The sequence below is a fragment of the Phyllobates terribilis genome, unplaced genomic scaffold, assembly GCF_046119375.1.
Source record: "Phyllobates terribilis strain yellow unplaced genomic scaffold, ASM4611937v1 Scaffold_121__1_contigs__length_5197421, whole genome shotgun sequence".
NCBI lineage: Eukaryota > Metazoa > Chordata > Amphibia > Anura > Dendrobatidae > Phyllobates > Phyllobates terribilis.
In genome coordinates, this window is record NW_027362881.1 from 5120315 (window position 1) to 5192403 (window position 72089).

Consider the following 72089-nt stretch of genomic DNA (forward strand, 5'->3'; position numbering starts at 1 on the left):
AGAGGGCCATGCATACCAGGATTGGGTCTGAGGAGGCCATGCATACCAGGATTGGGAATGAGGGGGCCAAGCATACCAGGATTATGGATGAGGGGGCTATGCATACCAGGATTGGGGATGAAGGGGCCATACATACCAGGATTGGGGATGAGGGGGCCATGCATACCAGGATTAGGTCTAAGGGCGCCATGCATACCAGGATTGGGTCTGAGGGGGCCATGCATACCAGGATTGGGTCTGAGGGGCCATGCATACCAGGAAGGGGATGAGGGGGCCATGCATACAAGTATTGGGGATGAGGGGTGCCACACATACCGGGATTGGGGATGAGGGATGCCACACATACAAGGATTAGGGATGAGGGGTGCCACGCATGCCGGGATTTGGGATCAGGGGTGCCACGCATGCCGGGATTGGGGATGAGGAATGGAGTGTCATGCATACCGGGATGAGGGATGGGTTACCATGCATACCAGGATGAGGGATACCATACACACCAGGATAAGGATGAGGGGTGCCACGCATGCCGGGATTGGGGAAGAGGGGTGCCACGCATGCCGGGATTGGGAAAGAGGGGTGCCACGCATGCCGGGATTGGGAAATAGGGGTGCCACGCATGCCGGGATTGGGGATCAGGGGTGCCACGCATGCCGGGATTGGGGATCAGGGGTGCCACGCATGCCGGAATTGGGGATGAGGAATGGAGTGTCATGCATACTGGGATGAGGGATGTGTTACCATGCATACCAGGATGAGGGATACCATACACACCAGGATAAGGATGAGGGGTGCCACGCATACCGGGATTGGGGGTGAGGGGTGCCACGCATACCGGGATGAGGGGTGCCACGCATACCGGGATTGGGGGTGAGGGGTGCCACGCATACCGGGATTGGGGGTGAGGGGTACCACGCATACCAGGATTGGATGGTGGGAACAGGATGGGGGCAGCACAAATACAAGGAGGGGGCAGCACATACCAGTATGGGAGACCATATACCAATAAAAATGCTCGCCACCCAGGCGTAGAACGAGTTCAATAGCTAGTGTAAAATAAGGGTATAAATGAAAACGCCAAATAGTCCTGCAAAAAAATAAAAAAAGTTACAGCTCTCAGAATATGGCGATGCAAAAACAAATTCATGTTTGTAAAATATTGTTTTTAGTATATAAAAGTAGCAAATCATTCAAAAAACTATATAAATCTGGTATCGCTGTAATTGTACCGACCCGAAGAATAAATCTGTCATCACTTTTACCTGCAAAAAAGTTTATAACAATAACTGAATTGCTGGTTTTTGATCATTCTGTGTCTGAAAAATCTGAATAAAACGCAATCAGAAAATGTTATATACTCCAAAATGGTCCAAAAAAATATTCAAATCTTCACGAAAAAATGAAGCCCTTATTCAGCTTTGTTGGCAAAAAAAAATAAAAAAGTTATAGCTCTCACAATTTGGTGACAAAAAAACAATTTTTTTATAAAAAAAAAGCATTTTAGTGTGTGATAGTAGCAAAATACAAAAAAAAACGACATAAAATCAGGCATCACATGTACCGCACAGTTAACCGCACAAAAATAATAATACAAACTGTTCTTGTACTTCTATCTATTTGCTCATTCTACCTCCCAAAAATCGGAATAAGGGTCAGGTCACATTTATCCTGTGCTCTCCGCTGAGAGCTTACATCGGGGTTTCCATGTAAAACAGAAAAACCGCGATTCAGGCAAAAACCCAATGGAACCACTCACTATAAAGAGGCAGATGGGGGCACTGTGGACCCCATTTGGTCTGTGTTCCGGCAGTGTCACATTATTTTAGGTGTTTTTTTAGCGCACAAGTGTGGGTGACCACAGTTCTGTAAAGACCTAAAAAGATGGATACCACCGGAAAAGACAGGAAACGGAGCCAAGGTGTTATTATAGTGAGTAGTACCAGCAGGGGTTTCATCTGAATCACATTTTTGTGGGATTTACACGGAAATCCCAATTTAAGCGCTCAGCATAGAACATAAGAATATGATCCAGCCTTATACTGAAAGCAATCAAAAAATATCATGTACCCCAAAATGTTACCAATAAACCCTAACTTATCCTACACAATATCATTGTAGTGTCGGCGTCCCTGCCTCCTGCTAGGCAGGGACGCTGTTCCCCTCACCTCTCCGCTCCGTGCCCGGCGTCTTCCTCCCGCTCTGCTGGCAGCGCGCGCTGCTTCCCGGCCACGGTGCTTAGGGCGCGTGCGCGCTCCCCCTCTCTTAAAGGGGCCGCGCGCGTCGTCCTAAGGAGTCCCCGGCCAATGGCCGGAGGACTTCACCATATACAGTACAGACCAAAAGTTTGGACACACCTTCTCATTTAAAGATTTTTCTGTATGTTCATGACTATGAAAATTGTACATTCACACTGAAGGCATCAAAACTATGAATTAACACATGTGGAATTATATACTTAACAAAAAAGTGTGAAACAACTGAAAATATGTCTTATATTCTAGGTTCTTCACAGTAGCCAGCTTTTGCTTTGATGACTGCTTTGCACACTCTTGGCATTCTCTTCATGAGCTACAAGAGGTAGTCACCGGAAATGGTTTTCACTTCACAGGTGTGCCCTGTCAGGTTTAATAAGTGGGATTTCTTGCCTTATAAATGGGGTTGGAACCATCAGTTGTGTTGTGCAGAAGTCTGGTGGATACACAGCTGATAGTCCTACTGAATAGACTGTTAGAATTTGTATTATGGCAAGAAAAAAGCAGCTAAGTAAAGAAAAACGAGTGGCCATCTTTACTTTAAGAAATGAAGGTCAGTCAGTCCGAAAAAATGGGCAAACTTTGAAAGTGTCCCCAAGTGCAGTTGCAAAAACCATTAAGCGTTACAAAGAAACTGGCTCACATGAGGACCGCCCCAGGAAAGGAAGACCAAGAGTCACCACTGCTTCTGAGGATAAGTTTATCCGAGTCACCAGCCTCAGAAATCGCAGGTTAACAGCAGCTCAGATTAGAGACCAGGTCAATGCCACACAGAGTTCTAGCAGCAGACACATCTCTTCAACAACTGTTAAGAGGAGACTTTGTGCAGCAGGCCTTCATGGTAAAATAGCTGCTAGGAAACCACTGCTAAGGACAGGCAACAAGCAGAGGAGACTTGTTTGGGCCAAAGAACACAAGGAATGGACATTAGACCAGTGGAAATCTGTGCTTTGGTCTGATGAGTCCAAATTTGAGATCTTTGGTTCCAACCACCGTGTCTTTGAGCGACGCAGAAAAGGTGAACGGATGGACTCTACATGCCTGGTTCCCACCGTGAAGCATGGAGGAGGAAGTGTGATGGTGTGGGGGGGCTTTGCTGGTGACACTGTTGGGGATTTATTCAAAATTGAAGGCATACTGAACCAGCATGGCTACCACAGCATCTTGCAGCGGCATGCTATTCCATCCGGTTTGCGTTTAGTTGGACCATCATTTATTTTTCAGCAGGACAATGACCCCAAACACACCTCCAGGCTGTATAAGGGCTATTTGACCAAGAAGGAGAGTGATGGGGTGTTACGCCAGATGACCTGGCTTCCACAGTCACCAGACCTGAACCCAATCGAGATGGTTTGGGGTGAGCTGGACCGCAGAGTGAAGGCAAAAGGGCCAACAAGTGCTAAGCATCTCTGGGAACTCCTTCAAGATTGTTGGAAGACCATTTCCGGTGACTACCTCTTGAAGCTCATCAAGAGAATGCCAAGAGTGTGCAAAGCAGTCATCAAAGCAAAAGGTGGCTACTTTGAAGAACCTAGAATATAAGACATATTTTCAGTTGTTTCACACTTTTTTGTTAAGTATATAATTCCACATGTGTTAATTCATAGTTTTGATGCCTTCAGTGTGAATGTACAGTTTTCATAGTCATGAAAATACAGAAAAATCTTTAAATGAGAAGGTGTGTCCAAACTTTTGGTCTGTACTGTATAAGGCACCTCCTCCAAAATGGAGGTGCTCGAGCAATGCTGTTGCAAAGCCTTCACTCTGCTTCAGTCCTCAGGTCCCGCTACCAGTTACCTGCCAGTCACCTGCCAGATTCCTGCTTGATACTTGCCTGATATCCGCTTACCTGCTTGCAAGCCTGCGGTCCGACGGTCTGCCTTCCGACACCTGTCAGTCTGTCTATGGACCAGCCAGCCCGCTCACCTGGGAGCGCTCACCTGCTACCTGCCTGCTAGCCTACCTGGAGGCTCTGCTGTCACTTGCCGTAACCACCTGCCCGTCCAGAGACTCTTGCCCGCTCACCTGGGAGCGCTCGCTTGCTACCTGCCTGCTAGCCTACCTGGAGGCTCTGCCGTCACTTGCCGTGACCACCTGCCCGTCCAGAGACTCTTGCCCGCTCACCTGGGAGCGTCTACCTGCTAACTGCCTGCTAGCCTACCTGGAGGCTCTGCCGTCACTTGCCGTGACCACCTGCCCGTCCAGAGACACTTGCCCGCTCACCTGGGAGCGTCCACCTGCTTCCTGTCTGCTAGTCTACCTGGAGGTTCTGCCGTCACTTGCCATGACCACCTGCCTGTCCAGAGACTCTCGCCCGCTCACGTGAGAGCGCTCACCAGCCACCCACCTGCTGTCCTTCTACCCAGTGACTGTCCCTGTCACTTACCGTGACTACCTGCCCTTCTACTCAGAGACTGTCCCTGTCACTTGCCGTGACTACCTGCCCTTCTACTCAGAGACTGTCCCTGTCACTTGCTGTGACTACCTGCCCTTCTACCCAGAGACTGTCCCTGTCACTTGCCGTGACTACCTGCCCGTCTTCCCTGGGAGCCACCCGCTTCCTTACAAGGACCACCCCCTTGTATAGTTGCTCAGAGGTTCCACCTCCCAGACCCGTTACAGTTTGCTCGGGCCAGGGAATCCGGTGGCACCCAAGCTCCCTCGCTCTCGGACCTATGTCATGAACTGTCCCATCAGAGGTCCCAACAGGAGTCCATCCTGAGTCACCTGCGGAATGTCAACTCTCGCCTGGACAATCTGACTGCTCCACCAGCAACCACCGCTAGTGTCATGACTCGCAACCCGGCAGCGCCGCTGCCCACCAATACCATGGTATCCTGCCCCGGTCCCCGGCTTTCTGCACCTCCTCACTTCAGAGGTGACCCCGCTCAAGCTCGGGGCTTCATAAACCAGTGCACCCTGCACTTTGAACTTTTGTCCCACCAGTTTATCTCCGACCGGTCCAAAGTAGCCTTTATCATGTCCCACCTCACCGGGGAGGCTCTGGCTTGGCTAAATCCTCTATGGGAGAGAGGAGACTCCCTGGTGTCCGACCTGCCAGCCTTTCTCACGGCTTTCCGGAAAGTCTTCGACGAACCCTGACGGAAGACCTCATCCTCATCGTCTCTGCTACGCCTCCATCAAGGAAATCTCACCGTGGGCCAATATGCCATACGGTTGCGTACCCTTGCTTCGGAGCTGGCCTGGGATAATGACGCCCTGGTGTCTGTCTTCTGGGAGGGTCTGTCCGGCCGTATTAAAGATGAACTCGCCGGTCGGGACATTCCTACCACTCTCGACGACTTAATAACACTTGCCACCCGGATTGACATCCGGTTCCAGGAGCGCGCCAAAGAGGTCACCCGTGAGAGGAGGTTTCCACGTAGTGTTGAGCCACCCCCGTAGTGTTCGAGTTCGGTTCGGTTCGTCGAACACCCGTGTGTTCGCCGAACTGTTCGTCGAACTGTTCGTCGAACACCTTCGAACACCGTTAAAACTAATGGCAGGCAAACAAAAACACATAGAAACACATAGAAAACACCTTCAAAGGTGTCCAAAAGCTGACAAACTGCTCAGAAGACACAACTAACACATGGAAAAGTGACAAGTACATATAGTCATGCGAAAAGAAAAGAGGTGGAGGAGTAAAAGGAGGGGGAGACACAGATATAGGCATGTCATGCCCTTCTAAAATCCAAAAAGTGAGAAGCCGACACGTTCAGTCCGCTCCTGCCCGTGCCACCTCCGCGTCGCCGGGTTTGTGCCAGAGCCGCGGTGAACCCTAACGGCCAGCCCCCCTCTCCCAATACTGGTGCCTGTCCGCTGGTGGGTCGAGCGAGCCCCCCTGTGGTGGAGGCAGCTCTAAGCTTTTTAATTTAAATTGTCTCTCTAATTTGAATGAATACACTTTAAATCCATTTACAAGGATCTATTGGAGGGCAAGTCTCATGCCAGCAGCCGCGTAATTCCAGCTCCAGTAGCGTCCACTAAAGCTGCTGCAGTTAAAAAGCTTTTATAAGGATCGAGCTCGGCTGTCCACCGCAAGGCATCCTACTGCCAGTCCGAGCCCCTATGCCTTGGGGTGCCTCCTGATGCTCTTCACTGAGTATCCCGTGGTCCCGAAGCATTTCCTTTGAAAAAATTAAGTGTCCAAACTACAGGTGGTGTAGCTTGCTTAACAGCCGGGATAATCCGCTGACTAGCAGACACTGCTACTAGGCACAAAGTATTTCCTGGGCTAGATGAAGTTAAAAATTTGTAATTAGATACTTTCGTTGGATGCTGAGAAAGCATTCCATAGAGTCTCCTGGCACGCCATATATGATTCTCTTAAAAAGCTTGGGGTAGGGGTCTAGGGGACCCTTTTATAGCCAAAATCACGGCCCTGTATCGCAATACGTCACCTAGGCTGAAGATAAATGGAACTGTAGCACCCTGAGGGCTCGGTTGCTACAGAGGTATTGCACCTCACCCAGAGGTGTGATATCTCACTCTCAGGTAAGGATGTAGTGTGGATCAGGACCCGACACCTGCATGCATTACACCACATTGCCGTGGGGCAGGGCGACCAATATGCCCCTGAGATGGGCACGACAGTCCCTGTCCCTGGCTGGAGTGGGGGGAGGGAACACTGAGGAAGGGGAACCCTGTAGTGCAGGAGCAGGGAGGAAGCAGTTCCTGGGTGCATTGAGAAGGGAGTATAAAAGGTGGGCACCATCTTAGTTCAGTGCAGAGAAGTCTGAGCAGAAGTGGCAGGGAGCAGGGGCTCTGCATGAGCTCTGCTCCGGAGGCGGGCCTAGTAACAGAGGCCCAGGCCTGGAAGAGGGAGAAGGAAGGAAGAGGAGCGGAGAAGGCTCCAGGAACGAGGAACGAAGGGATCCCAGGGGTGCGGACGGGCGAGTCGCCATCGCACGCCCGAATCCACCTGCGTGGAGGGGTCAGGCCAAAGGGGGAGACCGGCCCCCGAAACTAGTGGAGGCAGGAAACGACCCTCAGCTAGAAACAGGAGGCTGTGACATTTTATGTGGCGCAGCCCCTCGCTACACCCGCTAGGAAGGCACCACATAGGGTCAGGGAAACTGGCGCCAAGTTTACCAAGAGGAGGCCCAAGGCAGCCGGACAGAAGGGTTGGTAAGAAAGGCCAGACAAAGGACACACAAAGGGGGTCCTGTGAAGCGCTCCAAAGTTATCTGGGAGTTGTCTGAGCCCCTCACCTGGTGAGCACAGTACGACGTGGGAAGCCGTTACCTGCAGACGTGGTCTGGATAATAAGAACTGTGAGTAAAGGCCCTGGACTGCATCACTGACTCCGTGTCGTTACTGCTGCTGCCCTGCACCATCACCCCCATCCTCCGCATACACTGCCCTGAGGCTATACTCCTCCCGTGGGGAGTTATGCTACGCTTTGCTGCACCCACAACACCAGCCTCAGCGGTCTGCCCTGGAGCGGCGGTTCACTCTGACCGCAATCCACGGGTGGCGTAGTCGGACATTTAAACATCAAAACCACATAAATAGTTCCGCCACTGGTTTGACCGCCCTGAGCCACGGAACCGGGTCGCCGCCACGGAGACTACAACCACCAGCATCCACCAAAAAGGGTCCGGCTCCGGGTGTCCCAAGGCCCAGGGGGTGCGTCAGAACATTTTCATCACCTTTCACAATCACCAATGGGACAAGGCAGGGATGTTCTCTGTCTCCTCTCTTATACATCCTAGTGACGGAGCACCTGCTCTCATCAATTCGCCATAACCCCAATATTAGGTGGATTGAGGTGGGAGGCACCGAGTACAAGTGCTCTCTATTTGCTGATGATGTCCTAGTATATATCACTCAATCACATATATCCATCCATGCTGTTATGGCTGAAATAGATCACTTTGTTACATGGTCAAATTTTAAAATCAATGCAGCGAAGTCTGAGGCCCTCGATGTCTCCCTCCCCAAATCCATATAGGATTCCATCCAGTCCAACTTTCCCTTTGCCTGGCCCTCACAGGGTATCAAATACTTAGGAATTCCTATTCATAGAGACCTCTCCCATCTATGTTATCTTAATTTTGGGCCCTTTATTGAACAACTCCATACAGACCACGGTTGGCAAGTTAGAACTGTAAGATTCACTACGTGAACCACTGGTGTTTTGTGGAAAAGCACATGTACACTGTGTTCCAAATTATTATGCAAAAAGTGTTTAGGAGTGATAAGGGAAGAATTTGTTTGTTTGTCAGTTAAACTCATTGATGGTGATGTGTGTCAGGGCTCTTTATATCACTGTAAGCAATTGCAGACACCTGTGCTAATTAGTTTGGCAGGTGTGTCCAATGAAAGGCAAGACTACTTAAGAAGGCTGTCTCACATTATTAAGCAGCCTACATTTTCTGCCAAAATGGGAAAGAAAAAGGATGTGTCGGCTGCTGAGAAGCAACAAATTGTGGAGTGTTTAGGTCAAGGCATGACTACAATCAACATTGTGCGATGATCAGGATGAAGTGTCTTGGCAATCAAGAAGTATGTAGCTGATTCACAGTACACATGTGTGCGTGCTGATAAGGGCAAATTGAGGACTCTTTCCTACAGGCAATTACGTCAGGTTGAAAGAGCAGCGGCAAAAAAGCCTTGTCATAGCAGCAGACAAGTTTTTGAAGCTGCTTGTGCCTCCAACGTCCCCTGAACAACAAGATGCAGGGTCCTTCAGAGGTTTGCAGCTGTGCATACGCCATCCTGTCGACCTCCTCTATCCACTTCACACAAGCAGAAACGGCTCCAGTGGGCCAAACATTACATGAAGACTGATTTCAAAACTGTTTTGTTCACGTATGAGTGCCGTGCAGCGCTCGATGGTCCAGATAGATGGAGTGGAGGATGGCTGGTTGATGGACACCCCACGCAAACACGGCTACAGCGCCAACAAGGAGGAGGTGGAGTAATGTTTTGGGCTGGAATCATGGGGAGAGAGATTGTCAGCCCCTTTAGGATCCCTGAAGGCGCTAAAGATGAACTCCATAATGTATGTGGATTTTCTCAAACAGCACTTCCTGCCATGGTTCAAGAAGAAGAACCGTGTATTTCACAGCAAGATCATTTTTTTGCATGATAATGCACCATCTCATGCTGCACATAAAACATCTGCATCTCTGGCTGATATGGGCATAAAAGGGGACAAACTTATGGTGTGACCCCCATGCTCCCCTGACCTCTACCCCATTCAGAACCTTTGGAGCATCATTAAAAGGAGTGTCTATGATGGCGGGAGGCAGTTCACATCTAAGCAACAGCTCTGGGAGGGTATTCTGTCCTCATGCAAAACAATTGAAGCAGAAACCATCCAAAACCTGACAAATTCAATGGACGAGAGAGTTCAGAAGCTCCTTTCGAACAAGGGGTCCTATGTGAAAATGTAACATCACCTAGAATAAAGTTTTGAGTTGAAAACTGTTTGATTTCAGTTTCTAACAACCTGCTAATGCTTATAATTTCAAAAATGACCATTTTTTTGGTCTTTATTAAAATGAAAAGGTTGATCGAAAAGTTTGGGGGATCTAAGAGTGTGGCAACCCAGTAGTCATGATTACTTCGAATTCTGACAATATGAGGGTCATGCTGCAGGTAGTGCAGCAAGAAGGCACTTATGTGTCTTGCGCATCTCGGAGCCCCAAAATTATTTTCCGGGCTAGATGCAGCTAAAAATTATTATTAATTTTAAATCTGGTGAAGCTTTAGTATAGATGGCCTAATAGGATCAGTGCTGCACACTGCTGCAAAGCCCAAATTATTTTCCAGTCAAGATAAGATAAACATGATTAGTAATTTTAAATCTGGTGGAGCTTATTATAGATGGCCTAATAGAATCAGTGCTGCACACTGCTACAAAGCCCAAATTATTTTCCAGCCAAGATACAGATAAACATGATTAGTAATTTGAAAGCTTAAAACGGTTGGTAGGGTGATTTTAACCAATCATCAAGCTTTTACTCTCCCCAGGATGACACAGGGGTAGAAAAGTCGTTTCGGATCCATGATTTGTTCATCTTTATGAACGTGAGTCTGTCTACATTATCAGTGGAGAGCCGCGTGCGCTTATCTGTCAGCACACCACCAGCAGCGCTGAACACACGTTCAGACAGAACGCTGGCTGCGGGGCATGACAAGATCTCCAAAGCGTAAGTGGCTAGCTCCGGCCATTTATCCAGATTGGAAGCCCAAAAAGAGCAAGGGTCCAGTGACACAGTCATGGCTTCAATGTTTACTTGGAGATACTCCTGTACCATCGTCTCTAGGCGTTGACTATGTGTCAGACTTCTTGTCTCCTGTGGCCTTGCAAAGGATGGGCTAAAAAAGTGGTGAAATGATTCCGCAAAATTGATGTTACCAGCAGATACTGTGGTTCTGTTACGGTTTGAGTGCTGAACACTTGACGGTCCCACGGTTGGCAAGTTGGAACTGTGAGATTCACTACGTGCACCACTGGTATTTTGTGGAAAAGCACATGTAAGATTCTGCAACAGTCTCTGCTGATACTCCTGCATGCGTGCATCCCTTTCTATGGCAGGAATAATTTCTGCAAATTTACTTTTGTACCGGGGATCTAACAGTGTGGCAACCCAGTAGTCAGGATTATTTCTAATTCTCACAATTCGAGGGTCATTTTGCAGGTAGTGCAGCAAGAAGGCACTCATGTGTGTTGCGCATCCAGGAGCACCAAGTCCCTGTTGTGTTGGTGGCGAGGTAACAATCATGCTTCCTTCCTCTGTCCTCTCCCCCCAACCTCGCACAACAGAAATGTGATCAAGGTCTCCCTCATCTGATGAGTCTTCCATCAGTTCGTCCTCCACTTCTTCCTGGGCTCCTGCACCTTCCTCACTAGTTTGGCTGCTACCATGCGCCCTGGTAAAACCATCTCCCCCACCCTCACATGCCTGCCGCCTTGGTGCTGCCGACCGTCTGGACCTTGCAGATGTTAGCCCTTCCGCATACAACTCCTCCTCCTCTACTTCCTCCACCTCCTCTTGTGCCACCACCTGACTCCGAATTCTGTTTAACATGTGCTCCAGCATGTAAATCACCGGAATAGTCATGCTGATAATGGCATCGTCAGCACTAAACATCTTCGTCGCCATTTCAAAACTGTGCAGAAGGGTGCATAGGTCCCTGATCTGAGACCACTCCTCCAGCGTGATTTGCCCCACCTCTGGATCTCGTTGGCCCAGGCTATATGTCAGAACGTATTGCACCAGGGCTTGTCGGTGCTGCCACAGTCGCTGCAACATGTGCAGAGTTGAATTCCACCGGGTAGGCACATCGCATTTTAGCCGGTGAAGTGGCAGGCCCAACGACTTCTGTAGAGATGTAAGTCGCTGAGCTGCGGGATGCGAACGGCGGAAGTGAGCACACAGCGACCGTACCCTCTGCAGAAGGCCATCTAGTCTGGGATAGTGGGCTAAAAATTGCTGGACAACCAGGTTCAACACGTGAGCCATACAAGGCACGTGTGTGACATTGCCCCGGCGAAGGGCCGCACCCAGGTTTGCAGCATTGTCGCACACGGCCTTCCCTGGTTTCAGGTCCAGTGGAGACAACCATTCATGAAATTGATTCTCCAGAGCTGACCACAACTCCTCAGCTGTGTGACTCACATTTCCCAGACATTTCAATGTAAAAACCGCCTGATGACGTTGAGCCCTACTGCCAGCATAGTAAGGAGGTGTGCAGGATCCCTTCTGCGCAGTTAGAAAGCTTGTGGCATGATCAGACAGGCTTTGGGTGCAGGTGGAAGACCGAGAGGAGGTTGAGGAGGCAGAAGCAGTGGAGGAACTTTGACATAAAGAGGATTGACGCACAACTCGTGGGGACGGCAAGACTTGGATAGCAGCCCCTTGTCCTGCTGTCACCATAGTTACCCAGTGCCCAGTCAGCGACATGTAACGCCCTTGTCCATGCCTACTCGTTCAAGTGTCTGTGGTGAAATGCACCCTGTCACACACAGAGTTTCTCAAAGAAGCGGTGATGTTGTGTGCGACATGCTGGTGGAGCGCAGGCACACCTTTCTTTGAGAAGTAGTGCCGACTGGGCATCTGGTACTGGGGCACTGCGACGGACATAAGGTCTCGAAAATCCTCTGTGTCCACCAGGCGGAAAGGCAGCATTTCTGTAGCCAAGAGCTTGCAGATGGTGAAATTCAACCTCTTAGCTTTCTCATGGCTAGGAGGAAATGGTCTTTTACTTGTCCACATCTGAGGGACCGAGGGCTGGCTATTGTGCTTAGACGGGGTTGATAAGGGTGTCCCCGGCAAACTGCCGGTCTGTGAGGAAGATGCAGACGGACATGTTAGGTTGCCTTGATCCAAAGGTGGTGCTATCGATGTCGGACAGCGCTCAACACCAGCTGGTGTTACCACCTCCAAAGAAAATGATGACCTGCCAATCACGCTGGCTGTTGCGGGTAAAGAGGTGGCAAGTCTGCGCCCCAAAACAGGTGTGACTGCTGTCCCCCCAGTCACAGAGGATGAAGAGGCCGCGGATGCACAAGATATGGCAGACGGTGGTTGGCCCGGCCGGCTAGGCCGCATTGTAGCACACTGAGCTTCCCACTGCAACTTATGCTTCATGTCCATGTGCCGGTTCATGCATGAAGTACTCAAACTATGTATTTTTTGGCCTCTACTTAGCTTTTGCTGACAAATGTTACAGATAACACGAGTTGGGTCATCTTTATCGATCTGAAAAAATGCCCAGGCTATGCAAGGCTTAGCACCCATGCGACCTGAAGAGCCACCACGACTTGTGGTGAGAGGCAGAGTTGTGTTTGAGGATGCAGTTGTTGACGTGCTTCCAGTACTACGTCTCTGTCCAGGAAGGCGCAACCTGACCTCGTCGTCACTAGCATCTTCCTCCACCTCCTCTGCTGACCTCATCTCTTGGCTGACTGTGGGTTGACAGTAAGTGGGATCTCCAACCTCATCATCATCACCCTGTGCGTTATCACACCCGTCGTCCTCAGAGCCAACCTGTTCCTGCCCTGACAAAAAACTAAAGTTGTCGCTCCAATCAGGTATTTGAGTCTTATCATCGTCTTCCTCATTGTCTCCAAGTTACAGTTTGGGAATGAGGGTCTACATTATGGTCAGAACCTTCTGCGTCTGGTCCTGGATCCGACTCATAAAGATTCTGGGCATCAGTGCAGATCATTTCCTCGTCTGGATTCACAGAAGCGCTGGAGTCGACCTCTGATTCCCAGGCTATAGTATGAGTAAACAGCTCTGCAGACTCAACCATCTGTTCTACCTCATACTCAGACGGGCAGCTGGAGATTTGGGAGCTGTGAGGAAGCAAGTGCGATTGGGGTGACACCTTTGAGGACTGGAGTATTTGTGATGTTGAAGTTGATGTGGAGGAGAGCCCACTTAAAGGAGCACTTGATATCCGTTGAAGCACCTGCTGTTTTTGTGCCTCATCTGGAATTTGTAGCGATTGGCGTGGCCGTAAGAAAGGGATCTTATCACATTGTCCGCTAAAAGAAGTAGACATTTTAGTTTGGCTGGAAGATGGTCTTTCTTCTGCAGATGTTACTGTTGCTTTAACACCTACCCCATGGACACAACCTTTTTTCCCCTTCCCAACACGCCTATTCCCCTTTCCACCAGCAGCAGGCCTTTTTCCACTCATTTTGGTGGTTAACTAATTCACAATTCTGGAGTTGTTTGCACAAAAAAACAATGGATGGGAACCGAGCAGAGCTGAGTGGCCAAACTGTGGTATTAGGCCAAAACTATTGGCTGGGTTAGATGCAGAAAAAAATTATATTCAATTTGCAACCTGATGGAGTTCTGTATAGATGGATTAATAGAACAAGTCCCACACACAGCTAGAAGCCCAAATATTTTTTCAGAGGTAGATGCAGATAAAAATTATTTTTAATTTGCAACCTGATGGAGGTCAGTATAGATGGACTAATAGAGAAAGTCTCACACACTGCTAGAAGGCCAAATATTTTTTCAGAGCTAGATGCAGATAAAAATTATTTTTAATTTGCAACCTGATGGAGGTCAGTATAGATGGACTAATAGAGAAAGTCCCACACACTGCTAGAAGGCCAAATATTTTTTCAGAGCTAGATGCAGATAAAAATTATATTCAATTTGCAACCTGATGGAGGTCAGTATAGATGGACTAATAGAACAAGTCCCACACACAGCTAGAAGCCCAAATATTTTTTCAGAGGTACTGTAGATGCAGATAAAAATTATTTTTAATTTGCAACCTGATGGAGGTCAGTATAGATGGACTAATAGAGAAAGTCCCACACACTGCTAGAAGGCCAAATATTTTTTCGGAGCTAGATGCAGAAAAAAATTATATTCAGTTTGCAACCTGATGGAGGTCAGTATAGATGGACTAATAGAGAAAGTCCCACACACTGCTAGAAGGCCACATATTTTTTCAGAGGTAGATGCAGAAAAAAATATATTCAGTTTGCAACCTGATGGAGGTCTGTATAGATGGATTAATAGAACAAGTCCCACACACAGCTAGAAGCCCAATATTTTTTCAGAGGTAGATGCAGAAAAAAATATATTCAGTTTGCAACCTGATGGAGGTCAGTATAGATGGACTAATACAACAAGTCCCACACACAGCTAGAAGCCCAATATTTTTTCAGAGCTAGATGCAGAAAAAAATTATATTCAATTTGCAACCTGATGGAGGTCAGTATAGATGGACTAATAGAATGATGCTATGCCCAAAAGATTTTACTTCACTAGGTGCAGTAAAAAAATTGGTATTCTATACACAGGTGGTATATCTTGCAACACAGATAGGCTACTCCACTGACTAACACACTCTGCAATAGGCCAAAAAGGATTAGCTTTGCTAGATTCAGCCAAATGCTGTGAAAAAAACTTGCACAGCACTGGCACAGACCTGCCTGGCAAAAACTGATAGGAACTGATGTAACCTAGTCCTGAAAAGGACTCCAATTACAATTAGTCTTTACTCCCACAATCTATCTATTTAAGAGCACAGACCTGCCTGATAAAAGTCGTAGGAAATGCTGTAACCTAGTCCTTAAAAGGACTGCAATCACAACTATTCCCTACTCCCAAGCTATCTGTAGATTTGTGCGAAAATTGGCTTGAAATTAACAAGGTATAGCGCACACAGCAACAGCGGTGCCGTCTAACACGCAGCTGCAGCAGTGAGAAAATGGTGGCGACGGGGAAAATGGCTTGGTCTTATAGGGCAAGGACATGTGACATACACTGCCAATGACACATGCCCTTGCTTGTGTGAAAAAAAGCACTTCGCTCCGTGTGTGCGCTGCTGATAGGCTGACAGATTGCACCTCCCCACTGTAAATGCGGGAAAGAGAAAAAAAAAATGGAGATCTTCATTGTTCCTGCAGAGATCCATCCCCTGCCCCTCCTCCCACCCCGCTGTACACTCAAACTGCGTATTAACATTAATTTTCATCATTACTGAGAAAAAATCCAGTTATGATTTTGGTGCACGAACAGTTATCGAACATAACCTCGAACAGCCGAATTTTTCTCAAATTGTTCGTGTTCGCCGAACGGCTCGAACACCGCCCAAAACAGCTCGAATTTGAGATTGGCGAACAGTTCGAGTAGAACAACGCTCATCTCTATTTCCACGTCTAGCCCCTATCTTCCAGAAACCCGTCACTCCCTCCGTTACTCCCCAGGCACACTCACCTGAGCCTATGCAGGTCGACCAGACCAAGATGGTCAAAACCCGTCAAGACTTACGCCGTGCCGAGGGGAGCTGCTTCTACTGTGGCAGCAAGGAGCACCGGATCCGTTCCTGCCCAGAGAGGCCTGTGTCTAGGATCGCTCAGAGAGGTCGCCCTATACAAAAATAAACCCTCTTCATCCCTGATGCTGTCAGTCTCAATCATCTGCAGAGAGAACCGCTATTTTGAACTGGCTCAACTTGACTCAGGAGCTGCTGGAAATCTCATCTCTCAATCCCTGGTAGAAAAATACTGCATTCCCACCAAACCTCTGGCCGTACCTTTATCTGTCGCCGCCGTGGATGGGGGCCTCTTACCACATCCCATCCAACTCATCACCGAATCTCTAACTCTACAGGTGGGAATGCTGCATTCTGAGTGCATCTCCTTTCATGTTCTGCCTGGACTCTCTCACGCCCTCTTACTAGGCCTACCTTGGCTTCAGAAACATGCACCTGTGCTTGATTGGCAGACCGGAGAGGTCCTTCGCTGGGGACAGGACTGCCATAAGACTTGTTTAGTTCCCGTCCATCCTGTCCGTCCTTCTCCTACTCCAGCCAATCTACCTGGTCTTCCGGCTCCTTATTGGTCGTATGCGGACGTCTTTAATAAAAAGGAGGCAGAGACATTACCCCCTCATAGACCATACGACTGCCCAATCGACCTGATGCCCGGCGCTACTCCTCCTCGTGGGCGCATTTACCCTTTGTCCGCTGCTGAGACCTGATCCATGTCAGAATATATTGAGGAGAATCTGGCCCGGGGATTCATCCGGAAATCTACTTCCCCGGCGGGAGCAGGCTTCTTCTTTGTCAAAAAGAAGGACGGCTCACTCCGTCCCTGTATAGACTATAGAGGCCTTAACCAGATCACGGTGAAGAATAAATACCCCCTTCCGCTCATTCCGGAATTATTTGACCGTCTGAGGGGGGCTAGAATCTTCACCAAGCTGGACCTCCGTGGGGCGTATAACCTGGTCCGTATCCGTCAGGGGGATGAATGGAAGACGGCATTTAACACCCGGGACGGCCACTATGAATACCTGGTAATGCGCTTCGGTCTCTGTAATGCTCCCGCCGTCTTTCAAGAGTTGGTCAATGACATCTTCCGGGACCTTCTCTACTCCTGCGTAGTGGTGTACCTGGAAGACATCTTGGTCTTCTCTCCGGATCTCCCCACACACCGGAGGGATGTTCGTCAGGTTCTGCTCAGGCTCAGGCAGAACCATCTCTACGCTAAATATGAGAAGTGCCTCTTTGAGCAGACCTCGCTTCCGTTTCTGGGCTACATAATCTCTCAGACCGGCTTACAAATGGACCCTGAGAAACTGTCTGCCATCCAGAAGTGGCCCCGACCAGAGGGGTTGAAAGCTATTCAGCGGTTCCTGGGTTTCGCCAACTACTACCGCCTCTTCATACCGCACTTCTCTTCCCGGACTGCCCCAATCTCTGCGCTCACCCGTAAGGGCGCTAATCCCAGAGAATGGCCGCCCGAAGCAGAGGAAGCCTTTCTTTCCTTAAAACAGGCTTTTTCTTCCGCCCCGGTGCTGCATCGTCCGGACGGCAACAAACAATTCTTCCTGGAAGTTGACGCCTCCTCCTCGGGAGCCGGAGCAGTACTTACCCAAAAGTCGCCTTCCGGAAGAATGGTAACTTGCGGCTTCTTCTCCAAACTCTTCTCCTCTTCTGAGCGCAATTATTCTATAGGAGATCGAGAGTTATTGGCCATTAAGTTGGCACTGGAGGAGTGGCGTTACCTGCTCGAGGGGGCTCTTCACCCGGTAATAATTTACACTGACCACAAGAACTTGGCTTACCTCCAGAGCGCCCAGAGACTTAACCCGCGCCAAGCCCGGTGGTCCTTGTTTTTTGCCCGCTTTGACTTCGTTCTTCATTTTCGCCCGGCAGACAAAAACATCAAAGCCGACGCCTTGTCCCGATCCTTCCTGGTGTCTGATCTAGGGGAGGAACCGAAGCACATCATTGACCCCGCCAGAGTAATACAGGTGGCTCCCGTGAATCTAAATAGTTTCCCTCCCAGTAAGAAGGTCCTACACTGGGGTCACTCGTCTAAACTAGCTGGCCATGCCGGTCAGAAAAAGACCCTCCAGCTTATTACCCGACATTACTGGTGGCCTACCCTGCACAAGGATGTAATTAGTGTTGAGCCACCCCCGTAGTGTTCGAGTTCGGTTCGGTTCGTCGAACACCCGTGTGTTCGCCGAACTGTTCGTCGAACTGTTCGTCGAACACCTTCGAACACCGATAAAACCAATGGCAGGCAAACAAAAACACATAGAAACACATAGAAAACACCTTCAAAGGTGTCCAAAAGCTGACAAACTGCTCAGAAGACACAACTAACACATGGAAAAGTGACAAGTACATATAGTCATGCGAAAAGAAAAGAGGTGGAGGAGTAAAAGGAGGGGGAGACACAGATATAGGCATGTCATGCCCTTCTAAAATCCAAAAAGTGAGAAGCCGACACGGTCAGTCCGCTCCTGCCCGTGCCACCTCCGTGTCGCCGGGTTTGTGCCAGAGCCGCGGTGAACCCTGACGGCCAGCCCCCCTCTCCCAATACTGGTGCCTGTCCGCTGGTGGGTCGAGAGAGCCCCCCTGTGGTGGAGGCAGCTCTAAGCTTTTTAATTTAAATTGTCCCTCTAATTTGAATGAATACACTTTAAATCCATTTACAAGGATCTATTGGAGGGCAAGTCTCATGCCAGCAGCCGCGTAATTCCAGCTCCAGTAGCGTCCACTAAAGCTGCTGCAGTTAAAAAGCTTTTATAAGGATCGAGCTCGGCTGTCCACAGCAAGGCATCCTAGTGCCAGTCCCAGCCCCTATGCCTTGGGGTGCCTCCTGATGCTCTTCACTGAGTATCCCGTGGTCCCGAAGCATTTCCTTTGAAAAAATTAAGTGTCCAAACTACAGGTGGTGTAGCTTGCTTAACAGCCGGGATAATCCGCTGACTAGCAGACACTGCTACTAGGCACAAAGTATTTCCTGGGCTAGATGCAGTTAAAAATTTGTAAGTAGATACTCTCGTTGGATGCTGAGAAAGCATTCCATAGAGTCTCCTGTCACGCCATATATGATTCTCTTAAAAAGCTTGGGGTAGGGGTCTAGGGGACCCTTTTATAGCCAAAATCACGGCCCTGTATCACAATACGTCACCTAGGCTGAAGATAAATGGAACTGTAGCACCCTGAGGGCTCGGTTGCTACAGAGGTATTGCACCTCACCCAGAGGTGTGATATCTCACTCTCAGGTAAGGATGTAGTGTGGATCAGGACCCGACACCTGCATGCATTACACCACATTGCCGTGGGGCAGGGCGACCAATATGCCCCTGAGATGGGCACGACAGTCCCTGTCCCTGGCTGGAGTGGGGGGAGGGAACACTGAGGAAGGGGAACCCTGTAGTGCAGGAGCAGGGAGGAAGCAGTTCCTGGGTGCATTGAGAAGGGAGTATAAAAGGTGGGCACCATCTTAGTTCAGTGCAGAGAAGTCTGAGCAGAAGTGGCAGGGAGCAGGGGCTCTGCATGAGCTCTGCTCCGGAGGCGGGCCTAGTAACAGAGGCCCAGGCCTGCAAGAGGGAGAAGGAAGGAAGAGGAGCGGAGAAGGCTCCAGGAACGAGGAATGAAGGGATCCCAGGGGTGCGGACGGGCGAGTCGCCACTGCACGCCCGAATCCACCTGCGTGGAGGGGTCAGGCCAAAGGGGGAGACCGGTCCCCGAACTAGTGGAGGCAGGAAACGACCCTCAGCTAGAAACCGGAGGCTCTGACATTTTATGTGGCGCAGCCCCTTGCTCCACCCGCTAGGAGGGCACCACATAGGGTTAGGGAAACTGGCGCCAAGTTTACCAAGAGGAGGCCCGAGGCAGCCGGACAGAAGTGTTGGTAAGAAAGGCCAGACAAAGGACACACAAAGGGGGTCCTGTGAAGCGCTCCAAAGTTATCTGGGAGTTGTCTGAGCCCCTCACCTGGTGAGCACAGTACGACGTGGGCAGCCGTTACCTGCAGACGTGGTCTGGATAATAAGAACTGTGAGTAAAGGCCCTGAACTGCATCACTGACTCCGTGTCGTTACTGCTGCTGCCCTGCACCATCACCCCCATCCTCCGCATACACTGCCCTGAGGCTATACTCCTCCCGTGGGGAGTTATGCTACGCTCTGCTGCACCCACAACACCAGCCTTAGCGGTCTGCCCTGTAGCGGCGGTTCACTCTGACCGCAATCCACGGGTGGCGTAGTCGGACATTTAAACATCAAAACCACATAAATAGTTCCGCCACTGGTTTGACCGCCCTGAGCCACGGAACCGGATCGCCGCCACGAAGACTACAACCACCAGCATCCACCAAAAAGGGTCCGGCTCCGGGTGTCCCAAGGCCCAGGGGGTGCGTCAGAACATTTTCATCACCTTTCACAATTACCAATGGGACAAGGCAGGGATGTCCTCTGTCCCCTCTCTTATACATCCTAGTGACGGAGCACCTGCTCTCATCAATTCGCCATAACCCCAATATTAGGTGGATTGAGGTGGGAGGCACCGAGTACAAGTGCTCTCTATTTGCTGATGATGTCCTAGTATATATCACTCAATCACATATATCCATCCCTGCTGTTATGGCTGAAATAGATCACTTTGTTACATGGTAAAATTTTAAAATCAATGCAGCGAAGTCTGAGGCCCTCGATGTCTCCCTCCCTAAATCCATATAGGATTCCATCCAGTCCAACTTTCCCTTTGCCTGGCCCTCACAGGGTATCAAATACTTAGGAATTCCTATTCATAGAGACCTCTCCCATCTATGTTATCTTAATTTTGGGCCCTTTATTGAACAATTCCATACAGACCACGGTTGGCAAATTAGAACTGTAAGATTCACTACGTGAACCACTGGTGTTTTGTGGAAAAGCACATGTACACCGCGTTCCAAATTATTATGCAAAAAGTGTTTAGGAGTGATAAGGGAAGAATTTGTTTGTTTGTCAGTTAAACTCATTGATGGTGATGTGTGTCAGGGCTCTTTATATCACTGTAAGCAATTGCAGACACCTGTGCTAATTAGTTTGGCAGGTGTGTCCAATGAAAGGCAAGACTACTTAAGAAGGCTCTCTCACATTATTAAGCAGCCTACATTTTCTGCCAAAATGGGAAAGAAAAAGGATGTGTCGGCTGCTGAGAAGCAACAAATTGTGGAGTGTTTAGGTCAAGGCATGACTACAATCAACATTGTGCGATGATCAGGATGAAGTGTCTTGGCAATCAAGAAGTATGTAGCTGATTCACAGTACACACGTGTGCGTGCTGATAAGGGCAAATTGAGGACTCTTTCCTACAGGCAATTATGTCAGGTTGAAAGAGCAGCGGCAAAAAAGCCTTGTCATAGCAGCAGACAAGTTTTTGAAGCTGCTTGTGCCTCCAACGTCCCCCGAACAACAAGATGCAGGGTCCTTCAGAGGTTTGCAGCTGTGCATACGCCATCCTGTCGACCTCCTCTATCCACTTCACACAAGCAGAAACGGCTCCAGTGGGCCAAACATTACATGAAGACTGATTTCAAAACTGTTTTGTTCACGGATGAGTGCCGTGCAGCGCTCGATGGTCCAGATGAATGGAGTGGAGGATGGCTGGTTGATGGACACCCCACGCAAACACGGCTACAGCGCCAACAAGGAGAAGGTGGAGTAATGTTTTGGGCTGGAATCATGGGGAGAGAGATTGTCGGCCCCTTTAGGATCCCTGAAGGCGCTAAAGATGAACTCCATAATGTATGTGGATTTTCTCAAACAGCACTTCCTGCCATGGTTCAAGAAGAAGAACCGTGTATTTCACAGCAAGATCATTTTTCTGCATGATAATGCACCATCTCATGCTGCACATAAAACATCTGCATCTCTGGCTGATATGGGCATAAAAGGGGACAAACTTATGGTGTGACCCCCATGCTCCCCTGACCTCTACCCCATTCAGAACCTTTGGAGCATCATTAAAAGGAGTGTCTATGATGGCGGGAGGCAGTTCACATCTAAGCACCAGCTCTGGGAGGGTATTCTGTCCTCATGCAAAACAATTGAAGCAGAAACCATCCAAAACCTGACAAATTCAATGGACGAGAGAGTTCAGAAGCTCCTTTCGAACAAGGGGTCCTATGTGAAAATGTAACATCACCTAGAATAAAGTTTTGAGTTGAAAACTGTTTGATTTCAGTTTCTAACAACCTGCTAATGCTTATAATTTCAAAAATGACCATTTTTTTGGTCTTTATTAAAATGAAAAGGTTGATCGAAAAGTTTGGGGGATCTAAGAGTGTGGCAACCCAGTAGTCATGATTACTTCGAATTCTGACAATATGAGGGTCATGCTGCAGGTAGTGCAGCAAGAAGGCACTTATGTGTCTTGCGCATCTCGGAGCCCCAAAATTATTTTCCGGCCTAGATGCAGCTAAAAATTATTTTTAATTTTAAATCTGGTGAAGCTTATTATAGATGGCCTAATAGGATCAGTGCTGCACACTGCTACAAAGCCCAAATTATTTTCCAGTCAAGATACAGATAAACATGATTAGTAATTTGAAAGCTTAAAACGGTTGGTAGGGTGATTTTAACCAATCATCAAGCTTTTACTCTCCCCAGGATGACACAGGGGTAGAAAAGTCGTTTCGGATCCATGATTTGTTCATCTTTATGAACGTGAGTCTGTCTACATTATCAGTGGAGAGCCGCGTGCGCTTATCTGTCAGCACACCACCAGCAGCGCTGAACACACGTTCAGACAGAACGCTGGCTGCGGGGCATGACAAGATCTCCAAGGCGTAAGTGGCTAGCTCCGGCCATTTATCCAGATTGGAAGCCCAAAAAGAGCAAGGGTCCAGTGACACAGTCGTGGCTTCAATGTTTACTTGGAGATACTCCTGTACCATCGTCTCTAGGCGTTGACTATGTGTCAGACTTCTTGTCTCCTGTGGCCTTGCAAAGGATGGGCTAAAAAAGTGGTGAAATGATTCCGCAAAATTGATGTTACCAGCAGATACTGTGGTTCTGTTACGGTTTGAGTGCTGAACACTTGACGGTCCCACGGTTGTCAAGTTGGAACTGTGAGATTCACTACGTGCACCACTGGTATTTTGTGGAAAAGCACATGTAAGATTCTGCAACAGTCTCTGCTGATACTCCTGCATGCGTGCATCCCTTTCTATGGCAGGAATAATTTCTGCAAATTTACTTTTGTACCGGGGATCTAACAGTGTGGCAACCCAGTAGTCAGGATTATTTCTAATTCTCACAATTCGAGGGTCATGTTGCAGGTAGTGCAGCAAGAAGGCACTCATGTGTGTTGCGCATCCAGGAGCACCAAGTCCCTGTTGTGTTGGTGGCGAGGTAACAATCATGCTTCCTTCCTCTGTCCTCTCCCCCCAACCTCGCACAACAGAAATGTGATCAAGGTCTCCCTCATCTGATGAGTCTTCCATCAGTTCGTCCTCCACTTCTTCCTGGGCTCCTGCACCTTCCTCACTAGTTTGGCTGCTACCATGCGCCCTGGTAAAATCATCTCCCCCACCCTCACATGCCTGCCGCCTTGGTGCTGCCGACCGTCTGGACCTTGCAGATGTTAGCCCTTCCGCATACAACTCCTCCTCCTCTACTTCCTCCACCTCCTCTTGTGCCACCACCTGACTCCGAATTCTGTTTAACATGTGCTCCAGCATGTAAATCACCGGAATAGTCATGCTGATAATGGCATCGTCAGCACTAAACATCTTCGTCGCCATTTCAAAACTGTGCAGAAGGGTGCATAGGTCCCTGATCTGAGACCACTCCTCCAGCGTGATTTGCCCCACCTCTGAATCTCGTTGGCCCAGGCTATACGTCAGAACGTATTGCACCAGGGCTTGTCGGTGCTGCCACAGTCGCTGCAACATGTGCAGAGTTGAATTCCACCGGGTAGGCACATCGCATTTTAGCCGGTGAAGTGGCAGGCCCAACGACTTCTGTAGAGATGTAAGTCGCTGTGCTGCGGGATGCGAACGGCGGAAGTGAGCACACAGCGACCGTGCCCTCTGCAGAAGGCCATCTAGTCTGGGATAGTGGGCTAAAAATTGCTGGACAACCAGGTTCAACACGTGAGCCATACAAGGCACGTGTGTGACATTGCCCCGGCGAAGGGCCGCACTAAGGTTTGCAGCATTGTCGCACACGGCCTTCCCTGGTTTCAGGTCCAGTGGAGACAACCATTCATGAAATTGGTTCTCCAGAGCTGACCACAACTCCTCAGCTGTGTGACTCACATTTCCCAGACATTTCAATGTAAAAACCGCCTGATGACGTTGAGCCCTACTGCCAGCATAGTAAGGAGGTGTGCAGGATCCCTTCTGCGCAGTTAGAAAGCTTGTGGCATGGGCTTGGGTGCAGGTGGAAGACCGAGAGGAGGTTGAGGAGGCAGAAGCAGTGGAGGAACTTTGACATAAAGAGGATTGACGCACAACTCGTGGGGACGGCAAGACTTGGACAGCAGCCCCTTGTCCTGCTGTCACCATAGTTACCCAGTGCCCAGTCAGCGACATGTAACGCCCCTGTCCATGCCTACTCGTCCAAGTGTCTGTGGTGAAATGCACCCTGTCACACACAGAGTTTCTCAAAGAAGCGGTGATGTTGTGTGCGACATGCTGGTGGAGCGCAGGCACACCTTTCTTTGAGAAGTAGTGCCGACTGGGCATCTGGTACTGGGGCACTGCGACGGACATAAGGTCTCGAAAATCCTCTGTGTCCACCAGGCGGAAAGGCAGCATTTCTGTAGCCAAGAGCTTGCAGATGGTGAAATTCAACCTCTTAGCTTTCTCATGGCTAGGAGGAAATGGTCTTTTACTTGTCCACATCTGAGGGACCGAGGGCTGGCTATTGTGCTTAGACGGGGTTGATAAGGGTGTCCCCGGCAAACTGCCGGTCTGTGAGGAAGATGCAGGCGGACATGTTAGGTTGCCTTGATCCAAAGGTGGTGCTATCGATGTCGGACAGCGCTCAAGACCAGCTGGTGTTACCACCTCCAAAGAAAATGATGACCTGCCAATCACGCTGGCTGTTGCGGGTAAAGAGGTGGCAGGTCTGCGCCCCAAAACAGGTGTGACTGCTGTCCCCCCAGTCACAGAGGATGAAGAGGCCGCGGATGCACAAGATATGGCAGACGGTGGTTGGCCCGGCCGGCTAGGCCGCATTGTAGCACACTGAGCTTCCCACTGCAACTTATGCTTCATGTCCATGTGCCGGTTCATGCATGAAGTACTCAAACTATGTATTTTTTGGCCTCTACTTAGCTTTTGCTGACAAATGTTACAGATAACACGAGTTGGGTCATCTTTATCGATCTGAAAAAATGCCCAGGCTATGCAAGGCTTAGCACCCATGCGACCTGAAGAGCCACCACGACTTGTGGTGAGAGGCAGAGTTGTGTTTGAGGATGCAGTTGTTGACGTGCTTCCAGTACTACGTCTCTGTCCAGGAAGGCGCAACCTGACCTCGTCGTCACTAGCATCTTCCTCCACCTCCTCTGCTGACCTCATCTCTTGGCTGACTGTGGGTTGACAGTAAGTGGGATCTCCGACCTCATCATCATCACCCTGTGCGTTATCACACCCGTCGTCCTCAGAGCCAACCTGTTCCTGCCCTGACAAAAAACTAAAGTTGTCGCTCCAATCAGGTATTTGAGTCTTATCATGGTCTTCCTCATTGTCTCCACCAACAGGAGTTACAGTTTGGGAATGAGGGTCTACATTATGGTCAGAACCTTCTGCGTCTGGTCCTGGATCCGACTCATAAAGATTCTGGGCATCAGTGCAGATCATTTCCTCGTCTGGATTCACAGAAGCGCTGGAGTCGACCTCTGATTCCCAGGCTATAGTATGAGTAAACAGCTCTGCAGACTCAACCATCTGTTCTACCTCATACTCAGACGGGCAGCTGGAGATTTGGGAGCTGTGAGGAAGCAAGTGCGATTTGGGTGACACCTTTGAGGACTGCAGTATTTGTGATGTTGAAGTTGATGTGGAGGAGAGCCCACTTAAAGGAGCACTTGATATCCGTTGAAGCACCTGCTGTTTTTGTGCCTCATCTGGAATTTGTAGCGATTGGCGTGGCCGTAAGAAAGGGATCTTATCACATTGTCCGCTAAAAGAAGTAGACATTTTAGTTTGGCTGGAAGATGGTCTTTCTTCTGCACCTGCCCCACGGACACAACCTTTTTTCCCCTTCCCAACACGCCTATTCCCCTTTCCACCAGCAGCAGGCCTTTTTCCACTCATTTTGGTGGTTAACTAATTCACAACTCTGGAGTTGTTTGCACAAAAAAACAATGGATGGTAACCGAGCAGAGCTGAGTGGCCAAACTGTGGTATTAGGCCAAAACTATTGGCTGGGTTAGATGCAGAAAAAAATTATTTTTAATTTGCAACCTGATGGAGGTCAGTATAGATGGACTAATAGGCCAAGTCCCACACACCGCTAGAAGCCCAAATATTTTTTCAGAGCTAGATGCAGAAAATTTTTTTATTCAATTTGCAACCTGATGGAGGTCAGTATAGATGGACTAATAGAACAAGTCCCACACACTGCTAGAAGCCCAAATATTTTTTCAGAGCTAAATGAAGTAAAAAATTATTTTTAATTTGCAACCTGATGGAGGTCAGTATAGATGGACTAATAGACCAAGTCCCACACACTGCTAGAAGCCCAAATATTTTTTCAGAGCTAGATGCAGAAAAAAATTATTTTTAATTTGCAACCTGATGGAGGTCAGTATAGATGGACTAATAGACCAAGTCCCACACACTGCTAGAAGCCCAAATATTTTTTCAGAGCTAGATGCAGAAAAAAATTATTTTTAATTTGCAACCTGATGGAGGTCAGTATAGATGGACTAATAGACCAAGTCCCACACACCGCTAGAAGCCCAAATATTTTTTCAGAGCTAGATGCAGAAAAAAATTATTTTTAATTTGCAACCTGATGGAGGTCAGTATAGATGGACTAATAGACCAAGTCCCACACACCGCTAGAAGCCCAAATATTTTTTCAGAGCTAGATGCAGAAAAAAATGATATTCAATTTGCAACCTGCTGGAGGTCAGTATAGAAGGACTAATAGAACAAGTCCCACACACTGTTAGAAGCCCAAATATTTTTTCAGAGATAAATGAAGAAAAAAAATATTTTTAATTTGCAACCTGATGGAGGTCAGTATAGATGGACTAATAGACCAAGTCCCACACACTGCTAGAAGCCCAAATATTTTTTCAGAGCTAGATGCAGAAAAAAATTATTTTTAATTTGCAACCTGATGGAGGTCAGTATAGATGGACTAATAGACCAAGTCCCACACACCGCTAGAAGCCCAAATATTTTTTCAGAGCTAGATGCAGAAAAAAATTATATTCAATTTGCAACCTGCTGGAGGTCAGTATAGATGGACTAATAGAACAAGTCCCACACACTGCTAGAAGCCCAAATATTTTTTCAGAGCTAGATGCAGAAAAAAATTATATTCAGTTTGCAACCTGATGGAGGTCAGTATAGATGGACTAATAGAATGATGCTATGCCCAAAAGATTTTACTTCACTAGGTGCAGTAAAAAAATTGGTATTCTATACACAGGTGGTATATCTTGCAACACAGATAGGCTACTCCACTGACTAACACACTCTGCAATAGGCCAAAAAGGATTAGCTTTGCTAGATTCAGCCAAATGCTGTGAAAAAAACTTGCACAGCACTGGCACAGACCTGCCTGGCAAAAACTGATAGGAACTGATGTAACCTAGTCCTGAAAAGGACTCCAATTACAATTAGTCTTTACTCCCACAATCTATTTAAGAGCACAGACCTCCCTGATAAAAGTCGTAGGAAATGCTGTAACCTAGTCCTTAAAAGGACTGCAATCACAGCTATTCCCTACTCCCAAGCTATCTGTATATTTGTGCGAAAATTGGCTTGAAATTAACAAGGTATAGCGCACACAGCAACAGCGGTGCCGTCTAACACGCAGCTGCAGCAGTGAGAAAATGGTGGCGACGGGGAAAATGGCTTGGTCTTATAGGGCAAGGACATGTGACATACACTGCCAATCACACATGCCCTTGCTTGTGTGAAAAAAAGCACTTCGCTCCGTGTGTGCGCTGCTGATAGGCTGACAGATTGCACCTCCCCACTGCAAATGGAGATCTTCATTGTTCCTGCAGAGATCCATCCCCTGCCCCTCCCCCCGCCCCGCTGTACACTCAAACTGCGTATTAACATTAATTTTCATCATTACTGAGAAAAAATCCAGTTATGATTTTGGTGCACGAACAGTTATCGAACATAACCTCGAACAGCCGAATTTTTCTCAAATTGTTCGTGTTCGCCGACCGGCTCGAACACCGCCCAAAACAGCTCGAATTTGAGATTGGCGAACAGTTCGAGTAGAACAACGCTCATCTCTAGATGTAATAGACTTTGTTTCAGCCTGTTTGTCCTGCGCCCGCAACAAAGTTCCGAGACACTTGCCAGCCGGTCGCCTCCTTCCTCTTCCAGTACCTGCTGCCCCGTGGCAGCATATAGCTATGGACTTTATAACGGATCTCCCTGTCTCTGCCGGTTGTACGGTCATTTGGGTGGTCGCTGACCGCTTTTCCAAGATGGCGCACTTCATTCCCCTGCCGGGTCTCCTGTCTGCACCCGAACTGGCTAAAGACTTTATCCTCCACATCTTCCGTCTCCATGGTCTGCCCCTCCACATCGTGTCGGATCGTGGGGTTCAGTTCACCTCACGCTTCTGTAGAGCCACATGTAAGCTGCTTGACGTCACCCTGGACTTCTCCTCCGCTTACCACCCACAGTCCAATGGTCAAGTGGAGCGGATCAATCAGATCCTGACCAGTTACCTCCGGCACTTCGTTAATGCCCACCATTCGGACTGGGTGGATCTCCTACCATGGGCCGAATTCTCTTACAATAATCACGAGAGCGAATCTTCCTCCAAATCCCCGTTTTTTGTAGTCTTCGGTCAGCATCCTCGGATCCCATTTCCCGTCTCCACCTCGGTGGACAATCCGGCTGCGGAATCTCTCATTAGCGAATTCTCCTCCATTTGGGAGAGTACCCGATCTGCACTCCTTCAGTCGTCCGAGCGGATGAAAAAACACGCTGACAAAAAACGCCTGGAGCCTCCACTATTCCGTCCTGGAGATAAAGTCTGGCTCTCGTCCAAGTATGTCCGGCTCAAGATTCCCTCCTACAAGTTAGGGCCTCGGTTCATCGGCCCACTGGAAGTTGTCAAACAAATCAATCCGGTGGCCTATAAATTGAAACTCCCGGCCAACTTACGGATCCCTAACTCCTTCCATGTATCTCTCCTCAAACCCGTGGTACTTAACTCTTTTTCCAAGTCTACAGGTACGCCCCCTGCTCCGGTTTCCGCTGAGAACGAGTTTGAGGTAGAGAACATTCTGGCCACCAAAAGGGTAAGAGGAAAGACCTTTTTTCTGGTAGATTGGAAGGGGTTTTGTCCTGAGGAGAGAACGTGGGAGCCCCGGGAGAACATCCATGCCCCTCTCATCCTTGATAAATTTCTCTCTGGCCTAAAAAAGGGGGGGCCTAAAGGGGGGGTTACTGTAGCGTCGGCGTCCCTGCCTCCTGCTAGGCAGGGACGCTGTTCCCCTCACCTCTCCGCTCCGTGCCCGGCGTCTTCCTCCCGCTCTGCTGGCAGCGCGCGCTGCTTCCCGGCCACGGTGCTTAGGGCGTGCGCGCTCCCCCTCTCTTAAAGGGGCCGCGCACGTCTTCCTAAGGAGTCCCCGGCCAATGGCCGGAGGACTTCACCATATATAAGGCACCTCCTCCAAAATATAGGTGCCCGAGCAATGCTGTTGCAAAGCCTTCACTCTGCTTCAGACCTCAGGTCCCGCTACCAGTTACCTGCCAGTCACCTGCCAGATTCCTGCTTGATACTTGCCTGATATCCGCTTACCTGTTTGCAAGCCTGCGGTCCGACGGTCTGCCTTCCGACACCTGTCAGTCTGTCTATGGACCAGCCAGCCCGCTTACCTGGGAGCGCTCACCTGCTACCTGCCTGCTAGCCTACCTGGAGGCTCTGCCGTCACTTGCCGTGACCACCTGCCCGTCCAGAGACTCTTGCCCGCTCACCTGGGAGCGCTCGCCTGCTACCTGCCTGCTAGCCTACCTGGAGGCTCTGCCGTCACTTGCCGTGACCACCTGCCTGTCCAGAGACTCTCGCCCGCTCACCTGGGAGTGCTCACCAGCCACCCGCCTGCTGTCCTTCTACCCAGAGACTGTCCCTGTCACTTACCGTGACTACCTGCCCTTCTACTCAGAGACTGTCCCTGTCACTTGCCGTGACTACCTGCCCTTCTACTCAGAGACTGTCCCTGTCACTTGCCGTGACTACCTGCCCGTCTTCCCTGGGAGCCACCCGCTTCCTTACAAGGACCGCCCCCTTGTATAGTTGCTCAGAGGTTCCACCTCCCAGACCCGTTACAACCATCCCCCACTCAGGTCCGTCATCTGTCAGTGGAACTATAGGGGGTCCCACGTTACTGGTAGAACAAAGACTATGGAAATGCAACGGCTCCCCCCTCAAATAAAATCCAATGAAATCTGCGCTCCTAAATCCAAAAGCCCCATCCTTGTGCCTAAACCGTAGTAAACGGCCACATGTTTGGCATTATTGTAGCGGGGAGAGCACACTTAACAATTTACGGGGTGTCCCCAATAGAACAAGCTGGGCACAATGTATGGGGGCACTACAATATATGGGGGCACGACAATTATAGGTGCACAATGTATGGGCACTAAACTGGCAGATTTGCAATTCTCCAGAATAAAGCACAGCGTGGATGTTATAAAATAGTTATTGAGCCGTAGATGAATTCATTGAGAGGTGCAATTTCTACAACGGGGTCACTTTTGGGGTTTTTCTGCTGTTCTGGCACCTTTGGGGCTTTTCTGCTGTTCTGGCACCTTTGGGGCTCCGCAAATGGCGCCCGAATACTATTCTAGCAAAATCTGTGATCTAAACCCCAAATAGTGCCCGTTCCTTCCCAGCCCTGACATGTTGGCTAACAGTAATTTCTGGTTACATATGGGTCATCACCGCATTTGGGAGAAATGCACAATAAATTTTGGGGTCCAGTTCCACCTATTTACCCTCGTGTATCTGAAACTTTTGCCGCTAATTTTTACTAACAAAATGTTATATTATATATATTGCCATGTTCAGTAAAAATTGCATAAGTTATGGAAGGAACTAAAGCTCAGAGTTCATAGAAGGAGCCCACGGGACCTTCAGGGTGTGAAGAGTGTTTGTGTAAGAATTGGTCAAACTCACACCTGAGCAATGCCTGCGACTAGTTTCTCCATATAGGAGGCGTCTTGAAACTTCATCACCAACAAAGGCTTTTGTACAAAGTATTAAATAGATTTCAGTAAGCGTGTTCAATACTTTTTCCCTCTGTATTTTTTTCTTAATTACACATATTTTAATATATGTACATCTATGGTGTGATTTCTTTGCCTGTTTGGATTGGATGGGCTGTTACTAACAGCTGGTGAGAATTTCATGTCAGTAGCACCTTTAGATATAGATTTACTTGGAAAATTGGTGACGTGTTCAATACTTATTTCACCTGCTGTATATTTGCAGCTATTGTATCGTTTGGATTGTTAGAAACAGAACTTTGTAAATCAATTAATAGTATTTTGAGAACCCGGCAGAGACATCTGTGTTTTTATGAATAAGAATATATTGTATAAATTTGGATACAATTGGGCTTGTGGAAGCTTGTGGAAGCCCGGGGGAGAAAATTCATGAAGGATTATGCCACTTTAGGCGCATAGATAATCTATGCATAGAAATGACTAAGACAATTATTTTAATCATTTTGTGAGCGCTTTCTCATTCACCAGTCTTAATGAAAAGCATGCATGAATAAGATTCGCTGATTTCTTTAAGAGGCGCACAGCACCTAATGATGTATCTGATCAGTGGTGTGCGTCTCCATCTGCCTCTTCAGAAATGTTACTCCAGTCAGGGACTACAGTCATATTTCTGGAGAAGAAATGGTTCCTATTTTGAAGAATTTGATGGCGGGCACAGCACCGCCCCGTCCTACAGCACCGCTCCGTCCTACAGCACCGCCCGGTCCTACAGCATCGCCCGGTCCTACAGCATCGCCCCGTCCTACAGCACCGCTCCGTCCTACAGCACCTCTCCATTCTACAGCACCGCCCAGTCCTACAGCACTGCCCCGTCCTACAGCACCGCTCCGTCCTACAGCACCGCTCCATTCTACAGCACCGCCCAGTCCTACAGCGCTGCCCCGTCCTACAGCGCCGCCCCATCCTACAGCGCCGCCTCGTCCTACAGAACCGCCCTGTCCTACAGCACTGCCCCGTCCTACAGCACCGCCCAGACCTACAGCACCGCCACGTCCTACAGAACCGCTCTGTCCTACAGCACTGCCCCGTTCAACACTGGCTCTTCCCCAACTCCTCCTATTTTGGCGGGGCTACCTGAAAGTGTTGTGGAAACGCAAAAAAATCCCAATTGTTTGGCGCATCTTTGCCTTGAACAATAATTTGAAACTTTTGAAAGTGTTTTATGCCAGTTTTCTGGTAATGACACTTTCATAAATTGGGATCTAAAAGTTTTTGAGATTCAACAAATAAAGGGCAAACTTTGGAGATGCTGTAAAGATGCATGAGACATGAGCGTGAGACTGATAGGCTATAAAGAATGAAATATATTGATTGTGCTAAAATAATTCAGCTCAAAATGTTGAAACAAATGACAAAATTACGCTAAAATGTGGACATTTACAACATGATACTGAATATTACCCCAGTACTAAAAAAACAACATTTTCAATATGAGAAATCTAAAAATAGTCATGAAAGTTGCCAAAACATAAAGCAACAAGAAATCAAGAATCACTATTAAACAGCTGAGACAAAGAGGGCTGTATGGAGGAGACATATAGGGCTGTATGGAGGAGACATAGAGGGTTGTATGGAGGAGAAATAGAGGGCTGTACGGTGGAGACATAGAGGGCTGTACGGTGGAGACATAGAGGGCTGTACAGTGGAGACAGAGGGCTGTACGGTGGAGACAGAGGGCTGTATGGCGGAGACATAGAGGGCTGTATGGCAGAGACAAAGAGGGCTGTACAGCATAGACATAGAGGGCTGTATGGCAGAGACATAGAGGACTGTACGGAGGAGACATAGAGGACTGTACATGTTGAGGGAGAGCAGTAATGACCCTTCACGGTTGACCAAATGAGTGTCAAATTATTATGCTGCAAGGTTGATTGCAATCCAATAGAAAACCAGATGGAGGTAAAGCTCTGTATGGGGGGATTCAAGAATCTCCAACCCCGTTTATTTCTACTTACCATTTTATATTGTTTTGAGTTTATTAATATCCAATCACCTACACCCATACTACAAGCTTGAACCAATGTTAGTACAATTATTACGGAAATACACAAATGGTCATATTATCGTTAGTTCGGTGCATGGTGGAAAGTTACAAGGTCGTACATCCCGGCTCAGACTAGCTAGATAACAGGAGCTGGGTGTCTCATAGAATGTTCCTGAGAGAAAAGGTTAGTGTGGGAAAGTTGCATGTGAATCAAGAGGAAAGAAGGAAAGAATGTATGTTATGCAAAGAGTATAATAACATGATTTTGAAGCAAGCAGACAAAATGGAGTTGCCATAGCCTGAATAGTATCAATATGTCCTTTACATTTCCCCCCTAAAAATTACGTTATTATCAACAATAGAGGTGCTTTCCCAGGGTCATGGTTTGAGCCTGAGGGATATTGGTCTTCACTCAATTAGTGCCCTTGTTACCAATTGAGGCTGTTGCGGCATGTCCACCCCCCTTGTTCATTGATATAATCATAAAGCTCTGATCTTCAGACGTGAGGTTGGTCGGGGCGTGCGGGTGAAGGTCATCATTCCCTTGCCGTCCAGGTCCTCAATGCTGGTTACATCTGGGAGGTCCGTGTATAGTAGCACTGGATGTTGGTTGACAGCGTTCTCCTTGCTCTCTGATGACTGGCAGGTTTTCCTCATGCAAATTGGGATACAATAAAAGACTAGTTTTAGTAAAACATATTAACAAGATATAAGCAGCAATATGTAACACTCCTTGTAATATTCCAGCAATCCATCCACCAATCCCTTTAAACCAATTAGCAGGATTTAAAAAGGAAAACGTATCAGACCACCAACTGTCTTTGGTCAATTCATTATGTTTGTTATATTCTTCCCTGAGTTTCCTAATGTCTTCCATTTTAGTCTTTAACCGTATGGTAGAGTCGGGGTCAATATAGTGACAACAGGCTGGGCCTATAACCTGACACATCCCTCCTTGAGCTGCTGTCAAATAGTCCAGCACTAAAGTATGTTGATTAGCTACTATAATAAGTTGATTCTGCACCGCAACAGTAGTATTAATTACTTCCAATATACTCCAAATCTGGTCATCTAAGTAGTCAGTGACTTCCACTAATTTGTCCCACGTTTGTGTAACCATAGGGTAGAGGAAGACAGTACTGGCTATCTTATTGGTATACTCATTTGTACTAAATGAGGTCTTCCTGATGGGCGTGGGGTGTTGTCCTTAGCACGTTTATAGATGGTATGAAGAGGGATGGCTCTCATATCTACTTTACCATGGGGAATAAGATAAGTGGCTTGAGTTAGTCGGGCCAACGTACAAATCCCCCCTACTGCGACTGGGAGCTATTTATACGCTTTATTCCCACAGACCCAATATGTGGCTGATGGCAGATCCCATAAAGTAGAGTACTGTAATACTAATTTATGTACCAAATCGATAAAAACGGTGTTATTTGATAACATACACCATGAAGGCATTTGTCCCAGGGGGCTACAGTATCCAACATCCAGATTGCTACATGTTGGATCACTAGGCTTATATTCAGAAAATTCATTGCAAGGGATGTTACCAGATATTTTATAATATGTGTCATTGGTACCTTTTATAAACAGATTTGCATGTACCCATGAGTGATTATGAATGTATCTTTCCAACAATGATGGTTTAAAAGCATCTGCCGTACTAGAGGTAGCATTAAAACTGATTTGTAGACCTTCAGTTGGTATGAAGCCTAAATTAGTCAAGGAAGACTTGTTTCTGGGCACCCACTTGTTTCCGTTAAGGGCAAGAAATTGTAGGTGTTTACTAGTGGCAGTATGATTTCCTTGCCACCAAGGGAGATCCACCCAACCAACTACTGGTATACCTACAGTGGTGTTCCATAATCTACTAAACTTAGTAGCATTATTAGCAAGGGCATCGCTACAATTGGGCCAGTTTAGTAATTCCTCCAGAGTGACTGGGACCGCCAGAAAAGGCATACTAGTGGTTGAAACTGGTGAGTGAGTACATATCCAACAGTCACTGATGTGGTTGTTCTCTAATTGACTCAATTCTTGTACCAAAATCTGGTGGTGAGTAATGAACTTATTATTAAAAGGGTCACTATTCTGTTGTAGGCTATTCCAGGTATTGACTAATCTAACCATACATATTATCATAAAACATCTCAGGATGGTTGGCGTTTGCAGTGTGAATCATGGATCCATGCTGACTTCCCTTCAAGTTTTACTGCTGTTGGGGGTGTAAGGAGCATTTGTTATGGTCCATCATACAATGGTTCTAGTCCGTGTTTCCGAACATGCTTCTTCACATACACGTAATCTCCGGGTTTGAGGGTATGACAACCTTCTGCACCAGCTGGATCTGGAATAGAAGATGATACTAACGCATGGGTGTTAGTTAAGGCTTTGGCAAGCTGAATCACATATTGCCCAACATGATCTCTTTCTTCTGATAATTGTTGTGGAGTAAATCGAGCTATAGCTGGTTGCGACTAGTGTTGAGCCACCCCCGTAGTGTTCGAGTTCGGTTCGGTTCGTCGAACACCCGTGTGTTCGCCGAACTGTTCGTCGAACTGTTCGTCGAACACCTTCGAACACCGTTAAAACCAATGGCAGGCAAACAAAAACACATAGAAACACATAGAAAACACCTTCAAAGGTGTCCAAAAGCTGACAAACTGCTCAGAAGACACAACTAACACATGGAAAAGTGACAATTACATATAGTCATGCGAAAAGAAAAGAGGTGGAGGAGTAAAAGGAGGGGGAGACACAGATATAGGCATGTCATGCCCTTCTAAAATCCAAAAAGTGAGAAGCCGACACGTTCAGTCCGCTCCTGCCCGTGCCACCTCCGTGTCGCCGGGTTTGTGCCAGAGCCGCGGTGAACCCTGACGGCCAGCCCCCCTCTCCCAATACTGGTGTCTGTCCGCTGGTGGGTCGAGCGAGCCCCCCTGTGGTGGAGGCAGCTCTAAGCTTTTTAATTTAAATTGTCTCTCTAATTTGAATAAATACACTTTAAATCCATTTACAAGGATCTTTTGGAGGGCAAGTCTCATGCCAGCAGCCGCGTAATTCCAGCTCCAGTAGCGTCCACTAAAGCTGCTGCAGTTATAAAGCTTTTATAAGGATCGAGCTCGGCTGTCCACCGCAAGGCATCCTACTGCCAGTCCGAGCCCCTATGCCTTGGGGTGCCTCCTGATGCTCATCACTGAGTATCCCGTGGTCCCGAAGCATTTCCTTTGAAAAAATGAAGTGTCCAAACTACAGGTGGTGTAGCTTGCTTAACAGCCGGGATAATCCGCTGACTAGCAGACCCTGCTACTAGGCACAAAGTATTTCCTGGGCTAGATGCAGTTAAAAATTTGTAATTAGATACTCTCGTTGGATGCTGAGAAAGCATTCCATAGAGTCTCCTGGCACGCCATATATGATTCTCTTAAAAAGCTTGGGGTAGGGGTCTAGGGGACCCTTTTATAGCCAAAATCACGGCCCTGTATCACAATACATCACCTAGGCTGAAGATAAATGGAACTGTAGCACCCTGAGGGCTCGGTTGCTACAGAGGTATTGCACCTCACCCAGAGGTGTGATATCTCACTCTCAGGTAAGGATGTAGTGTGGATCAGGACCCGACACCTGCATGCATTACACCACATTGCCGTGGGGCAGGGCGACCAATATGCCCCTGAGATGGGCACGACAGTCCCTGTCCCTGGCTGGAGTGGGGGGAGGGAACACTGAGGAAGGGGAACCCTGTAGTGTAGGAGCAGGGAGGAAGCAGTTCCTGGGTGCATTGAGAAGGGAGTATAAAAGGTGGGCACCATCTTAGTTCAGTGCAGAGAAGTCTGAGCAGAAGTGGCAGGGAGCAGGGGCTCTGCATGAGCTCTGCTCCGGAGGCGAGCCTAGTAACAGAGGCCCAGGCCTGGAAGAGGGAGAAGGAAGGAAGAGGAGCGGAGAAGGCTCCAGGAATGAGGAACGAAGGGATCTCAGGGGTGCGGACGGGCGAGTCGCCACCGCACGCCCGAATCCACCTGCGTGGAGGGGTCAGGCCAAAGGGGGAGACCGGTCCCCGAAACTAGTGGAGGCAGGAAACGACCCTCAGCTAGAAACAGGAGGCTGTGACATTTTATGTGGCGCAGCCCCTCGCTACACCCGCTAGGAAGGCACCACATAGGGTCAGGGAAACTGGCGCCAAGTTTTCCAAGAGGAGGCCCGAGGCAGCCGGACAGAAGGGTTGGTAAGAAAGGCCAGACAAAGGACACACAAAGGGGGTCCTGTGAAGCACTCCAAAGTTATCTGGGAGTTGTCTGAGCCCCTCACCTGGTGAGCACAGTACGACGTGGGCAGCCGTTACCTGCAGACGTGGTCTGGATAATAAGAACTGTGAGTAAAGGCCCTGGACTGCATCACTGACTCCGAGTCATTACTGCTGCTGCCCTGCACCATCACCCCCATCCTCCGCATACACTGCCCTGAGGCTATACTCCTCCCGTGGGGAGTTATGCTACGCTCTGCTGCACCCACAACACCAGCCTCAGTGGTCTGCCCTGGAGCGGCGGTTCACTCTGACCGCAATCCACGGGTGGCGTAGTCGGACATTTAAACATCAAAACTACATAAATAGTTCCGCCACTGGTTTGACCGCCCTGAGCCACGGAACCGGGTTGCCGCCACGGAGACTACAACCACCAGCATCCACCAAAAAGGGTCCGGCTCTGGGTGTCCCAAGGCCCAGGGGGCGCGTCAGAACATTTTCATCAGCTTTCACAATCACCAATGGGACAAGGCAGGGATGTTCTCTGTCCCCTCTCTTATACATCCTAGTGACGGAGCACCTGCTCTCATCAATTCGCCATAACCCCAATATTAGGTGGATTGAGGTGGGAGGCACCGAGTACAAGTGCTCTCTATTTGCTGATGATGTCCTAGTATATATCACTCAATCACATATATCCATCCATGCTGTTATGGCTGAAATAGATCACTTTGTTACATGGTCAAATTTTAAAATCAATGCAGCGAAGTCTGAGGCCCTCGATGTCTCCCTCCCCAAATCCATATAGGATTCCATCCAGTCCAACTTTCCCTTTTCCTGGCCCTCACAGGGTATCAAATACTTAGGAATTCCTATTCATAGAGACCTCTCCCATCTATGTTATCTTAATTTTGGGCCCTTTATTGAACAACTCCATACAGACCACGGTTGGCAAGTTAGAACTGTAAGATTCACTACGTGAACCACTGGTGTTTTGTGGAAAAGCACATGTACACTGTGTTCCAAATTATTATGCAAAAAGTGTTTAGGAGTGATAAGGGAAGAATTTGTTTGTTTGTCAGTTAAACTCATTGATGGTGATGTGTGTCAGGGCTCTTTATATCATTGTAAGCAATTGCAGACACCTGTGCTAATTAGTTTGGCAGGTGTGTCCAATGAAAGGCAAGACTACTTAAGAAGGCTGTCTCACATTATTAAGCAGCCTACATTTTCTGCCAAAATGGGAAAGAAAAAGGATGTGTCGGCTGCTGAGAAGCAACAAATTATGGAGTGTTTAGGTCAAGGCATGACTACAATCAACATTGTGCGATGATCAGGATGAAGTGTCTTGGCAATCAAGAAGTATGTAGCTGATTCACAGTACACACGTGTGCGTGCTGATAAGGGCAAATTGAGGACTCTTTCCTACAGGCAATTACGTCAGGTTGAAAGAGCAGCGGCAAAAAAGCCTTGTCATAGCAGCAGACAAGTTTTTGAAGCTGCTTGTGCCTCCAACGTCCCCCGAACAACAAGATGCAGGGTCCTTCAGAGGTTTGCAGCTGTGCATACGCCATCCTGTCGACCTCCTCTATCCACTTCACACAAGCAGAAACGGCTCCAGTGGGCCAAACATTACATGAAGACTGATTTCAAAACTGTTTTGTTCACGGATGAGTGCCGTGCAGCGCTCGATGGTCCAGATGGATGGAGTGGAGGATGGCTGGTTGATGGACACCCCACGCAAACACGGCTACAGCGCCAACAAGGAGGAGGTGGAGTAATGTTTTGGGCTGGAATCATGGGGAGAGAGATTGTTGGCCCCCTTTAGGATCCCTGAAGGCGCTAAAAATGAACTCCATAATGTATGTGGATTTTCTCAAACAGCACTTCCTGCCATGGTTCAAGAAGAAGAACCGTGTATTTCACAGCAAGATCATTTTTCTGCATGATAATGCACCATCTCATGCTGCACATAAAACATCTGCATCTCTGGCTGATATGGGCATAAAAGGGGACAAACTTATGGTGTGACCCCCATGCTCCCCTGACCTCTACCCCATTCAGAACCTTTGGAGCATCATTAAAAGGAGTGTCTATGATGGCGGGAGGCAGTTCACATCTAAGCAACAGCTCTGGGAGGGTATTCTGTCCTCATGCAAAACAATTGAAGCAGAAACCATCCAAAACCTGACAAATTCAATGGACGAGAGAGTTCAGAAGCTCCTTTCGAACAAGGGGTCCTATGTGAAAATGTAACATCACCTAGAATAAAGTTTTGAGTTGAAAACTGTTTGATTTCAGTTTCTAACAACCTGCTAATGCTTATAATTTCAAAAATGACAATTTTTTTGGTCTTTATTAAAATGAAAAGGTTGATCGAAAAGTTTGGGGGATCTAAGAGTGTGGCAACCCAGTAGTCATGATTACTTCGAATTCTGACAATATGAGGGTCATGCTGCAGGTAGTGCAGCAAGAAGGCACTTATGTGTCTTGCGCATCTCGGAGCCCCAAAATTATTTTCCGGGCTAGATGCAGCTAAAAATTATTATTAATTTTAAATCTGGTGAAGCTTTAGTATAGATGGCCTAATAGGATCAGTGCTGCACACTGCTACAAAGCCCAAATTATTTTCCAGTCAAGATACAGATAAACATGATTAGTAATTTTAAATCTGGTGGAGCTTATTATAGATGGCCTAATAGAATCAGTGCTGCACACTGCTTCAAAGCCCAAATTATTTTCCAGCCAAGATACAGATAAACATGATTAGTAATTTGAAAGCTTAAAACGGTTGGTAGGGTGATTTTAACCAATCATCAAGCTTTTACTCTCCCCAGGATGACACAGGTGTAGAAAAGTCGTTTCGGATCCATGATTTGTTCATCTTTATGAACGTGAGTCTGTCTACATTATCAGTGGAGAGCCGCGTGCGCTTATCTGTCAGCACACCACCAGCAGCGCTGAACACACGTTCAGACAGAACGCTGGCTGCGGGGCATGACAAGATCTCCAAGGCGTAAGTGGCTAGCTCCGGCCATTTATCCAGATTGGAAGCCCAAAAAGAGCAAGGGTCCAGTGACACAGTCGTGGCTTCAATGTTTACTTGGAGATACTCCTGTACCATCGTCTCTAGGCGTTGACTATGTGTCAGACTTCTTGTCTCCTGTGGCCTTGCAAAGGATGGGCTAAAAAAGTGGTGAAATGATTCCGCAAAATTGATGTTACCAGCAGATACTGTGGTTCTGTTACGGTTTGAGTGCTGAACACTTGACGGTCCCACGGTTGGCAAGTTGGAACTGTGAGATTCACTACGTGCACCACTGGTATCTTGTGGAAAAGCACATGTAAGATTCTGCAACAGTCTCTGCTGATACTCCTACATGCGTGCATCCCTTTCTATGGCAGGAATAATTTCTGCAAATTTACTTTTGTACCGGGGATCTAACAGTGTGGCAACCCAGTAGTCAGGATTATTTCTAATTCTCACAATTCGAGGGTCATGTTGCAGGTAGTGCAGCAAGAAGGCACTCATGTGTGTTGCGCATCCAGGAGCACCAAGTCCCTGTTGTGTTGGTGGCGAGGTAACAATCATGCTTCCTTCCTCTGTCCTCTCCCCCCAACCTCGCACAACAGAAATGTGATCAAGGTCTCCCTCATCTGATGAGTCTTCCATCAGTTCGTCCTCCACTTCTTCCTGGGCTCCTGCACCTTCCTCACTAGTTTGGCTGCTACCATGCGCCCTGGTAAAACCATCTCCCCCACCCTCACATGCCTGCCGCCTTGGTGCTGCCGACCGTCTGGACCTTGCAGATGTTAGCCCTTCCGCATACAACTCCTCCTCCTCTACTTCCTCCACCTCCTCTTGTGCCACCACCTGACTCCGAATTCTGTTTAACATGTGCTCCAGCATGTAAATCACCGGAATAGTCATGCTGATAATGGCATCGTCAGCACTAAACATCTTCGTCGCCATTTCAAAACTGTGCAGAAGGGTGCATAGGTCCCTGATCTGAGACCACTCCTCCAGCGTGATTTGCCCCACCTCTGGATCTCGTTGGCCCAGGCTATACGTCAGAACGTATTGCACCAGGGCTTGTCGGTGCTGCCACAGTCGCTGCAACATGTGCAGAGTTGAATTCCACCGGGTAGGCACATCGCATTTTAGCCGGTGAAGTGGCAGGCCCAACGACTTCTGTAGAGATGTAAGTCGCTGAGCTGCGGGATGCGAACGGCGAAAGTGAGCACACAGCGACCGTGCCCTCTGCAGAAGGCCATCTAGTCTGGGATAGTGGGCTAAAAATTGCTGGACAACCAGGTTCAACACGTGAGCCATACAAGGCACGTGTGTGACATTGCCCCGGCGAAGGGCCGCACCCAGGTTTGCAGCATTGTCGCACACGGCCTTCCCTGGTTTCAGGTCCAGTGGAGACAACCATTCATGAAATTGGTTCTCCAGAGCTGACCACAACTCCTCAGCTGTGTGACTCACATTTCCCAGACATTTCAATGTAAAAACCGCCTGATGACGTTGAGCCCTACTGCCAGCATAGTAAGGAGGTGTGCAGGATCCCTTCTGCGCAGTTAGAAAGCTTGTGGCATGACCAGACAGGCTTTGGGTGCAGGTGGAAGACTGAGAGGAGGTTGAGGAGGCAGAAGCAGTGGAGGAACTTTGACATAAAGAGGATTGACGCACAACTCGTGGGGACGGCAAGACTTGGACAGCAGCCCCTTGTCCTGCTGTCACCATAGTTACCCAGTGCCCAGTCAGCGACATGTAACGCCCCTGTCCATGCCTACTCGTCCAAGTGTCTGTGGTGAAATGCACCCTGTCACACACAGAGTTTCTCAAAGAAGCGGTGATGTTGTGTGCGACATGCTGGTGGAGCGCAGGCACACCTTTCTTTGAGAAGTAGTGCCGACTGGGCATCTGGTACTGGGGCACTGCGACGGACATAAGGTCTCGAAAATCCTCTGTCTCCACCAGGCGGAAAGGCAGCATTTCTGTAGCCAAGAACTTGCAGATGGTGAAATTCAACCTCTTAGCTTTCTCATGGCTAGGAGGAAATGGTCTTTTACTTGTCCACATCTGAGGGACCGAGGGCTGGCTATTGTGCTTAGACGGGGTTGATAAGGGTGTCCCCGGCAAACTGCCGGTCTGTGAGGAAGATGCAGGCGGACATGTTAGGTTGCCTTGATCCAAAGGTGGTGCTATCGATGTCGGACAGCGCTCAACACCAGCTGGTGTTACCACCTCCAAAGAAAATGATGACCTGCCAATCACGCTGGCTGTTGCGGGTAAAGAGGTGGCAGGTCTGCGCCCCAAAACAGGTGTGACTGCTGTCCCCCCAGTCACAGAGGATGAAGAGGCCGCGGATGCACAAGATATGGCAGACGGTGGTTGGCCCGGCCGGCTAGGCCGCATTGTAGCACACTGAGCTTCCCACTGCAACTTATGCTTCATGTCCATGTGCCGGTTCATGCATGAAGTACTCAAACTATGTATTTTTTGGCCTCTACTTAGCTTTTGCTGACAAATGTTACAGATAACACGAGTTGGGTCATCTTTATCGATCTGAAAAAATGCCCAGGCTATGCAAGGCTTAGCACCCATGCGACCTGAAGAGCCACCACGACTTGTGGTGAGAGGCAGAGTTGTGTTTGAGGATGCAGTTGTTGACGTGCTTCCAGTACTACGTCTCTGTCCAGGAAGGCGCAACCTGACCTCGTCGTCACTAGCATCTTCCTCCACCTCCTCTGCTGACCTCATCTCTTGGCTGACTGTGGGTTGACAGTAAGTGGGATCTCCAACCTCATCATCATCACCCTGTGCGTTATCACACCCGTCGTCCTCAGAGCCAACCTGTTCCTGCCCTGACAAAAAGCTAAAGTTGTCGCTCCAATCAGGTATTTGAGTCTTATCATCGTCTTCCTCATTGTCTCCACCAACAGGAGTTACAGTTTGGGAATGAGGGTCTACATTATGGTCAGAACCTTCTGCGTCTGGTCCTGGATCCGACTCATAAAGATTCTGGGCATCAGTGCAGATCATTTCCTCGTCTGGATTCACAGAAGCGCTGGAGTCGACCTCTGATTCCCAGGCTATAGTATGAGTAAACAGCTCTGCAGACTCAACCATCTGTTCTACCTCATACTCAGACGGGCAGCTGGAGATTTGGGAGCTGTGAGGAAGCAAGTGCGATTGGGGTGACACCTTTGAGGACTGGAGTATTTATGATGTTGAAGTTGATGTGGAGGAGAGCCCACTTAAAGGAGCACTTGATATTCGTTGAAGCACCTGCTGTTTTTGTGCCTCATCTGGAATTTGTAGCGATTGGCGTGGCCGTAAGAAAGGGATCTTATCACATTGTCTGCTAAAAGAAGTAGACATTTTAGTTTGGCTGGAAGATGGTCTTTCTTCTGCAGATGTTACTGTTGCTTTAACACCTACCCCACGGACACAACCTTTTTTCCCCTTCCCAACACGCCTATTCCCCTTTCCACCAGCAGCAGGCCTTTTTCCACTCATTTTGGTGGTTAACTAATTAACAACTCTGGAGTTGTTTGCACAAAAAAACAATGGATGGGAACCGAGCAGAGCTGAGTGGCCAAACTGTGGTATTAGGCCAAAACTATTGGCTGGGTTAGATGCAGAAAAAAATTATATTCAATTTGCAACCTGATGGAGGTCAGTATAGATGGACTAATAGAGAAAGTCCCACACACTGCTAGAAGGCCAAATATTTTTTCAGAGCTAGATGCAGATAAAAATTATTTTTAATTTGCAACCTGATGGAGGTCAGTATAGATGGACTAATAGAGAAAGTCCCACACACTGCTAGAAGGCCAAATATTTTTTCAGAGGTAGATGCAGAAAAAAATATATTCAGTTTGCAACCTGATGGAGGTCTGTATAGATGGATTAATAGAACAAGTCCCACACACAGCTAGAAGCCCAATATTTTTTCAGAGGTAGATGCAGAAAAAAATATATTCAGTTTGCAACCTGATGGAGGTCAGTATAGATGGACTAATACAACAAGTCCCACACACAGCTAGAAGCCCAATATTTTTTCAGAGGTAGATGCATAAAAAAATATATTCAGTTTGCAACCTGATGGAGGTCTGTATAGATGGATTAATAGAACAAGTCCCACACACAGCTAGAAGCCCAATATTTTTTCAGAGGTAGATGCAGAAAAAAATATATTCAGTTTGCAACCTGATGGAGATCAGTATAGATGGACTAATACAACAAGTCCCACACACAGCTAGAAGCCCAATATTTTTTCAGAGGTAGATGCAGAAAAAAATATATTCAGTTTGCAACCTGATGGAGGTCTGTATAGATGGATTAATAGAACAAGTCCCACACACAGCTAGAAGCCCAATATTTTTTCAGAGGTAGATGCAGAAAAAAATATATTCAGTTTGCAACCTGATGGAGGTCAGTATAGATGGACTAATACAACAAGTCCCACACACAGCTAGAAGCCCAATATTTTTTCAGAGGCAGATGCAGAAAAAAATATATTCAGTTTGCAACCTGATGGAGGTCTGTATAGATGGATTAATAGAACAAGTCCCACACACAGCTAAAAGCCCAATATTTTTTCAGAGGTAGATGCAGAAAAAAATATATTCAGTTTGCAACCTGATGGAGGTCAGTATAGATGGACTAATACAACAAGTCCCACACACAGCTAGAAGCCCAATATTTTTTCAGAGGTAGATGCAGAAAAAAATATATTCAGTTTGCAACCTGATGGAGGTCTGTATAGATGGACTAATACAACAAGTCCCACACACAGCTAGAAGCCCAATATTTTTTCAGAGGTAGATACAGAAAAAAATATATTCAGTTTGCAACCTGATGGAGTTCAGTATAGATGGACTAATACAACAAGTCCCACACACAGCTAGAAGCCCAATATTTTTTCAGAGGTAGATGCAGAAAAAAATATATTCAGTTTGTAACCTGATGGAGGTCTGTATAGATGGATTAATAGAACAAGTCCCACACACAGCTAGAAGCCCAATATTTTTTCAGAGGTAGATGAAGAAAAAAATATATGCAGTTTGCAACCTGATGGAGGTCAGTATAGATGGACTAATACAACAAGTCCCACACACAGCTAGAAGCCCAATATTTTTTCAGAGCTAGATGCAGAAAAAAATTATATTCAATTTGCAACCTGATGGAGGTCAGTATAGATGGACTAATAGAATGATGCTATGCCCAAAAGATTTTACTTCACTAGGTGCAGTAAAAAAATTGGTATTCTATACACAGGTGGTATATCTTGCAACACAGATAGGCTACTCCACTGACTAACACACTCTGCAATAGGCCAAAAAGGATTAGCTTTGCTAGATTCAGCCAAATGCTGTGAAAAAAACTTGCACAGCACTGGCACAGACCTGCCTGGCAAAAACTGATAGGAACTGATGTAACCTAGTCCTGAAAAGGACTCCAATTACAATTAGTCTTTACTCCTACAATCTATCTATTTAAGAGCACAGACCTGCCTGATAAAAGTCGTAGGAAATGCTGTAACCTAGTCCTTAAAAGGACTGCAATCACAACTATTCCCTACTCCCAAGCTATCTGTAGATTTGTGCGAAAATTGGCTTGAAATTAACAAGGTATAGCGCACACAGCAACAGCGGTGCCGTCTAACACGCAGCTGCAGCAGTGAGAAAATGGTGGCGACGGGGAAAATGGCTTGGTCTTATAGGGCAAGGACATGTGACATACACTGCCAATGACACATGCCCTTGCTTGTGTGAAAAAAAGCACTTCGCTCCGTGTGTGCGCTGCTGATAGGCTGACAGATTGCACCTCCCCACTGTAAATGCGGGAAAGAGAAAAAAAAAATGGAGATCTTCATTGTTCCTGCAGAGATCCATCCCCTGCCCCTCCCCCCACCCCGCTGTACACTCAAACTGCGTATTAACATTAATTTTCATCATTACTGAGAAAAAATCCAGTTATGATTTTGGTGCACGAACAGTTATCGAACATAACCTCGAACAGCCGAATTTTTCTCAAATTGTTCGTGTTCGCCGAACGGCTCGAACACCGCCCAAAACAGCTCGAATTTGAGATTGGCGAACAGTTCGAGTAGAACAACGCTCATCTCTAGTTGCGACCCAAATAGTATCTCATAGGGTGACAGTTTGTGTTTCCCTATGGGGGTGGTGCGTATGTGATATAGTGCAATGGGAAGGAGCTCAGGCCACTGGGCCGTAGTCTCCTGCATCATTTTGGTCAATTGCCTTTTCAGTGTGCCATTCAATCTCTCCACCTTGCCACTTGACTGTGGATGGTAAGGAGTATGTAACGCCACTGTTGATCCGATCATGGTAAGTATTTCTTGATATACGCATGAGGAAAAGGTTGGTCCTTGATCACTTTCGATAACTTCTGGGACTCCATACCGGCAAACAACTTCAGAGACCAGCTTCTTGGCGGTGATAAAGCTGCAGCCTCTACCAATGTATCTTCAGTTGTGACAGCATATCCAGTATGAAGCCTGCCAGAGGTGTCAACATATCTGGATCCATCCGTATATAACGTAAGTTCTGGATCATCCAAGGGTACTTCCCCCACTAAAACAAGTGGAGTTGACTCTTTCCCCTCTCCTTCAGGTGCTGGTAGCAGGGTGGCCGGGTTGATGGTGGTGCACCGGTGTAACTTCACATTTTCTGGCAAAATCAACGAACACTGCAGCCACAGGTGTCTCTGTGTGGACACATGTTTAGGTTGCTGTAAAGCCAAAACAGCCACAATATCGTGTGGAGCATAAATGTGAGTCTCATGTCCAAGGATGATGTCCGCTGTCTTCTCAAGTAACTGCTGTGTGGCGTGAACCGCTCGTAGACAGCTGGGGGAGGCCCTGGCTACTGGGTCCAGATGCGCTGAGTAATAACCGACCGGGCGCTGGTTTGTACAGTGTCTCTGCGTGAGTACCCCGGCTGCATGCCCTCCCGTCTCAGAGACATACAAATGGAAAGGTTGAGCATAGTCCGGATTTCCAAGGGCAGGGGCTGTCATCCTTGATTTTAGTTGCTCAAAGGCTTGTTGCAGCAGTTCTTGGTGGTCCTTGTTGTTTACATCAGCCAGAGTGTCTTCTTTTAATGCATCATATAGGGGTTGCATCAGACGTGAGGCGTCTGGGATCCATTGTCTGCAGTATGTGCATAGTCCAAGGAACCGTTGCAGCTCTATGGGATCTTTTGGGAATGGTAGCAGGTAGATGGCCATCTTTCTTTCTTCTGTGAGATGTCTGGCACCCTGAGTAAGGCAGTGGCCTAAGAAAACCACTTGATCGAGGCAAAACTGAAATTTCGAGGCTGAGTCTCGACAATTCAGTTTTGCCAGATGCTTAAGGAGGCTAACACTGGCCCTGATGGACATTTGCTCCGTGGGGGCACACAAGAGAAGATCATCCACGTATTGTAATAGTACTACCTCAGAGTTGTCCAGCTGCCACGGCAGCAGACAGCTAGACATGTTCTTTGCAAACTGATTAGGGCTATTCTGCGCACCCTGCGGCATCACCGTCCAAGTCAATTGCCTGCCCTGATATGTACAGTAAATGCAAACAGAAACTGACAGTCTTTGTGTAATGGAATGCTAAAAAAGGAGTTTGCTAAATCAATTACTGTAAACCAGGCTGCGGTAGATGGTATTTGTGAGAGAAGTGTATGTGGGTTAGGCACCACAGGAGTTTCCAAGACTTTCGCTGAATTTACTGCCCTCAAATCCTGCACCAATCGATAAGCGGGCGGCTGCCCCGGTTGGGATCTTTTCTTTACGGGGAACAATGGCGTATTGCACGGGGAGACGCAGGGGATTAGTGCCCTTTTCTCTAACAAGGTCTGGATTTGCTGGTGTAGACCTTGTTCTTGTGCATGTGTGAGCGGGTACTGGCGAACCTTGGGAAAGGGCGCTTCAGGCTTGAGGTACACCTGTATTGGTTCTACCGGCAATCTCCCAATGTCATCTGGGCCTTGTGACCACAGATGAGAAGGGATTTCCTCTATGTATGGAGCTAACCTGGGATCTTTTGGGAGATTTCCACTCGTATCTGATATGTTAATCATAACCGTGGGTAGCGCCCGTAAGATGCAGACCTCCTCTATGTGTGCATCAGAGTTTGGATTCTTTAAAGTAAGGATCATCTGACCATTGTCCTGGTATTGGATTCGGGATTGGAATTTAGACAAGAGGTCTGCCCCTAAAAGATTTACCGGGCAGGTCGGGGATATGACAAATTGTGCCATTACTTCTGGAAATGGGCCAATCGGAATAGGTTTGGTAAGAGTGTGTTTGTTAGGTCTGCCATCTACACCGATGAATATTAGATTGTCATTAGAAAATTGGACTGGAAGACCCTGGGGCAGTTCAGTGGATTTTAAAATGGAGTTGGCCCCCCCAGTGTCTACCATGAACTTCACCGGATTCCTTCCTACTGGGAGAACTACAGATGAACAGAGCCCGGGGGTGGTTATGGGCATCACGATGGCAGACTCTGGTTGGCCTCCATTTCAGAATGGTCGGTCCTGGGGGACATTTTCTCGTGAGTCTCGTGGGCCGGGCGTCCTATTTCTAGATAGGGGGGCTTGGGTGGTGCACTGGCTGGCAGGGGTGTGACAGTCCCTTTGGAAGCGTCCTGCCCGGTCACACCTCCAACACAGAAGACGGGAATTCGTTACTGCTCTTCTCCCGGGATACATTACTCGCTGATCAGGTACTGTCATGGGGTAATAGTGGGGCTGTAAGGGAGGATACTGGGGGGACAAGGGGGGATACTGTGCTACGGGTACTGTGGGTGCCGCAACTGCCACTGCAGCGGGTTTGGATTTAGACTTAGCCACAGAAGCGGTCCGGGCGACACTCTTCTGGAAGCTTTTTGCTACTTTTAGGGCATCTCCTGGGGTGGCTGACTCAACATCTGGCCATACAGCCAATATCGCGTCCTTGATTTCAGTACGTAAACCCTGGATTATGGCGGACACTAACAGCTGGCAATGAGTTTTAGTATGTAAGGAGAACCCAAGGTCCTTATAGACCTGCAAAAGGCGCTCATAAAACTTCTCAACCGACTCTCCCTTCTCTTGAGTGACATCTGTGAGGGTGGTGGATTGATCAGCCAGCTTATCCTGAGCCCATATTTTAAGAGCTCGACAGAAGTCAATCCCACTCTCATACGTATTGGAGTCTAATGCTCTGTTATATGGGATAGCAGTCTCTATCATCGGATAATATCCTTCACCGGCTTTTACACGAAGCAGGTGTAAAAGATTTTGCCTTGTTGTTGAATATATCTCTCTATTTGTGGCCATGCCCCTGTAAAAAGCCATGGGGGAATGTTCGGGATCCGGGAGACGATTACACAGAGTATCCGTCTGTGCTGGGGTAAACGGGGTATATTTGGGTGGGCTGGTATTCTGGTCCGCTTCCTCCATTTCCTCCAACTTTGTGAGAGGGGGTGGAGGTGGAGGGAAATCAGGGGGAGGGGGGAGATCAGCATGAGTACTGATTGATGGGAGATCTCGGAGGTAGGGAAGCGCTGGGGGAGACCAGATATCGGATCTGATCGTGGGTTTGATTAGTTGAGCGGCATAATCGACTAGATCCCTGTCGATGGCCAAGAGTCTTATCTCTCTCAATTTAGTTGGATGCGTGGCAATGTATTGTTTTATAGTCTCGACTATTATTTTGACCGCATCCTGTTTTGGATATCCAAAGATACCAGTGGAAATAAATGGCAGGGCTAGGGTTGGGACCGCATGAAGCTGTGATGCGTATGCTATGGTGTTCTGAACTGTTTCTGTAAGCAGGTGTTGTGACCTGGGTACATCTAGGGGATCATATCTTGGTCCCGCCGCATGTATAACATACTGACATGATAGCTGTCCGGCTCTTGTAGCCATCACCTCTCCTTCTCTTAACGGACCGTTGTCACGGATGTGATCGTTGGATGCAATCTGTATTGCAGGTCCCCCAAGACGACACATTTCTGCAGCTAGCCCCCCCCCCCACGCTGTAGTCTCGTATTTGCTGCATTTACAATGATCCCAACTTGCTGTTGCGGTATGCTCCCTATGCCTATTCTCAGTATAGTGGAGAATTCCGAAGGACCATTCAGTAAAACAGACGTCAACTCCTGGTACTTGTGTCCATGTTCTATTTCCCCAGTTTGGGAGAGGGTGAATAGGGTAGAATTCGAAGGACCCTGGGTCTCCCCGAATGGAGTGTGGACCATGGCGGGGGCAGGTGGGGGCAATGGTTTATAATACCCACCGTCATCGTTAAGTAATGGGAAGGCTGGTGCTGCAGCATCGGGTCTGCGTGCTCCACAATTATAGCACGTCTTGCGCCATCCTGGATTAGTGGCCCAACACACATTACAAAGCCAGCCATCTGGGTTATATGATGGTGGCTGGCCACCAATGGGAAGTGCAGGGTATTTACTCTTCTTAGGTAAAAATTGCTCAGTTTCCGGATTGAGGGGCTGGGGTACGGCTACATTTGTGGGGGTATGGGATGCTTCTTTAGGGGCTTCAGATTCGGTTTGTGGACACATAAGTCGGGAAGGGGAACCTACTTCCTCCTCTATCTTGTCCCCATCAGCTTCATTTTGTAGCACAAAACAGCCAGTCATCGTTACAGTGCTAGATAATTTTCCCTTCTTTACATAAAGATAAATGAAATAACCAGGCTTCATCTCCTTCTCTATTTCAACATATCCTTCATCACAAATCTCATGTGCAACTTTCCTAAACTTTTCAGCAACTTCCAATAATCCACAGTCAACTAATCTACCCCTTTTCTGCCAGATGCCTTCATCCCACAATGTAGGATGAAGTTTCCCTTCCACGGGAAAGTTTAACACCTTAAACACTTTTGGTGCATTCGTAAATGACTTTTTCCCCTCTCGTCCGACCATGATGGTCATCACATCCTCTCCCTCCTGCGGGAGAGACACTCTCTTTCTGCTCCACGGAAACATTGATTAATCACTGCACTGCTGCCTTTCAACTGACAAAAGATCCTTGATTTGTGCACAGTACGAGTCCGGCCGGCCTCAGCTGCTGTTTCATTGACTTCACCCCTCCCATTTAGGGAGTCACATACGGCCAAGATGAAAGGAGGAGAGCTCTCGTCCACAGCTCTCCGGACACTAGATATAGTTATATCTGTGTGTGTGTCCTACCCAATCTTCGATCACCTGCCGCAACTGAACCTAACAGTGTTCAGTCTCCTAAGGATCTTTGTCAGAAGTTAAGGAAGATTCATACAATATTCACTTGTCAATCCGAGGTGGTATTGTTTTAAAAGTTATCAATATCAGACCCCTAATGGGACTACAACCCTATAGTCTCACCTCTGACTATATCCAACCAGGACGTAAAAGTAATCCCCCAATCATTAGAATATCTTATATTAATTCTAATGATTGGGGGATTACTTTTACTCCTACAATAGGGAAAGATTTTATTAACTTTTTAGATATCACCATCTCTCATCAGGGACAACATGTAATTACTAAAACTTTTTTTAAAGATGTGGATGCCAATAGTTATATCCATTTTTCCAGCGGTCACTATAAAAAGTGGCTTGAAAATGTCCCTTTTAATCAGTTTCAACGGATAAAACGTAACTGCAGTAATGAGGTTGATTTTGAATTACAAGCCAATATCCTGCATGAGCGTTTTCATAGGCAAAGTTACCCCAAAGGGCTTATCAAGCGCGCTTATCAGAAAACTAGGAACGTATCACAAAAACAGTGCATCCAGCCCAAAACTGTCCCACAGGCTAGTGCAGGTGATGATTTTAATTGTAATTTGATCACAACTTTTAATTCAGCACATGAGTCCATTCGGAACTCACTGCACAAACATTGGCACATTCTTCTAAAAGATCCAATTCTGTGTTCTCTCATTCCTAAACAGCCTAAGGTTACCTTCAGACGAGCCCTTACGCTGAGAAACATCCTAGCCCCCAACCGCCTGAAACACACTACCTCCAATGGTACATGCATCAATAAACGTTCACAAAGAAATGGGAGTTTCAAATGCTTTTCGAGACAATGCCTTTGTTGCAACAGCATTAAACACAATACCCAAACTTTTAAATCTAACCATACAGGTGAAGTTTTTACTATCAAGTCAAATATGAGCTGTCAATCTCGTTTCATTATATACCTCATAGAATGCCAATGTGGCCTGCAGTACGTGGGCACGACCACCCAGACACTACACCGAAAGCTTAACTCTCATCGGTCCAATATTGTAAAAGGTTTCATGAAGCATGGTTTATCCCGGCATTGCGCATTGGTGCACGGTAAGAATGCCACAGGCATTTCTATCACACCAATTGAATCCATTTCCCTTTATCTCCCAAACCCTATGGAAACCTTGAAGAGGAAAGAAATATATTGGATATACAGGATCAGCACCCTTAAACCCTATGGACTCAATGAAATTACTGAGATTTTTATTTAATTATTTATTTTATTCTAGTTTTAGCTCTGCACAGTCGTTGCATAGGGCCACAGATCCTTTTTTTATGTATTTTCTTTGGTACTTTTTCTGATTGTTATTTTAATATAATTTCTATTAATATCCCCATTTTTTATTCTATATCACAATGTGTTTTATCCTAAATAATCAATATACACATGATCTTGGATTCAATTTATCCATTCTTGAAAATTAATTTTTGATTTTTTTTTTTTTAGTTATTCCCTCCTTGTATTTATGAAAATTATTATCCCCATTTCATTTTTCATCCCCCTTTTTTAACTCTCCTGCACTCCAAACCGCAGTCTTTACAACATTTTTGTCCTTTTTATTCATTTATAAGTATAGTTCCTTTTCTGTATCACCTTCACCTCATCCACCAGATGGCTCCTCTGTTAAATGTTGCCCTTCTGATGTCCATACACTGCCAAATCCCAGGTTCTAATCACATTTCTCCTACACTCCAATCGCTTCTCCTCCACAATTCGTCTTTTATGTATGTGGTGTCATTTATATGTGCATTTCCCCTCTTTCCTTTGCCCCCTTTCCCACATTTGCCTGGGTGGTTCACCTGTTAAATATTCACTCACTGGTGTCTATTCACTGCCCCATCTTGGGTTCTTATCCCACTTCACCCACATTGTAATCATTTAACTGTTTACATTTTATCAGTATTAAGGATGGTCCTTTTTTTTTTTCCCCCCAACTTTAATTTATTCAAAATTGCAAGTTGAACGTCCCTCCCCTTCCTAATTTTCCTATTGGTTTAGGTGTTCCTGTGGGTGTTCCCAATGTAACTGGCATCCATTTTAGGCCTTTAAAAACCCATCCATTCTCATGCTGTACACATTTGTTTTTTATTACTTGAAAAAGACGTTGATGCGGCATTGAAACGCGTTGTTAATAAAAAGCCTTTATCATCATCATCATCATCATCATCATCTCTGAAGAATTGATTCACTTCAGCAGCGCAGCCCACCTACGTGTTTATCCAACTGGATCCAATATCTCCTGGAGGATTCATCTTCCAGCCACGGGGCAGCAGCAGCTGGTTTTCTTCATGCCTTCATAGGAGTTGTGCCTGTCACAACTCCATCAGGTGAGTGTAACCAGGACTCTCCTACTCTCCCCCATAGGGTATCACCCTATTGTGCGCTCTGTTTCCCACATTTAGATCTCCATATAATAATAGCATGATTAGCTGAACAGTTAGACAATGTGGCTCAGAGGATGAAACCAGTTTTGTCCCTTTTCATGAGCATTGACAATTATTGATGAGCGAACATGCTCGCCACTGCTCTGTGCTTGCCCGAGCATCACTGTGCTCGACAAGCTCAGCGCTTGGCGAGTATTTCCGGGGTTGCTTGGAGGGAGCTCGGGTCCCCTCCCTGCATGTTTGGCGCTATTTAGAGAGACAATAAACATGCAGGGATTGTCTGCCATGCACTGTGATGCCGTAGCCATGTTGGTTGTGGCATTACAGTGTTTGGCTGGCTGCACAGCGTCATCAGGTGTATATAAGACCTGGCACCGCCATGCTCATCCCAGTCACTCCGGAATCAGGCAGAGTAGGAAGAGGTGCTGCTGAGCTAGGGAGAGATTTGCTTGTTTATGTTAGTATAGGTATTCCACAACAGATATATATATCCATCTGGACTAACAGTCCTTCTGAGGACTAATCCAGCTGCATATATCCAGTGGTGATAGCAGGAGTTAGGCAGGCAGTGTATGTGACAGACAGCAGTGCATATAGTGCAAGAGGGTCCATTGAATGTTCCTGTTGCTGCTGTTCTTACAGACATTTGAAGACATAGCCCAAGATATCAGGGGCCAGGGAAAAAAAATGTTATCTTAATTCTGGTTATTTGCTTAAAAAGCAATCCACAGTACACCATTTTTCTGCTCCATTTGCTTGTTCTCACTGCAGAATAAAGCCAGATCTGTTCCATGTTTCAGCGATAAAAATCCAGAAATTTAAACTGAACGTGGAAAATATTGGGGCCCATTCTGCTGTATGGAGGACTGTGTAGGGGCCCATTCTGCTGTATGGAGGACTGTGTAGGGGCCCATTCTGCTGTATGGAGGACTGTGTAGGGGCCCATTCTGCTGTATGGAGGACTGTGTAGGGGCCCATTCTGCTGTATGGAGGACTATGTTGGGGCCCATTCTGCTGTATGGAGGACATGTGGGGCAAACAATCAGCAGATTTGGGTTCCAGTATCATCTCTATGCTGACGACACCCAATTATACACTTCTTCCCCTGACATCACCCCTACCCTAATACAAAATACCAAGGATTGTTTGTCTGCTGTGTCTAACATCATGTCCTCCCTCTATCTTAAACTGAATCTCTCCAAAACTGAACTTCTTGTGTTTCCCCCCTCTACTAACCTAACTCTACCTAACATCGAAATTACCTTGAAAGGTTCAACCATAACTCCCAAGCAGCATGCCCGCTGCCTTGGGGTCATATTCGATACTAACCTTTCCTTTACTCCCTATATCCGATCACTCACTCGCTCTTGTCACCTGCATCTTAAAAACATCTCCAGAATCCGATCTTTTTTCACTATTGAAACTGCTAAAACTCTTACTGTCGCTCTTATTCACTCTCGTCTGGACTACTGCAACTCTCTTCTGATCGGTCTCCCTCTTACCAAAATTTCCCCTCTCCAATCTGTCCTGAATGCGGCAGCCAGGGTCGTATTTCTGTCCAGCCGCTTCACCGATGCCTCCACCTTGTGCCAGTCATTACACTGGTTACCCATTCGCTATAGGGTCCAATATAAACTCATTGCTCTCACCCACAAAGCTCTCCACAATTCTGCACCACCTTATATCTCCTCTCTCATCTCAGTCTATCGTCCTACACGTGCCCTCCGTTCCACAAATGACCTAAGACTAACATCCCCCATAATCCGAACCTCGCACCTCCGTCTCCAAGACTTCTCTCCTGCTGCGCCAGTTCTCTGGAATGCTCTACCCCAGACGATCCGATTGATGCCTAGCCCCTATGTCTTCAAGCGCGCTTTAAAAACCCATCTCTTTAAACAAGCCTACCATCTCAAATACCCAGTAAACTAACTTTTTCCTGTTCCCTCCTAAATACTATTCAGAATCTGCTCCCTACTGTTCATCTGTCTCTACACCCTCCATGCACACGATAACTGCACTAGGTAATTGAGTATTGCACTTGAACATACAGGCTGATGACTGGATCATACAGCTTTATATGATAAACCCGACTTATTATAATTGCCAGACCTGAAATAACAAGCACTTTCCACCTATTGTGTTCCCCCATTTCCTTGTAGAATGTAAGCTTGCGAGCAGGGACCTCACTCCTGATGTAACTGTTTAAACTGTCTCATCTTGTATTGAATTTATTGTTTGTAAATGTCCCCGCTTAATTGTAAAGTGCTGCGGAATATGCTGGCGCTATATAAATAAAAATTATTATTATACTGTATGGAGGGCTATGTGGGGCACATTATACTGTATGGAGGGCTATGTGGGGCCCATTATTCTGTATGGAGGACTATGTGGGGCCCATTATTCTGTATGGAGGACTATGTAGAGCCTATTCTGTATGGAGGATAATGTGGGGCCCATTATTCTGTATGGAGGGCTATGTGGGGCCCATTATTCTGTATGGAGGACTATGTGGGGCCCATTATTCTGTATGGAGGACTATGTAGAGCCTATTCTGTATGGAGGATAATGTGGGGCCCGTTATACTGTATAGGGGACTATGTGGGGCTCATTATTCTGTATAGGGGACTATGTAGGCCCTATTATACTGTATGGAGGTCTATGTGGGGACCATTATACTGTAGGCAGGTCTATGTGGGGACCATTATACTGTAGGCAGGTCTATGTGGGGCCCATTATTCTGTATGGAGGACTATGTACGGCCCATTACTCTGTATGGAGTAGTATGTGGGGCCCATTACTCTGTATGGAGTAGTATGTGGGGCCCATTACTCTGTATGGAGTAGTATGTGGGGCCCATTACTCTGTATGGAGTAGTATGTGGGGCCCATTATTATGTATGGAGTAGTATGTGGGGCCCATTATTCTGTATGGAGTAGTATGTGGGGCCCATTATTCTGTATGGAGTAGTATGTGGGGCCCATTATTCTGTATGGAGTAGTATGTGGGGACCATTATTCTGTATGGAGTAGTATGTGGGACCCATTATTCTGTATGGAGTAGTATGTGGGACCCATTATTCTGTATGGAGTAGTATGTGGGACCCATTATTCTGTATGGAGGACTATGTGGGGCCATTATTCTGTATGGAGGACTATGTGGGGCCATTATTCTGTATGGAGGACTATGTGGGGCCATTATTCTGTATGGAGGACTATGTGGGGCCATTATTCTGTATGGAGGACTGTGTGGGGCCCATTCTACTGTGCGGAGGACTGTGTGGGGCCCATTCTACTGTGCGGAGGACTGTGTGGGGCCCATTCTACTGTGCGGAGGACTGTGTGGGGCCCATTCTACTGTGCGGAGGACTGTGTGGGGCCCATTCTACTGTGTGGGGCCCATTCTACTGTGTGGAGGACTGTGTGGGGCCCTTAAGCCATTGGACACACTCCACAAGGTCCCAGAGTTCCAATTTTCATTTGGAAATCAAGGTCCCAGAGTCTGGAGGAAGAGTGGAGAGGCCACAATCCAAGCTGCTTGAAGTCTAGTGTGAAGTTTCCACAATCAGTGATGGTTTGGGGGGCCATGTCATCTGCTGGTGTAGGTCCACTGTGTTTTATCAACACCAATGTCAGCGCAGCCATCTACCAGGAAATTTTAGAGCACTTCATGCTTCCCTCTGCCGACAAGCTTTTTGGAGCTGGAAATGTCATTCTCCAGCAGGACTTGGCACCTGTCCACACTGCCAAAAGTACCAATACCTGGTTTACACACAACAGTATCACTGTGCTTGATTGGCCAGAAAACTCGCCTGACCTTAACCCCATAGAGAATCTATGGGATATTGTCGAGAGGAAGATGAGAGACACCAGACCCAACAATGCAGACGAGCTGAAGGCTGCTATCAAAGCAACCTAGGCTTCCATAACACCTCAGCAGTGCCACAGTCTGATCGCCTCCATGCCACGCCGCGTTGATGCAGTAATTGATGCAAAAGGAGCCTCGACCAAGTATTGAGGGCATTTACTGAACATACATTTCAGTAGGCCAACATTTCGGATTTTAAAATAATTTTTAAAGCTGTTATAAAGTATTCTAATTTACTGAGATAATAATTTTTGTGTTTTCATTGACTGTAAGCCATAATCCTCAACATTAACCCCTTTACCCCCCAAAGTGGTTTGCACGTTACTGACCAGGCCAATTTTTACAATTCTGACCACTGTCACTTTATGAGGTAATTACTCTGAAGCGCTTCAACGGATCCCCCTGATTCGGAGATTATTTTTTCGTGACATATTGTACTTCATGATTGTGGTAAAATTTCTTCGATATCACTTGCGTTTGTGAAAAAAAAACGGAAATTTGGCGAAAATTTTGAAAATTTTGCAATTTTCAAAATTTGAATTTTTATGCCCTTAAATCAGAGAGATATGTCACACAAAATAGTTAATACATAACATTTCCAACATGTCTACTTTACATCAGCACAATTTTGGAACCAAAATTTTTATTTTTTTTTTATTTTTACTAGGGAGCTATAAGGGTTAAAAGTTGACCAACGATTTCTCATTTTTCCAACAAAATTTACAAAACAATTTTTTTTTATTTTTGTATTTTTTTTAGGGACCACATCACATTTGAAGTGACTTTGAGGGGTCTTTATGACAGAAAATACCTAAAAGTGACACCATTCTAAAAACTGCTCCCCTCAAAGTGCTCAAAACCACATTCAAGAACTTTATTAACCCTTCAGGTGCTTCACAGGAATTTTTGGATTGTGGAAGCTAAAAATGAACATTTAACTTTTTTCACAAAAATGTTACTTTAGACCCAATTTTTTTAATTTTGCAGGGGTAACGGGAAAAAATGGACCCCAAAATTTGATGTGCAATTTCTCCTGAGCACGCTGATACTCCATACATGGGGAAAAACCACTGTTTGGGCGCACGGCAGGGTTAGGAAGGGAAGGAGCGCCATTGACTTTTTGATTGTAAAATTTGCTTGAATAATTAGCGGACGCCATGTTGCGTTTGGAGAGCCCCTGATGTGCCTAAACAGTGGAAACCCCCCACAAGTGATGCCATTTTGAAAACTAGACCCCTCAGGGAACTTATCTAGATGTGTGGTGAGCACCCTGAACCCCCAAGTGTTTTACAGAAGTTTATAACATGAAGCCGTGAAAATAAAATAAAAAAAACTTTTTCCACAAAAAGATGTTTTAACCCCAATTTTTTTTTTTTTATTTTCACAAGGGTAAGAGGAGAAAATGGACCCCAAAAACTTTTGTGCAATTTCTCCTGAGTACGCCAATACCCCATATATGGGGAAAATAATGTTTGGGCGCACAGCAGAGTTCAGAAGGGAAGGAAGGAGCACTGTGTGACTTTTTGAATGCAAAATTGGCTGGAATCGAGAGCGAACGTTTGGAGAGCCCCTGATGTGCCTAAATAGTGGAAACCCTACCACAAGTGACCCCATTTTGGAAACTACACCCCTCAAGGATTATAACAAGGGGTATAGTGAACATTTTGAACCCAGAGGTACGACACAGAATTTGATAACATTAGGTCATCATATTGAATAAGTTGTCATTATTCTTGAGTGCAAGTGCTCGCTACTTGAGTTTGCATCGGGTACTCAGGTATGCACCATGTATCGCAGGTGCTCGAGTGACATGCTCGAGTGCCCGCCTGCATGTTTCACGGTTATTAGACACCCAAAAAAAAAACATGCGGGGGATGGCTCGTGCATGGCAGGCAATCCCTGCAAAGTTTTTTTGGCGGCGACGCATATGGGGCGGAGACTCGAGCACCCACGATACTCAATGCATACCCGAGCACCCGATGCAAACTCAAATAGCGAGCACTTGCGCTCAACACTAGTCGCCATATCGTCATCTTTTTTTTACTTTTGAAAAAAATCCCAAACCCAACCCTAATCCTAGAGTTTATTTTTTACGCCGTTCCTAGTGTGGTATAAGTGATTAGACGACTTTATTATTTGGGTCAGTGCGATTACAGAGAAACCAGAATCATATCGGTTTTTATGATTGACAGCTGTCACACACTAAAAGACGCATTTTCTTGTAAAATCTAGTTTTTGCTTCGTCATATTTTGAGAGCTATAATTTTTCCATATTTTGGCTGACAGTCATGTGATGGCTTGTTTTTTTGCGGGACAAGTTGACGTTTTTATTGGTACCATTTTCGGGCATGTGACATTTTTTGATCGCTTTCTATTCCGATTTTTGGGAGGCAGAATAAACAACCAACAATTCAGGATTTTTTTTATTCTGCTCCACGTGTGGTAAAATTAATAAGGTTATTCTTCGGGTCAGTACATTTACAGCGGTACCACATTTATATCGTTCTGCTATGTTTTGGAGTTTTTACACAATAAAAGCTATTTTATGCAAAAAAATATTTTTTTGCATCGCTTTATTCTGAGAGCTATAACTTTTTAATTTTTCAGCTGTATGTTTTTTTGCTTCGTTTATTTATTTTTTTTACAATAAAGGGGTTAACTAGTGGGACAGTTATAGGTCAGCTCGTTACGGACGTGGTGATACCAAATATGTGTACTTTTATTGTTTAGTTTTTTTCAGAATATTTATTGATGGGTACATTATATTTTTATTTTTACAATTTTGTTTTTTTTTAATTTTTTTTCATTTTGTAACACTTTTTTTTACTTCCATTCTTTGTCCCACTATGGGACTTTCACTTTTTTTATTCTGATCGCGTGTGTAGTATAGGGATGGAGAACCATCCCTGTGCTATACAGGCTGTCAGCACTGCAGACACAGAAGATACTTTAGTCATGCACTGCGCATGACCAAAGTATCTTTCTGCTGTCTGGTGACCCAGCTTTAAATGGGTTAACAGAAATAAAACACCTGAAATAGATCACTGTTTGTAATGACTCTATATAAAATATGAGCTCCACTTTTTGTATTGAAGAGCGGAAATAAATTAACTTTTTGATGATATTCTAGTTTAGTGAGATGCACCTGTATTTGAGCAGTTTGAGAATGAATGCTCAAAGCAGCAGGCAGAAAGTCACTATTAAGTGGGTGAAAGAAGCATATCACTGTAATAATACATTGCTCAAAAAAATAAAGGGAACACAAATAACATCCTAGATCTGAATGAATGAAATATTCTCATTGAATACTTTGTTCTTACAAAGTTGAATGTACTGACAACAAAATCACACAAAAATCATCAATGGAAATCAAATTTATTAACCAATGGAGGCCTGGATTTTGAGTCACCCCCAAAATTAAAGTGGAAAAACACTACAGGCTGATCCAACTTTGATGTAATGTTCTTAAAACAAGTCAAAATGAGGCTCAGTATTGTGTGTGGCTTCCACGTGCCTGTATGACCTCCCTACAACGCCTGGGCATGCTCCTGATGAGGTTGTGGATGGTCTCCTGTGGGATCTCCTCCCAGACCTGGACTAAAGCATCCGCCAACTCCTGGACAGTCTGTGGTGCAACGTGACGTTGGTGGATGGAGCGAGACATGATGTCCCAGATGCGCTCAATCGGATTCAGCTCTGGAGAACGGGCGGGCCAGTCCATAGCTTCAATGCCTTCATCTTGCAGGAACTGCTGACACACTCCAGCCACATGAGGTCTGGCATTGTCCTGCATTAGGAGGAACACAGGACCAACCGAACCAGCATATGGTCTCACAAGGGGTCTGAGGATGTCATCTCGGTACCTAATGGCGGTCAGTCTACCTCTGGCGAGCACAAGGAGGGCTGTGCAGCCCTCCAAAGAAATGCCACCCCACACCATTACTGACCCACTGCCAAACCGGTTATGCTGAAGGATGTTGCAGGCAGCAGATCGCTCTCCACGGCGTCTCCAGACTGTCACGTCTGTCACACGTGCTCAGTGTGAACCTGCTTTCATCTGTGAAGAGCACAGGGCGCCAGTGGCGACTTTGCCAATCCTGGTGTTCTGTGGCAAATGCCAAGCGTCCTGCACGGTGTTGGGCTGTGAGCACAACCCCCCATCTGTGGACGTCGGGCCCTCATACCACCCTCATGGAGTCGGTTTCTAACAGTTTGTGCAGACACATGCACATTTGTGGCCTGCTGGAGGTCATTTTGCAGGGCTCTGGCAGTGCTCCTCCTGTTCCTCCTTGCACAAAGGTGGAGGTAGCGGTCCTGCTGCTGGGTTGTTGCCCTCCTAAGGCCCCCTCCACGTGTCCTGGTGTACTGGCCTGTCTCCTGGTAGCGCCTACAGCCTCTGGACACTACGCTGACAGACACAGCAAACCTTCTTGCCACAGCTCGCATTGATGTGCCATCCTGGATGAGCCGCACTAACTGAGCAACTTCTGTGGGTTGTAGAGTCCGTCTCATGCTACCAGGAGTGTGAAGGCACAACCAACATTCAAAAGTGACCAAAACATCAGCCAGAAAGCATTGGTACTGAGATGTGGTCTGTGGTCCCCACCTGCATAACCACTCCTTTATTGAGGGTGTCTTGATAATTGCCAATAATTTCCATCTATTGTCTATTCCATTTGCACAACAGCATGTGAAATTGATTGTCAATCAGTGTTGCTTCCTAAGTGGACAGTTTGATTTCACAGAAGTTTGCTCAAAAAAATAAAGGGAACACTTAAACAGAATATAACTCCAAGTAAATCAGTGTATATATTACCAAGTTTTTTCTTTTTTAATCTTCACTAGTACTGTTAATTTATGAGGAAATAAATTAGTATTTAAATTTGTGGCTTCATCTCTTAAATCCATTTTAGTCCACCTTGACAAACTTACTTAATTCATTTTCTATTTCCACAGTCAAATTGTTTGCATCGACAATCACTTTATACTCGGGTGCTGCTTCCACAGGTCCCATAACTAGGAGTCAGAAAATAAATCACAATAATGCAAAGATATAAAACAATCGTTATATCAGAATGTAATTCAATCTGAACAGGAAGCGACAGCAAGTCTTAATATGCCATCACATCTGGAGAGGAATAAACTTCGGTATAATCTTATATCCCCCTCCTAATACAACACAGGCTAAGAATAAACGAGTTTTGTCGGCTTCTTCTGCAGGATCCCGGCCTCCTGCTTGATGACAGTTTGAGCCAATATCATCGCACTGCATGCACGAACTGTGTGCGCCAAGATGCTGCAAGGAGAAGCAGCTTTACCTCTGCAGCTTCAGAAAAGCGCAGTCACTGAATGTGGCAGACTACAGTAATCAGGCCAGCTCCAGAGGAGCGATTACAGGCTCTATAGAACAGAGTTTGAAAGTACTGCACACCATGTCTATGAGACCGGCCACCAATGACATTGCAGCAGTGGCCAGTAACCAAAATAATTCCTCTGTCCTTGAGAATGAAGAGCATCTTTAATAAGCAGGTTGCAAACTTGCTCGCTTTTACAAGAGCTTTGCAATGGTAGCCACTTATGATGGTGCTGAACTATACCTTCAGATGCTTTTGGTTGTTTTTTGACATACTCTTCGATCTTGTCAAGAATGTCTGAAAACTAAAAAATATATATATTAATAAAATTACTCTTTTTTTTTTTTTTTTTCTTTTGTTATGCAGTGAACGGATGTAGAAGTTGGTGCTCAATAAATAGGTTTTCTGCACAATGCACAGAGGAACTGTCTAAGATCCCCGACCTTAGTCTTATACTTACCAGCTGCCATCTTCACCTTTTATCGGTGCAGCTCCAGCCTCGTGGTGTGGATATTGTGACTGCAACTTCTGACCGACCAAAAGTCAGAGGTAACGATAACAAAGGGTCAATGTAAGAATATGAGAGCCAGAAGAAGGCTCTCAGACTTACTTGAAAAGTGACCCGTGGCTTGCCCAGCAAACACTGGAGCGATCCGGCAAGTCACAAACTGCAGGAGACGGACCGAAGAGGCGAAAATAGGTGAGATGTCAGCAGGTAAATATAAGACTAAGGCAGGGACCTTAGACCAGAAGCACCACTCCAGTGATAAAAACAACAAAAACACGCTGGAGTGGTGCTTTAACATAACGTAGAGCAGCATCTCAAACTACCACTTCCCAGTTATGTCCACTGGAGGGACGAGGCAGTCTGTAATACATGGTGACATCTATTTTTCATGCCCCAGATCTGACAAAGTGAGCAGAGCTTGTGCAAGATGGACTGGTCAAATTCTTGTCTACTCCACAAATCTAATTCCAGCACAAGCACAGAGAGGTGCAGACCACAACGCGCCTTGCCTAATCCATTGCGTGTGCCTATTAATCAGGAGCGTCTGTTCCCACTCGCCCCCTGACCAACACCAGCGAGAGACTTGCCGACCATTGTTCTGAGGCTACTTAGTGTCTGAATATTGTTTGTGATGGTGACCAAGAGCAAAAATGGAGAAAAATTAGGATGTGGAGTGCCGGGAGATGTGACAAGAGTTTTTCGGGTTTTCTGACACTCACCTGTCTGCTGTCCCATAACTTTGCTATACTTTTCACTGACTCAGCGTTAATATCCACCTGCATCTCCTCCTGCACTTCCTCAATGGTCTCCAAGTCATCCTCGTCTATTAAGTTGTCCTCTTCTTCCTCTGCGGCCTCCTCCAGGTCAGCCAGCAACTCGTCTGCCAGAGACATGTCTTATCCCTGCGGGAAAAGGCAAATTCATAGCAGGATTGTGCTTTATAGAAGTAATTCACTCATAGAAAACGCTATATCCTCATTGACATAAATGTAGTAATACATCAGTCACCAGATAATACAGCTTTATGTTACATAGAAACCCTATAACCAGCACGGCGGCGGCACCGCCGCACACGTCCTATAACCAGCGCAGCGCCGCCGCACACGTCCTATAACCAGCGCGGCGCCCCCGCACACGTCCTATAACCAGCGCGGCGCCCCCGCACACGTCCTATAACCAGCGCGGCACCCCCGCACACGTCCTATAACCAGCGCGGCACCCCCGCACACGTCCTATAAACAGCGCGGCACCACCGCACACCACCAGCCAAGTACGCCCTACATTCTGCCATGCTAACACTCTGGGCACATATCCCACCCGCAGACATCAGCGCAGCATTTACCAAGTGCAAGAAGCCTGGTTAAAGGTGTCAGAAAGTTGTCGCACTTCTCTTCAACTATAACCGGAAGTTGTGGTGCAAAAATACAGCGTCACTGCAGCGACAGCTTCCGGAATGCTATCTGGTTTTCCGATTGGTCCGCAAATGCGCATGCGTACCCACACGAACGCTAAGCATGATTTCATTGGTCGATCAGCTGATGTTTTTTTCTCCTTTTTGTATAGTGTAACTTTATTTGTATACACCAGTCGTAGTGTTCATATCACGCTGCGCTTGGGAAGAAGGACAGACAATGTGAACAGGTAGGTGCGGAGGAGGAGGACATGGTCTTGTCCTGTGATGTCAGGGTAATGTGTGGAGGTGGATTCTACCTATGAGGCTGCTCGTGTATATCGCAGGGACTTGTGTCAGGTTGCGCAGTAGTGCCCTCCCCGGTGTAAAAGCAGACAGATCTGACACTGGTGCAGCATGTGTGAGCCCATAAATATGTATTTTTGGATTGTAGCACTTGGAGAGTAAGGGTAGATCCGTACAGGATGGATATGATAACGATTCTCCGCATTGATCTGTACAGGTAAAAATGTTATCAAATTCTGTGTCGTACCTCTGGGTTCAAAATATTCACTATGCCGCTTGATATAATCCTTGAGGGGTGTAGTTTCCAAAATGGGGTCACTTGTAGGGGGGTTTCCACTATTTAGGCACATCAGGGGCTCTCCAAACGTCCGCTCTCGATTCCAGCCAATTTTGCGTTCAAAAAGTCACAGTGCTCCTTCCTTCCCTTCTGAACTCTGTCGTGCGCCCAAACACTATTTTCCCCATATATGGGGTATTGGCGTACTCAGGAGAAATTGCACAAAAGTTTTTCTCCTCTTACCCTTGTGAAAATTAAAAAAAATTGGGGTTAAAACATCTTTTTGTGGAAAAAGTTTGATTTATTTTTTTTATTATTTTCACGGCTCCATGTTATAAACTTCTGTAAAGCACTTAGGGGTTCAGGGTGCTCACCACACATCTAGATAAGTTCCCTGAGGGGTGTAGTTTTCAAAATGGCATCACTTGTGGGGGGTTTCCACTGTTTAGGCACATCAGGGGTTCTCCAAACACAACATGGCGTCCGCTAATTATTCAAGCAAATTTTACAATCAAAAAGGCAATGGCGCTCCTTCCCTTCCTAACCCTGCCGTGCGCCCAAACAGTGGTTTTTCCCCATGTATGGAGTATCGGCATGCTCAGGAGAAATTGCACATCAAATGTTGGGGTCCATTTTTTCCTGTTACAACCGCAAAATTAAAAAAATTGGGTCTAAAGTAACATTTTTGTGAAAAAAGTTAAATGTTCATTTTTTGCTTTCCACATTCCAAAAATTCCTGTGAAGCACCTGAAGGGTTAATAAAGTTCTTGAATGTGGTTTTGAGCACCTTGAGGGAAGCAGTTTTTATAATGGTGTCACTTTTAGGTATTTTCTGTCATAAAGACCCCTCAAAGTCACTTCAAATGTGATGTGGTCCCTAAAAAAAATAAATAAAATAAAATTTTGTAAATTTTGTTGGAAAAATGAGAAATCGTTGGTCAACTTTTAACCCTTATAGCTCCCTAGTAAAAATTAAAAAAAAATAAATACATTTTGGTTCCAAAATTGTGCTGATGTAAAGTAGACATGTTGGAAATGTTATTTATTAACTATTTTGTGTGACATATCTCTCTGATTTAAGGGCATAAAAATTCAAATTTTGAAAATTGCAAAAGTTTCAAAATTTTCGCCAAATTTCCATTTTTTTTTTCACAAACGCAAGTGATATCGAAGAAATTTTACCACAATCATGAAGTACAATATGTCAAGAAAAAATAATCTCCGAATCAGGGGGATCCGTTGAAGCGCTTCAGAGTAATTACCTCATAAAGTGACAGTGGTCAGAATTGTAAAAATTGGCCTGGTCAGTAACGTGCAAACCACTTTGGGGGGTAAAGGGGTTAATGTTGATGATTATGGCTTACAGTCAATGAAAACACAAAAATTATTATCTCAGTAAATTAGAATACTTTATAACAGCTTTAAAAATTATTTTAAAATCCGAAATGTTGGCCTACTGAAATGTATGTTCAGTAAATGCCCTCAATACTTGGTCGAGGCTCCTTTTGCATCAACTACAGCATCAATGCGGCGTGGCATGGAGGCGATCAGCCTGTGGCACTGCTGAGGTGTTATGGAAGCCCAGGTTGCTTTGATAGCAGCCTTCAGCTCGTCTGCATTGTTGGGTCTGGTGTCTTCATCTTCCTCTCGACAATATCCCATAGATTCTCTATGGGGTTAAGGTCAGGCGAGTTTTCTGGCCAATCAAGCACAGTGATACTGTTGTGTGTAAACCAGGTATTGGTACTTTTGGCAGTGTGGACAGGTGCCAAGTCCTGCTGGAGAATGACATTTCCAGCTCCAAAAAGCTTGTCGGCAGAGGGAAGCATGAAGTGCTGTAAAATTTACTGGTAGATGGCTGCGCTGACATTGGTGTTGATAAAACACAGTGGACCTACACCAGCAGATGACGGCCCCCCAAACCATCACTGATTGTGGAAACTTCACACTAGACTTCAAGCAGCTTGGATTGTGGCCTCTCCACTCTTCCTCCAGACTCTGGGACCTTGATTTCCAAATGAAAATTGGAACTCTGGGACCTTGTGGAGTGTGTCCAATGGCTTAAGGGCCCCACATAGTCCTCCATACAGTAGAATGGGCCCCACACAGTCCTCCACATAGTAGAATGGGCCCCACACAGTCCTCCACACAGTAGAATGGGCCCCACACAGTCCTCCACACAGTAGAATGGGCCCCACACAGAATAATGGGCCCCACACAGTCCTGCACACAGAATAATGGGCCCCACACAGTCCTGCACACAGAATAATGGGCCCCACACAGTCCTGCACACAGAATAATGGGCCCCACACAGTCCTGCACACAGAATAATGGGCCCCACACAGTCCTGCACACAGAATAATGGGCCCCACACAGTCCTGCACACAGAATAATGGGCCCCACACAGTCCTGCACACAGAATAATGGGCCCCACACAGTCCCCCACACAGAATAATGGGCCCCACACAGTCCCCCACACAGAATAATGGGCCCCACACAGTCCCCCACACAGAATAATGGGCCCCACACAGTCCCCCACACAGAATAATGGGCCCCACACAGTCCCCCACACAGAATAATGGGCCCCACACAGTCCCCCACACAGAATAATGGGCCCCACACAGTCCTCCACACAGAATAATGGGCCCCACACAGTCCTCCACACAGAATAATGGGCCCCACACAGTCCTCCACACAGAATAATGGGCCCCACACAGTCCTCCACACAGAATAATGGGCCCCACACAGTCCTCCATACAGAATAATGGGCCCCACACAGTCCTCCACACAGAATAATGGGCCCCACACAGTCCTCCACACAGAATAATGGGCCCCACACAGTCCTCCACACAGAATAATGGGCCCCACACAGCCCTCCACACAGAATAATGGGCCCCACACAGCCCTGCACACAGAATAATGGGCCCCACACAGCCCTGCACACAGAATAATGGGCCCCACACAGCCCTGCACACAGAATAATGGGCCCCACACAGCCCTGCACACAGAATAATGGGCCCCACACAGCCCTGCACACAGAATAATGGGCCCCACACAGCCCTGCACACAGAATAATGGGCCCCACACAGCCCTGCACACAGAATAATGGGCCCCACCCAGTCCTGCACACAGAATAATGGGCCCCACCCAGTCCTGCACACAGAATAATGGGCCGCACCCAGCCCTGCACACAGAATAATGGGCCGCACCCAGCCCTGCACACAGAATAATGGGCCGCACCCAGCCCTGCACACAGAATAATGGGCCCCACCCAGTCCTGCACACAGAATAATGGGCCCCACCCAGTCCTGCACACAGAATAATGGGCCGCACCCAGCCCTGCACACAGAATAATGGGCCCCACCCAGCCCTGCACACAGAATAATGAGCTACACATAGCACCTGCGATGTGTAGCAGCATTCATGATCTCCTATGAACGTCAGCCACAGGCCGGCGTTCATAGGAGATTCAAAATGACAGGCATGGGGGTCTTCTACAAACCCATGCCTGTCATGGCGCAAATTCAACAATGACGGGCCCTTTATTCAGAAATTCAGCTCATTGCACATGGACGTCTACAGCCAGCCACTTCTCTTCTCCTCGACGACAGAACATATCGGCGTCCATCTTGGCAGCCATTTCCTGCAGCCCTTCCTGACTTTATTGTCCAGCACTGACCTAGGGCAGGGAAAGGGACGGACGTGTTATGTATTCAGATACTTGTACCCCCCTATAGATTGTATACAAGTAGTGGGAGTAAAGGGTGTGTCCGCATGAAGTACTTTTGACATGATTTTCAAAATTCACCTCAGAAATTCATGTCATGATAATGGCGCAACGTCACGTTCCTTTGTTTTTTTTTCAGTGAGGTCATAGTGAAAGCAATGTGCTTTTCCCATTAAAATCCACAGGAAGCTTATCTAAAGAGTATTTGAAGAATGAACAAATCCTGTTTTGTGCCTCCATTTTGGTGCCCTGTTGACATTTTCACAAAATGGCCGCCAACGTTTTAGATTCATCTTATGCGGTGCTTTTTTTTTGGACGTTCAAGACACATCCTTCCTCGTCCATTGCCCTTTACTTCAGCCCTGTATATCCAGTCTACTAAATGGGTGGGTATATGTTAAATTCCTGAAGAACACTGCATAGGGAAGACTGTGCGGCCATTTTGTGAAGATACAAATGGAGTTCTAGTGAGGAGTAACAGCGACAGGATTGACCATATCTTTGTCATTTATTGTCCAGTTTGATTAGGGGGGTTTCACTGACCCCTTAACTCCTTCCTGACAGGATTTTACTTCTAAAATTAGCAACCGGAGTGAGCTCCGATCTCTGCTGTGAGGCAGCCATCGTCCCCCAGATCATTGGGTTTTAATGGCAGCCTGAGGATCCCTGTCGCTTCAATGCTAGTGCTCCCAATAAAGCTAATGCTGTGTCTTGGCTTCATAGGAGGTGGCCATTTTTGCTGTATACTGAGGTACTACAATATATATCCCTGTAGGGACTAAAAAGGATAATTGAAAATTAATAAAAAATAAAATCTGAAAAAAAAATAAAACAAATTAACCCAAACCCCAAAATTTATTTTTTTTGGTCACCAGACATCCCAAAATAAATGGAATAAAAGGTATTGTTTGTACCCCAAAATACCAATATAACTACAGCTCGCTATATATAAAAAAGCTCCATCAGTGTAAGTGGTGTTGGCGCTGTCGGTTACCGCCGTGGGATCTGGGCATGTGCACCACTCGTCGGTTGCTCGGGGGCTGGTACGGTGCACGTTGTAAGTACAGGCTGAAATCTGGGGAGGGGGCACCTGGAGAATCGAGTAATGGGGGCAAAAGTGGCAGGCACTATGGGGGAAATACATTGTGTGGGTAGCATTACTTTCAGTTGGGAAAACAAGTTATCCTATTTTTCACAGGATAGGTGATAACTTGTTGATCGGTGGGGGTCCGATCACTTGGGCGCAGGGGCGTAATGATCGCAGAGGGTGCGACCGGGCCCATGCGGGAGACCATGGACCCCAGGGTCTACTTCAACTGGATGTGCGTCCGAGATCGCACATAGGCGCTGGGGTCGGCGGCCTCCCTCCCGCACGGGCTCAGAAGAGGACGCCGGAAGTTGAGGGAGCAGAGGAAGGTGAGAAGAATGTTTTGAGGTTTTTTTTAATACAGAACGGGGAACACATATACCAGAAAGAGGCCCAGGATGGGGGACATATATGCCAGGATGGGGGATATATATACTAGGATAGGGAACATATACCAGGATGCGGCCCAGGATGGGGGACATATATACCAGGACGAGGGACATATATACCAGGATGGGGGACATATATACCAGGATGGGGGGCATATACCAGGATGCGGCCCAGGATGGGGGACATGTATGCCAAGATGGGGGACATGTATGCCAGGATGGGGGACATGTATGCCAGGATGGGGGACATGTATGCCAGGATGGGGGACATGTATGCCAGGATGGGGGACATGTATGCCAGGATGGGGGATATATATACCAGGAAGGGGTCCAGGATGGGAGGCATTAGTACAGGATCGGGGACATTACTACATAATGGGGGGGGGGGCATTTATGTCTTTATAGATTTAGAATGCTACAAGGACCCATACATCTAACCAACATGCAGGGTGGCCCAGGTCCAGGGGGCCCATCAGACTCTAGTTAGTCACTGCTTGGACAGGGCACTTTTATCACTGCTAGAATAGAACGACAGGTTCGGACGCCTGACTGCCGCTCCATTCATTCCCTATGGGGTTGCTGTGCACTTGGCTTTTTCTGACAGTTCCATAGAGAATGAATAAATCGGCGGTCAGGCGGTGCGGGTAAGTCGGTGTGGGTCCCAGCGGTCGGACCACCACCGATCTGCAAGTTATTACATATCCTGGGTACAGGAGATAATTTGTTTTCACTGGACAAACCCTTTAAGTCCCTTTAAGAGGCGTTCCTATCAAATGGAT